The 57,593-nt window shown below is 43.5% G+C and overlaps 3 protein-coding genes and 1 long non-coding RNA gene across 4 annotated transcripts; 2 read left to right on the forward strand and 2 right to left on the reverse strand.

The window, feature by feature from the left end:
- Positions 1–19,997: 19,997 nt before the first annotated feature.
- On the reverse strand, positions 19,998–24,861 carry paqr4a (progestin and adipoQ receptor family member IVa). Its single transcript, XM_056288687.1, has 3 exons — positions 24,588–24,861; positions 22,324–22,542; positions 19,998–20,431 (listed from the first exon to the last, which is right to left on the reverse strand). The coding sequence occupies exons 1-3, from the start codon at positions 24,859–24,861 to the stop codon at positions 19,998–20,000; spliced, it is 927 nt and encodes a 308-aa protein (XP_056144662.1).
- Positions 24,862–28,713: 3,852 nt separating this feature from the next.
- On the forward strand, positions 28,714–34,373 carry LOC130119622 (perforin-1-like). The gene is made up of 5 exons (XM_056288181.1): positions 28,714–28,886; positions 29,212–29,748; positions 31,704–31,842; positions 31,988–32,202; positions 32,693–34,373. The coding sequence occupies exons 1-5, from the start codon at positions 28,813–28,815 to the stop codon at positions 33,570–33,572; spliced, it is 1,845 nt and encodes a 614-aa protein (XP_056144156.1). The 5' UTR covers positions 28,714–28,812; the 3' UTR covers positions 33,573–34,373.
- A 647-nt stretch (positions 34,374–35,020) lies between these two features.
- Positions 35,021–37,229, reverse strand: LOC130119623 (uncharacterized). Its single transcript, XR_008810859.1, has 5 exons — positions 37,169–37,229; positions 36,811–36,885; positions 35,709–35,744; positions 35,373–35,411; positions 35,021–35,045 (listed from the first exon to the last, which is right to left on the reverse strand). It is a non-coding gene; the product is annotated as an uncharacterized LOC130119623 (long non-coding RNA).
- Positions 37,230–55,542: 18,313 nt separating this feature from the next.
- LOC130119719 (gonadotropin subunit beta-1-like) lies at positions 55,543–55,863 on the forward strand. The gene has a single exon (XM_056288321.1). It carries the CDS (start codon positions 55,543–55,545, stop codon positions 55,861–55,863), a length of 321 nt encoding a protein of 106 aa, XP_056144296.1.
- Positions 55,864–57,593: the final 1,730 nt, after the last annotated feature.

A 57,593-nucleotide genomic window follows, 5' to 3' on the forward strand; every position in this document is an offset into this window, starting at 1 on the left:
CAAAGAGAGGGTTTGGCAGCATGCCACAGATGTGAATATTATGCCCACTCAATGGGCTTCATTCATCAATCGCTTGTACGTACAAATTTGTTCTTACACACCGATGGAATTTTTTAGCTCTCATGATTGTCTAACAGCAGCAGCAAAGCCTGATGGTTATTTGTAGCTCCTTCCCCCTAACATCTGTTGTCTACCTCTGCAACGAGCAATCACCCAGGCTTACAAAGACATCAGTGTAAGTCAACTGGTGTCTAAATTTAAGGGTTACCGGGTTCTACAGTGGTCTCTGACACAACTTTCAGGGCTAAAAAATATCCCATTGGTGTAAAAGAACAACTTTGTACATACAAAAGATAGATGAATGAGGCCCATTGAATTCTTTACCTTTACACGGTAACCTTCAGTACACAAACTATCCACTAGATGGGGCCAAAGACAAACTCACTCGTGCAATTTACAAAGCCTCATCAAACCAGACGAGACAGATAAACTGACAGACCCTCCAGAACGCCCCCTTCATCCTAAAGACAGGGGGTAGCTTCGTAATCTGTACACAATAGACTAATGTCATTATCAGTAACAATTTTCCACAGAATAATAGAATTCATATTAATCATTGTGTAACGATCTTGATAGGGGTCTGAAAATAACAAAGCTAACCAACTCTACAAATAAAAATGAATTCGCTTTGTGTTTATTGCATTGCTCTACATATACACATGTAAATAGCTAAGCCCATAGATGTGTTTGATATGAAACAGATGCACAGACAGCAAAGCTCTGCAAGAGAGCAGTGACGGATGTGTGGCCCATTACTAACTCCTTGACTTATTTTTCCTTCCTTTACATGTTGTGCATTGTGTGGGAACTCTATCGGGTATATCGTCTGCATGGTATGTATATGTGATCTACATACATGTATTTACATCATTTATACGGACTTGAAATGACTTTCATTATTGTTTGATCCAAAGCCCTTTTTGAAAACAATAAAACAGTGCAGTTTGTCTCAAAACAGATGTATTGCCTTTGTTCTTGTCTGTCAGATCCTTGTAATGGTGCCCGTCTTCCCACGCCTGTACCCCTGAATAGTCTCAGCATCCTCCCTCCCAACAGCATGTGGAACATCCTGGAGTGAATGACATGTCATGTCAATGGTCCCAATGCACAAGCCTTTCTCTTACACTAGCTAACACTGGGCTCAGGTCTTTTTCTCGTCCAGAGCTACTGTCATGCATTGTTCAGTTTCATTCAGTGGCCAGCAACACATTAGTTTGAGCTTCTACATTGGATCAGTTACATAATTATCACATAAAGTGAGAATGGCCAATCATGAGTCAGCGTGAACAGACTAACACCATAGACCGCCACACTTCCGGACAAGAGGTGTGAATCGATGTGTTGGGGGCTGGGGGTGACTGTGGCCTGACCATCTTGATGGGAAACATGAAAGATTGCCCGACCAGCGACCGCACCCCCCCCCCCCCATGGGTAATTTGATGAACAATCTAGTTCCAGAGATAAGAGCTTGGCCTCAACCATGGGTTTGATGGCCACAAGCAACGTGTCAGGAAGATTCAACAAGTAAACATGTCTGTTACTCAGAGCATTAACAGAAATACCAGTGCAGAACATAGTGCCAACAATGTTGTGAGCGACAGAGTTGATGGACCCATTATAAACTCAGTCACTCTCTATACATGGAGAAAAGGGCTAGGGGGTTCCTTCTGACCTTGTTAAAACAGCTTAACAAAAATACTACACCCATTTCAATCAGCCTGGGAGTTTATAAGCTCCCTCTGTTCGGGTTTAAAGAGTGCAAATCAACCCGGGGTCCATCCACAAGAATGAGCCGGTACAGCGCCATAAGCAGTGCATTTAAATTACAAAGGAAAAAAACAGGCCCAAAATTGTTCATGTGGCGAGAGACCCTGTACGTTTTTATAGATGGAGCTAGAATGATGAATCTTCATCATCATCCTATTAGATCAGCGTTAATGTCTGCATACAGTAGGACCTCGTTTATTTCAAACCTTCAACAACGGAGGTCATTTGAAATAACGACATCTTCAAGATAGTGGCTTTCAGTTTCTGGCTGAACAGTCTGATTGTGCTATGAATTGAATTACACATGGACAGGGGTATCCATTAAATGTTTTTCTGTGTTTATATATATATATATATATATATATATATATATATATATATATATATATATATATATATATATATATATATACATACAGTGTTTTTTTCCCAAAACCGTCAATGGTGTTGAGTGCTCGACTAATGAGGAGCGGAATATCAACACGGATACAGGAAATAACACAGAAAAACATATAATGTGTATATATATAAACTTAGCACAAAAAGTAAGGACATGTGTGTTTGGTAGATTATTTTTTTGCTGTAACAATGCTTCTTGGCAATAAATGTTATATCAAGCACCTGATTGTCAGCACCTGGGGTACCAGAAGCTCAAAACAAGAGTCAATAGGAGCAGCAAAATAAGCTGTTTGGCATTGGCAGAGAACATTTGGCACATTGTTCATGGGTGCAACCCACATACTCAGCTCTGCTGCTCATCCCACAAATGCATGTTCCTTACAAATGTGACACCATTTAAAAGGGAAATAAACAGGCTTTCCAACGGTATAAGATTTATTGCCAGGAAGCATTGTTACAACAAAGAAATAATCTACCAAACACAAATTTCCTTACTTTTTGTGCTAAATGTATACACACACACACACACACACACACACACATATATATATATATATATATATATATATATATATATGTATATATATATATATATATATATATATACACATACACACACACACACACATACACACACACACACACACACATTCATATATATTTAATTATCCATCCATTATTCAAGCCACTTATCCTGCCCTCAGGGTCGCGGGGATGCTGGAGCCTATCCCAGCAGTCATTGGGCAGCAGGTGGGGAGACACCCTGGACAGGCTGCCAGGCCTTCACAGGGAACGGTCCCATTCAGTGTGTGATATTTATACTTTCCTGAAAATAATATAACTAGTGGATATCATAGTATGACGAGTAAATATTGTAACAAAACAAGTTCATTTTCTTATGTGACAAGTAGATGTAATATGTCAAGTTAATATGACCAAAGAATATGACTAATAAAATCATAACAAATAAATATAATAAAAGTTATAGCTATCAGTAGATGTTACTGAGTATACTGATTAAAACACACAGACTGAAAAGTCACTTCTGAGGGATCACGTTGGGTTGACCTGTAACAGTATTGAGAACGGTTAAACTTGGAAATGAAGCAGTGGAATGTTATTTATAAAGACGAAAGTCCTTCTCAGCATGTTGCAAGTCAACGAGTCATTCAATTGTCGGTGACTGTTGAGTGGATGTGCAGCTGATTCGAGGTATTTTTCACATATGAATTATTTATCTTAACATCATATTATTATGAGAACTCTTAAAGATAAATCTGTTTAATATTACAATGACTTTATTAATCAGTCGAGTTTAACTTCACCAAACTTAATTACTCAGACTGTCTGTGTGTAAAAGATGTTTTTTCTTTTAGGGAAATATGATGACAGACAGGTTGTTTCAGAATGTAAAAAACAGACTGACAGTAAGTGATAATGTGTGTGTGTGTGTTATATATATTACATTGTAACCACGGGCGACAACGTTAACCAGTCGACTAAAGGGTCCGACCCATTAGCCAAAGGCTAAGCGAGCCTATTCATCCGTGATCGTTACAATATATAATACAGATATTATGTTATATATTATAATTATATATTATATAACTATATAACTTGTATTATATTGTGTAATTTATATATATCTATAATTATATATTTATATTATTTATATTATTATTGTATTATGTTATGTTGTATTATATTAGTTATATTATACATTATTTATATTATATTTAAATTATTATATATATTATATATATTTATATGCAATTATATTATACCCCCCTCCTTTCCTTTCTTTTTTCTCCCCCCCCAGCAGTCCCTTTTGCCCCATTGTGTCCTTTATGACCACACCAGAAAACTGTAAAGTACTGAAATTTGTTAGAAAATATGTGCAAAATAAAGGATGATCCAGATTTACAATTAGAAATGTTTTGCAATTTCTGGTGTGCAGTTGAAATGTTTTAGTTGTATCAGCACAAGAAATGTTAGATGTTCTTCATGTTGTGCTTTATGACTGCTGTGCTAATAGAAAAGACACCTCCAAGTGTGAGGTTTGTTAAACCAGAGCCGTACTGTCAACTGTTGAAAAGCCAACTGCTTTGAACGTTAATACGTTTATGTGAATGTTGGCAGCTGTCAGTAGACAACTCTTCATCTTTCCAGTCAACTAGGTCTATTCTGATGCCATGTGCACAGCAAGACGTGTCATATATACGCCAGCATTTCAGTGTAAAATATGTCACAGAGAATGTGGACAGCTTCCTCTGCTTCTGAATTTGGGGTGCTTACCCAGTTGGCATATACTGTTTCGGAGTGAAAAGATTGAATGATTCCATCTGTGGGACTTCCAGTGTTGCCCCCCCCCCCTTGAATCTTCTGTTATGCTCCTAAGTCATAGTATCCAGAAATGTGTAGTACACACTGCTCCTGAAGTATGCCCCTACAGACTCAAACTGATCACTCACTTGAGACACTGTTGGGCTGTATTAGAAAGGCATTGGCACATTCCATTTCCTCTCCTGACTGGGCACCACAGTAGGTATTGGAATGTCAAGGCTCTCTGCCTTCTCTGATGCACTTTCACATAGTTCCTCAAATTTCTCCTCAGACCTGACTGTTCCCAATATGTGAAGCACGCCATCAATTACCTTGTAGGCAGTGGAGTGGCCCGAACTTTCTTCCTGCAGGGAATCTGATGCTAGAGCAGTGACTTGGAACACTGGGGTGGTGATTTCCAGGCAGGGAATATATACGAAGTTGATCACATTTCTATACATCTTAGCATCCCCTTGGGCCAGGTCAGATGGATCACTTTCACTGATATCATCAAGCAGCTTCATAACAGCTTTCATAATTCTCTGAAGAGCCTTCAGTGCTCTCTGTCTACAAGCCCATCGAGTATCCGGCAGCTTCTTGAGCTCCACAACATGCTGTCCAGGATACAGAGACTGCTACCATTTCACCAAGGCAGCATGGCACTCTGGGAAAAGCATACAGCTTCTCCACAAGGTTGAAGAACATCACAAAATGTTTGTTAGACTTTGAGGCTTCCACCAGCACCAGATTCAGACAGTGTGCGTTGCCATTCACATAGAGAGCCTTCTCACTGTGTACACATATTGTGGCTTGAAGATCTTTATACATGCCACTCAGGTTGGCTGCTCCATCACAGCCTTGGCCACACATATTCTTCAGCTCGACGTCATTCTCTAGAATGGAGAGCACAGTATTTTCCAGCTCCTGTGCTGTAGTTATATCAACATTGCACATCTCAGTGAAGCCCTCCTATTTGCATATCATGAAGATATCGCACCCCAAACGACACCTGGTCTTGGCGAGAAACATCAGAGGTTTCATCCAGTAAAATGGAGTACATTTCAGCCTCTTTATTTCACTTTGTATCTCCAGCCTGTTCTAAGTATCCAGTGCTGCAATTATGTCATTTTGGCTTCTATAGACAACAATGACCACTGGGGTCTTGTCTTGGTGACTTTCACATTGGCAGCTTTTTATATATGCATCCTCAGCACAGTGTCATAGCGGGAAAATACATCCACCAGTTCAAGGAAGTTACCAGAGTTGTTACTAGAGTTGCTCTCATCTCTACCTTGGAATGCTTGTCCCTGCCGTGGAAGGTATACTCAGATTAATTAACCTGGTCAGGATTTCTCTATTTGTCTGCCTCTCTCGCTCTCTAACTTCCCCTCCCTTTACATCTGATATATTAAATGAAGACTGTTGTACCTTTTTTTTGGGGGGGGGGGTAATTGGTCCATCTCACTATGCTTGTCATGTGCATCTCTGTGACTGAGTGTTGCTTGAATTTTTTCAAGAGCAGTGTTCCACTTTCTTATGCCAATCCTCCACGCTTTTCTGTTTTTATACTTCTCTTCCCAAAGGAAAAGCCAACCACTAAGCCACACATTTCCAGAGAACCATTGTTTTTGGAATGACCACCCCTCAGGATTTTTGAGATATACCATTGACAGGGTGTGTGTATATATATATATACACCGTGTATATAATAAAATATAATAAAGTTATTTTATTACTTAATAAAGTAATAAAATAAATAAACAAATAAACAAATAAATAAATTATATATATATATATATATAGCGTTTTTCCCCGAAACTGCTCAGCTATGAGGAGCAGAATATCAATACAGATACAGGAAAAAAAAAGTTTTAATACATTGCAGTACAGGCCTGTTTCGTGTGTCGCGCACTCATCAGCTGTATTAAAACGTTTTTTTCCTGTATCTGTGTGTATACAGGTTGACAGGGGCCTACACTGCAGCACATGGAAATGTAGCTGTCATTGCATCTCACGTGAAATGTCTCAACATGGGAAGGATCTATGAGGTTTAGTGTAGTAGCTATGTTTGCAATTACTTCTTCTTCTCTTTCATTAACAGCTGGTGCTTGCTCAAACCCTTCCTGTGCTATAGAGCAGTGTTTCTCAACCGGGGGTCCGCGGACCCCTAGTGGCCCGTGGTGTAATTGCAAGGGGTCCGTGAAAATAAAATATCTTTAAAAAAAAGATCCTATGACATTTATAGAAATAGGATTATTTTACTCAAATGTGACTGAGACCTTTATCTACCTAAACTATAAAGGGTAACAGGACTTTTCTCTAATTACATCTGTTTCACAAGTGTAATTTATTGTATTTTAATAAGAGATCTCGCTCCCGTTTGCATTGTTAAAAGTTACTGCATGACGCTGTTAATACAAACTTAACACGATCTGCATCCGTTTCCAAATTATGAGCCCCCTAGTGTTGTGAAACATCTGCAGGAAGGTGTTGTGGGAAAACTCAGTAACTTGCAAGATTCAGGTTAGCGCTTGAAATTAAGCTAGCAACCAACTCCAGTGGTGAACACTGATTTAGCCGGTCCTGTGGCAAACGAGTCCATTAATGGTTTCAGGTACATGCAATCATTTACAGATGTGTGCACAGGGGCTGTGTGTGTTTATTTCTTAAAAACAAAATAATAGTACACAGTAACACATAGTCATACAAATACGCTGGTGTCATATCTCAACACTCCCACTTATGAATCATGAGCTTACTGTATACCTTTTCTTATTCATAGAACAAAAATAAAAATAAAACTTGGTATAACCCATACCACTCACATTTCACACACCAAACATTGCCTTAGCAAATGTCTTCAGTTTTACCTTGGATGCGGGCTTCGTCATTACATCCGCAACCATTTCGTCTGTAGGGCAATACACCAATGACATCCTTTCCTCTCTTATGGTAGACCTTATAAAGTGGTATTTGATATCCACGTTTGCAGCGTTGCCTACACACCGGGTTCTTCGCTAAAGCTATTGTCCCCTGGTTGTCCTCATAAACCACTGTTCTCTTGTATTCATATGAATCAATACCTCCCAGTAACTGTTCAACATAAATACATTCCTGGATGGCTAAAGCCAGAGCCATATACTCCGCCTCGCACGTAGAAAGTGCCACAGTAGCTTGTTTCTTGGCTTTCCAAGAGATAAGTGCACTTCCCCTGCTCATGCTCACACAGTAACCTGATGTGCTGCGTCTATCCGCAGTATCTGAAGCCCAGTCGGCATCACTATATGCCTGTAAGCCAAGCTTCTCGTCGCTCTTCCTGTAACAGAGCTGTTTGTCTGTGGTGCCCTTAAGGTAACGAAACACATGTTTTACTGTCACCCATTGCTCTTCAGTAGGCTCTGCAAAATGCTGAGATAGCTTGCTCACAACAAAACATAAATCTGGACGTGTACATGTAGCTAAGTATATTAGACTCCCGACCACCTCTCTGTACTTTTTCACATCTAACATTTTTGGTGCATCTTCTGAGTAGTCTAATTTCTGCTCACATGGGGTTTCTCTTACCCTGCACTCCTGCATATCAAAACGCTCCAATATTTTCTCAGAGTACCTTTGTTGTGAAACTGTTACACAGTTGGCGGACTGAGTGAAGTCCATCCCAAGAAAGCACTTTAACCTGCCCAGATCTTTCATCCTGAATTTTGTGGACAGCATCTTTTTCACTTTACTCAGCATCTCTGTGCTGCTTGATGCTATGATAAGATCATCTACCCAGGTTATAATGATCCCTTCCTTTGACTCCTTGGAGTACACACAATGGTCTGATTGGTTTTGTGTAAAACCATCACCTGTCAAACACTCGTGTAACAGTAAATTCCAATTGCGGCCAGACTGCTTGAGGCCGTAGATTGACTTCTCTAGTTTACACACTAGTTTTTCTCCCTTCTCAATATAACCCTCAGGTTGTTCCATGTATATGTCATAGTCTATGGGGGCATGAAGATAGGCCGTCTTTACATCCATCTGGTGTAAAATCAAGTCATACTGAGCCGCCTTCTGTAGAAGCACTCGAACACTTGTTAGGTTGGCTGTTGGCGAAAATGTCTCCCCATAATCCACCCCAGCTCTCTGGCTATATCCCTTTGCTACAAATCTAGCCTTGTACTTGTCGTGTCCGTCTATATCTGTCTTTATCGAATACACCCACCTTCCTCCCACTGTTTTCTTGCCCTCTGGCAATTTCGTAAGGGTGAATGTTTTGTTGTCTCTTAGAGACTCCATTTCCTCGTCCATTGCCCTGGACCACTTTTCTGATTCTGGCGATTCCATGGCCTCTTTAAAGGTCAGAGGGACACCGCACACTGCCCTGTATGCATAATCTATAGTAGTGAGTGAGCTGTCATCACTGTCACCCTGACTATAGTCAGTCAGATATCTCGGAGGGTTGCGTTCCCTTTGGGGGTACCTCCCACTGGCTGAGGCTTGTGATGTCACCCTTGGGTGCTCCTCGTCATCATCCTCGGGTGCTGACGGTGTACCGTCAGTCTGTACATTTTTCTGTACTCTGTTTTGGGTAAACTTCCCTTCTAAGCATACTGCACACTCTTTGTCAGGTTTACACACTTTCCCTTTATATGCATACCATCAGTGATATCCTGTAGCTTTATGATATCATCATAGTTGCAGTGGCCCATTATCTCATGCCAAGTTTCTATATCATGGCTCACATGGCACTTTTCAACAACACATTCAGTTTGCAAATAGTACATTTTCCCCTGTACAAAAATGTCAAACCTGGTACCATCCGGTGACATTAGGGCATCTCTGCCCTCTTCGAAGAACACACTGGCTCCGTGTGCTGTCGCAGACTTCACAGAGAAGAGCTCTTGGGGGTACGATGGAATATATAGTGCGTTCCGCAGTGTCACTCTACACCGTCGCCCCTCACTGTCGAGCAGACATACCGTAGCATCTCCCCTGCCCTGCACCACACCAAAGGTGCGCTTACCGTCCGCCAGCTCCATGCAGTGTTTCTCTGGCTCGAACGAGCTGTCAAAGCTCTTGAACTTCTTCTTATCATTGACTATGTGGGAAGAAGCCCTACAGTCCACAATCATTCCTGGTTTGAACTGTTGCCGTCGTCCTGGTCCTGCTGAGCTGGTCTCTCCAGCCTGCACTCTGAAGATGTAGTTCTCTTCTTCCGCAGTATTCCCTGGTCCCTGACCTCGACCTGCTCCGTGACCGCCGCCGCCACCTTGCTCGCGTGCACATCTGGCTCCATCAGCGCAGTCCTTCTTCTTGCACACTTTGTCCGTGTGACCCTTGATCCGGCAGAAGCTGCACCACACGCTGCGTGAACAGTCCGATTTCCGATGGCCTTTGTCACCGCATCGCCAGCACACCGTTTGATCATCTTCTCCCTCAGAGCGTTTCACTGGCTTTTTCTTAGGCGCTGCGTGGGCCTTCATCACCCTCTCGGACGTCTCGTCCGATGCTGTAGCATTAGCTACATCTTCTGCCGCCTCAAAGTTTCTCAATTTGGCCTTAAATTGTCCCAATGTCAACTCACTGTCGCCATGTGTCACCATTAGAGTGAATGGCTTATATCTCTCGGGTAACCCCCTCATCACCATGGCCATCATTAGTCCCTCACTCGGTGCTTCTCCCGCCCCTTTGAGAGCCGTAATGATTTGTTCAGCTCGGATAATGTATTCGGTTATCGTCTCATTATCAGCTTTCTTTAGCCCAGTCAATGTTACATACAGAGTGACAATCCGGGGTTTGCCCTTACCAATGTAATGTTCCCGCAACACCCGTAGACTCTCTCTACCGTTGTTCTTCGTTTCTCTGAAGATCAGTCCCAAGCTTGTGTTGTCCAATAAAGGCGCCAATGCGCAGTAGGCGTCCGCGTTCCGCTCCTCGTCTAGGGCCTGCTCTTCCGCTGTCAAAGGTCCCACGGGCTAGGTAAGAATGGTGGTTTTCAGCCCCACACCATGCATGCAACAGAGCATTCGCTCTTCCCACAGTTCATACTCATCGGCCTGTCCGTTGAATGTGGGCCACCTGCTCTTCTTTCGCTCCATCTCCCTAGGTAGCGTTAGCTTAGCGTTCCGTTAGCTTCCCTCGATGCTAACTAGCTTCACACTTGCTACTCCGTGATAACCTGCGCGCATCCCGCCATCCGAGGTTATCACACTTCGTGTACTTCTTTTATCAAACTACTAAATAATCCAACGTTATCTGGGCCCATAACCTGTTAGAAGACTAGACTAATACTTTATGTCTATCTCTGCGCAGATGAAGTGGATTATTAAACCGTTATAAAGAATCGTACTGACTACCGAACTTCTGCTGGAGGGAAAAATGCAGCCTCCGTTTATTCGGTAGTTTGTGGAGATGAAGAAAAATGAACGGCGTCTCAGTGACGTAATCAATCCGCGCATGCAAGCGCAACACCGCCCATTTGTGGACAAACAAAGTCGTAAACAAAATAATAGTACACAGTAACACATAGTCATGCAAATACGCTGGTGTCATATCTCAACATGCTATGAACCCAAACACAACGCTGACGCCGTTTTCGGCGGCGCAAGTTGATATAAAGCAGAGCCACCGCAACTGATCTCTGTCGCTCATCCATGATGATCACAAGTAAACACAAAACTGCTCGTGTGTGGTATTTGTTGTGTGCGGTCTAGCAAACTTGCTAGCAGCGTTGGTGTAACTAGTCTGCTTGTTGTGACGTCAACACAGCGAATTCGCGTTCTGTTCGAACACACCTGGCGGCCAAACAAAGCGGCGCGAACTCTCTCGCCGCATTTGGTCTGAACGTAGCATTAGGAGCCCCAGGAGGATAGGAGGCAGAGCGGAGACAGTTCGCGTGGCACGCAACACTCCACCCGATGATCCGAGCGGAGGACCAGGCGATGTTGGGGCCATGCCTCTGCAACCAAGGCCTCCCGAGAACCAGTGGTAAGGAGGGAGCAGTGAACATAAGGAGGCGGATTGTCTCGACATGGTTGCCCGAGATGGTTAGCTTGAGAGGCTCAGTGGTGTGGGTGATGCGACAGAGAGCGCGTCCACCCAGCGAGCGGGTCTCAATAGGGGTCTCCAGCGGGGTGAGACTGATGCCAGCCTGCCGAGCTGGGGCCCCGTCGATGAAACTCCCGTCGGCTCCAGAGTCGATAGGCAGACTGCTGATCCCAGGCGAGAGACGCAGGGAATAAAAGAGAGGGGGGCGGTTTGTTCTGGGGCAGAGTCATGCAGCTTACTAGTAGCCCCTCCCCTACTAAGCTCGGCCTTTTGGGCGTGTGGTAAAGTCCCGAATGACGTGTCCGGCCTGCCCACAGTACAAACAGAGCCGGCCTCGCATGCGCTGTTCGCGCTCAACCCCGGTGAGGCGTGACCGAGCCACCTCCATGGGCTCCACCCCAGGCTCAAGTGGTCGTGGCGAGGGAGTGGACGGGGCTGCTGGTGCTGGCTGGGGATCCTGGAGGGGGCGAGGTGACTGGGGGGTACCCCAGGGAGGAATGAGGGACTGGCGCTGAGCTCGAGCGCGTTCGTCTCGCCTGGAGGCGTTGGTCCATCTTCAGAGCCAGGCCGATTAACTCTTGCAGGTCGCCGGCCAGTCTCTAAAGAGTCCCTCCTTGACCTCCTCGCTTAAGCCCCGCCTGTATGTACTCAGCAGGGCATCGTCATTCCAACGGCACTCTGCGGCCAGGACTCGGAAATCGACGGTGTATTCGGCCACCGAACGAGAGCCCTGTTTGATGGTGTGGAGACGGGCGGTGGCGTCACAGCCACCAATGGGGTGATCGAACACACGTGAATTCCCCGGAAAAGGCTGCATAAATCAGAAGACATGGCGGGGTTCTGGTCTAGGGCAGCCGTGGCCCATCCGAGGGCCTTACCCGTAAGCAGGGACATGATAAAGGCGACCCTAGCGCCGTCTGAAGTGTAACGGCTGGGCTGGTGGCGGAATACCAGCTCGCACTGGACTAAGAAGCCACGGCAGAGCTCAAACTCACCTTCATAGGACTTCGGGGGGTTTAGCTTGGGCTCTCTATGAGCGGGCCCGAGAACCGGAGCTGGAACTGGTCCTGAGCCAGGTTGGTCCGCTTGAGGCGTGGGTTGCGGTGGGTTTACCGTCACGTCCAGGCGACCCAGCCGAGCGAGGACCTGAGCGAAGGCGGCGGTGAGACGGTTCTCCAGCGCCGTCATCCGTGTGTCCTGCTGTTGGACTGCTGCGTTGAGTCCTAAGATGAGCGGAGGATCGCCAGATCCGCTGGGAATAGCCGCCGGAGTTGCTGCTGGAGTTCCTGCTGGACCCGGTTCCATCGTGGCCAGATTGTACTGTTGTGGGTCGGAAAGGAACCAGTGCAGGGGTCCGGCAGGGTCAAGCCCGTAGGCACGTTTATTTCGGTTCAGGGAAGGGAAATGCGGGAAGTGTATGGTGCAACTAGAGTCCTTGATGTGGGGTGTGTAAAAGACTGTGTGCAGGGCGAGTGTGGTGCGTGTGTGCAGAAATGTAAATGACTGGAGGGTGTTTGTGCGTGTTGGTGAAGCGCAAGTCCAGGAGTAGGGGTTCTGCGGGAGGCAGCGTGGGAGCACAAGGGGAGGGCTCCGAGGAACACAAGGGACGCGAGAAAGACGGAGCCCGAGAAACACCGGCACCGGGGGGTTCTGGGAGGACGGGGGAAAGAGACACAGAATTAGACTCAGGGATCACAAGAATCGCAGGAGAACACACAGCCAAAGAGTCTAGCGATCTAATGGGTAACTACCGTACTAGATGGCACAATCTGGCAACGACTACACGTCAGCGTCCTCTCTTATAGCTGGCTGCAGATTGGCTTCAGGTGCGCTGATCACCGATGAGCCTCTGGTGCGTAGCTGCGCTCTCAACGAGCGCGCTGATTGAGCCCTGCTGGTAGACTCAGGCGCCTTGCGTCTGGACCACAACAGTGAATACTTTCCGGATGCACTGTATATATATACATATATTTGAATAAGTAAAGGCTTTACATTTAAGCAGTTGGTTTTAAGTAAGACCCATTACTAAAACCTCTACCAGGCCTTTACAAAAGGCTTGAAAGTACTTGATATTTAAGTCGCTGAAATTACTGTCTTCACAATCTTCCCTTCTGGTTCGTGCTTGTGTGTGTGTGTGTGTGTGTGTGTGTGTGTGTGTGTGTGTGTGTGTGTGTGTGTGTGTGTGTGTGTGTGAATGTTTGTGGCAAATGAATTAGTACATATTCAATGTAATCATCAAACAACACAACCCCCCCCCACACACACAGACACATAGTATATATATGATACCATAAACATGCCACTTTAAGGGCCACCACTACATCTCACTCAAATCACACAAAAGATCACAAAAAAGATGACTGAGGGCAAGTTTAAAAATATAGACTTCAGTTTATTGCACAATCGTTGCTGGAGGCGGAGTGTGGGGGGCCTGTCTGTAACACGTCACACTAAATGCTAGATAGACATGTAGATGAGGCAGAGGAACAGACAGCATGTCTATGTGAGGGCAGACTGGACAGTGAGGCACACTGCAGATGCAGTCAGCACCCTGTTAGCACATGAGGGGAAAACCTAGGGATTAAATTAAATAACTACAATCACATTTCATGCTTGCTGAATGACAGTTGTGCAATGGCCCATACCCTCACACAGCATACATGATCCATACGTATAAATTAACATCCGGCTTGTGCAACCATGGGCAAAGAGAGGGTTTGGCAGCATGCCACAGATGTGAATATTCTGCCAACTCAATGGGCCTCATTCATCACTCGCTTGTACGTACAAATTTGTTCTTACACACCCATGGAATTTTTTAGCTCTCAGGATTGTCTAACAGTCAGCAGCAAAGCCTGATGGTTATTTGTAGCTCCTTCTCCCTAACATCTGTTGTCTGCCTATTGCAACGAGCAATCACCCAGGTTTGCCAAGACATCAGTGTTAGCCAACTGGTGTCTAAATTCAGGGGTTACCAGGTTCTACACTGGTGTCTGACACAAACTTTAGGGCTAAAAAAAATCCCATTGGTGTAAAAGAACAAATTTGTACGTACGAACGATTGATGAATGAGGCCCATTGAGTTCTTTCCACTAACACGGTAACCTTCAATACACAAACTGTCCACTAGACGGGGACAAAGACACACTCACTCGTGCAACTTAAAAAGCCACAGCAAACCAGACGAGACAGATAAACAGACAGACCCTCCAGAATGCCCCCTTCATCCTAAAGACAAGGGGTAGCCTCGTAATCTGTACATAATAGACAAGTGTCATTATCAATAACAATTTTCCACAGAATAACAGAATTCATAATAATCATTGTGTAACAATAGTTCTGACAGTTAATCAATTATAAATAGTCATTAACAGGCTATCCGGCAGCTGTGTAATTTAAAAAAAATGTTTTGTTAGTATTGTATTCCATACATAATGTCGCTGTTATAATCATTGAACATACAGACGCGGACAAAGGTCAAAGTCACAGTCCTAGTTCCACTTCTGAAAAATGGTTTTCAGAGAATTCCCTGCTTTTCTCTCCAGTTCAAGTCCATTTTGGTATCCTTGTTCCCAGTCCCCCACCCTTTCTGTCCGTTACACAAGGTCCCCATCCAAACAAGCCTCGGCCACTACAACACAACGCTCTTCTCTCGAGTCCGGGCCCGCGGGCCCTTACGGAGTAACCGTACAGAGAGGACAGACACAGGCAATGTGGAGTCTAAGAGCCATGATTCAGACAGCGGAGGCTAGGCCCTGATGGTACAGCTACTGTTATGGCACCCTGAGAAGTGGAGAACCAGGATGTTGGAGCGTCGCACTCCGTTAAGTGTAGATCAACGAGCCAAGAGCTCCCTGGTCTTTGTCTCCTTGTTACATCAGAGATACCGGTTTAACAAACACATATTAACTTTTATGTATTCTCATCTGATAATGCATAGATAACCAGTTGTAGTCAAGAGGTATTCACATGCCTGCAATACTCCCACAACGGTCACAAATATCTTTCCAAAATGTCTAAAAAAAAAATTTTTTTTTAAATCAAACAAACACAAAAAATAAAATAAAAAATAAACAAGAGTTACATTCAAACAACTAAATGCATTCTTCATAGAGGTCTGAAAATAACAAAGCTAACCAGCTCTACAAATAAAAATGAATTCGTTTTGTGTTTCCTGCGTTGCTCTACATATACACATGTAAATAGCTAAGCCCATAGATGTGTTTGATATGAAACAGATGCACAGACAGCAAAGCTCTGCAAGAGAGCAATGACGGATGTGTGGCCCATTACTAACTCCTTGACCTATTTTTCCTTCCTTTACATGTTGTGCATTGTATGGGAACTCTATCAGGTATATCGTCTGCATGGTATGTATATGTGATCTACATACATGTATTTACATCATTTATACGGACTTGAAATAACTTTCATTATTGTTTGATCCAAAGCCCTTTTTGAAAACAATAAAACAGTGCAGTTTGTCTCAATATAGATGTATTGCCTTTGTTCTTGTCTGTCAGATCCCTGTAATGGCGCCCATCTTCCCACGCCTGCACCCCTGAATAGTCTCAGCATCCTCCCTCCCAACAGCATGTGGAACATCCTGGAGTGAATGACATGTCATGTCAATGGTCCCAATGCACAAGCCTTTAGCTAACACTAGCTAACACTGGGCTCAAGTGTTTTTCTCGTCCAGAGCTACTGTCATGCATTGTTCAGTTTCATTCAGTGGCCAGCAACACATTAGTTTGAGCTTCTACATTGGATCAGTTACATAATTATCACATAAAGTGAGAATGGCCAATCATGAGTCAGCGTGAACAGACTAACACCATAGACCACCACACTTCCGGACAAGAGGTGTGAATCGATGTGTTGGGGGCTGGGGGTGACTGTGGCCTGACCATCTTGATGCGAAACATGAAAGATTGCCCGACCAACGACCGCACCCCCCCCCCCCCATGGGTAATTTGATGAACAATCTAGTTCCAGAGATAAGAGCTTGGCTCAACCATGGGTTTGATGGCCACAAGCAACGTGTCAGGAAGATTCAACAAGTAAACATGTCTGTTAATCAGAGCATTAACAGAAATACCAGTGCAGAACATAGTGCCAACAATATTGTGAGCGACAGAGTTGATGGACCACTTATAAACTCAGTCACTCTCTATACACGGAGAAAAGGGCTAGGGGGTTCCTTCTGACCTTGTTAAAACAGCTTAACAAAAATACTACACCCATTTCAATCAGCCCGGGAGTTTATAAGCTCCCTCTGTTCGGGTTTAAAGAGTGCAAATCAATCCGGGTTCCATTCACAAGAACGAGCCGGTACAGCGCCGTAAGCAGTGCATTTAAATTACAAAGGAAAAAAAAAACAAAAACAGGCCCAAAATTGTTCATGTGGCGAGAGACCTTGTAGGTTTTTATAGATGGAGCTAGAATGATGAATCTTCATCATCATCCTATTAGATCAGCGTTAACGTCTGCATACAGTAGGACCTCGTTTATTTCAAACCTTCAACAACGGAGGTCATTTGAAATAACGACATCTTCAAGATAGTGGCTTTTAGTTTCTGGCTGAACAGTGATTGTGCTATGAATTGAATTACACATGGACAGAGGTATCCATTAAATGTTTTTCTGTGTTTATATATATATATATAACGATATTATAATATATAATATATATATTATAACATATTAAATTATTATGGCCTGGCGGCCTGTCCAGGGTGTCTCCCTGTCTGCCGCCAAATGACTGCTGGGATAGGCTCCAGCATCTCCGCGACCCTACTCAGGATAAGCGGCTTGGATAATGGATGGATGGATGGATATAATTGTAATATATAGCATTATATCATAACATATCATTGTAATACAAAATATATAATATACTATTTATATTTTATTATATTTATATATTATATATATCATTATATAATCAATATATAATAATAATAATAATAATAATAATCTGTTTAAATATGGGTTTAAAATGCTGTGCATGGGGAGAAAATGAGTTGCCAATGCTTGGGACTTGCTCAGTTTTGAGTAAAGTGAAAGATGTTCTCTAACACTGGATTTGTAAACTAGAGATTGTGCATGGCAGCAAAATATCTTGTTTAAAGAGCTGTTTTACACAGACGTCTCTTCAAGAAAACAAAGAAAAATGCAGCTGGCAACTATGAAATTGAATTAACTAATATTCTAATGTAAACACCTATTTTTCTTGTTATTGTGTCCTTTATGACCACACCAGAAAACTTTAAAGTACTGAAATTTGTTAGAAAATACGTGCAAAATAAAGGATGATCCAGATTTACAATTAGAAATGTTTTGCAATTTCTGGTGTGCAGTTGAAATGTTTTAGCTGTATCAGCAAGCAATTCCATTTTTCAAGCACAAGAAATGTTAGATGTTCTTCCTGTTGTGCTTCATGACTGCTGTGCTAATAGAAAAGACACCCCCAAGTGTGAGGTTTGTTAAACCAGAGCCGTACTGTCAACTGTTGAAAAGCCAACTGCTTTGAACACTAATACGTTTATGTGAATGTTCGCAGCTGTCAGTGGACAACTCTTCTGTTTTTTTAGGATTTTTTTCCCTTTTTCTCCCCAATTGTATCTGGCCAACTACCCCGCTCTTCCAAGCCGTCCTGGTCACCGCTCCACCCCCTCTGCTGATCCGGGAAGGGCTCCAGACTACCACGTCTACTCCGATACATGTGGAGTCGCCAGCCGCTTCTTTTCACCTGACAGTGAGGAGTTTCACCAGGGGGATGTAGCACATGGGAGGATCACGCTATTCCCTTGTTCCCCCTCCCCCCCGAACAAGCGCCTCGACTGACCAGAGAGGTGCTAGTGCAGTGACAAGGACACATACTGACATCCGACTTCCCACGCACAGACACGGCCAATTGTGTCTGTGGGGATGCCCGACCAAGCCAGAGGTAACACGGGGATTCGAACCGGCGATCCCCATGTTGGTAGGCAACGGAATAGACTGCCATGGCACCTGGACAACCCAGTGGACAACTCTTCATCTTTCCAGTCAACTAGGTCTAGTCTGATGCCATGTGCACAACAAGACCTGTCATATATACTCCAGCATTTCAGTGTAAAACATGTCATTTAACTTTAGCAGCTTGCCATATGTCATATACTTTTGACTTATATACAAGTACTTTTTACTTTTTTTAGTGAGGAGCATAAAAGTAGTACCTCAAAAAGTCATAAGATAGCATGTCCCATAAGTGGAACAGAATAGTTGGGAAAAGTTCTGTTAAAACATAAATACAATTCATCTTCCTCATGGTGTGAGTTATTGCAAAGATACAACAATAAATGACATGGAGTTGTCTCACAATTCTTGGTAAAGTACAACGCAACTGGAAAACAGAAAGTGTAAACTTGTTTTAAATAAAACATGCTTGGCTTTCATTGGCACTGGGTGTAAACTACCTAGACTGAGAGCACTGCACCATCCAGGGCTAACGTGTGGTCAAAGCCATCATAAGGAAGTAAACTCAATGCCAACATGCTAGCAGAACAAGGAGTGAACCCCCACACCCATTTTCAGGTCATACTCATCAAGTCAAAGGGCAGACAACTCAGACAGACACACATCATAATAGACAAGGGTAGCGGCAGAAAATAACTTAAAAGTGAAAGAAACAAAAAGAGCGACCGATCCACAGCCATAAATTAAATTACATCAAGTAGTTCCAATTGGACTTTGTGACAAGTAATTCGAGTGCTTTGTGCATCACTACTGCCATGTTGTATAAAAATGTCGGTACAAGTGAGTCCATGTGTGTCTGTGTCATGTGTGCATGAACGGAGAGGTGGAGATGCTGCATAGGTGGCAACAGTGACACCCATAATAGAGATTTCCTGTCACGTGACATATGATATAATTTCATTTGCTAAATCAAACATGGCCGCTACTTCTCAAGTACACGTGTATATCTGAATAAGTAAAGGCTTTAGATTTAAGTAGGTTTTAAGTAAGACCCATTACTAAAACCTCTACCAGGCCTTTACAAAAGGCTTGAAAGTACTTGATATTTAAGTCACTGAAATTACTGTCTTCAAAATCTTCCCTTCTGCTTCATGCTTGTGTGTGTGTGTGTGGGTGTCCATGCTTGTGGCAAATGAATTAGTACATATTCAATGTACTCATCAAACAGCACAACTGCCCCAACCACCAGACACACACACACACACGCAAAATATCTGGATGGACAAAGATATGAACATTCTTGGTTGGAGCACATATGTCAGCATATACAACATATATAACCTCACCTTCTACCCTTTCCCTCCCACAGAGGTCCTTTACCCTTGCATTCCTATACGCTCACACATTCTGGTCCTGGGCGGAGGCAGTAGGTGGGGATTGGGTGCGTGTGGGCAGATTCAGTCTGATGGACAGTGGTAACTGTTGATCCACAGCAGGTCATCCAACACCCCCCAGTGCAGGTAAAGTATGGAGCCTACCACCAGTACGTGCATTATTTGGTGGCTGTTGCACCAGTAGTCAAACAGGCCGGGGCGGAAGCGCTCGGGGATGCGCGTGATGTTGATGACCCCGCCCAGCACGGCCAGGGCGTCCATTGTGAGGAAGTGCCGCAGAGAGGTGGGGCTGCCGCCGCCAACACCCACCCAACGTAGCAGGAAGAAGGAGAAGCGGAACAGCGCCTGCCAGGCAAAGGAGCGCAGGCGCCGTACGCTGCTGCGGGCCGTGATGGCGCAGTAGATGGCGTAGGTAGACAGCAGGATGTAGACTAACAGGGCCACGGTGCGTGTGAATGGGTAGCACAGCAGTGTGCTGTAGACAATGGGCAGCGCTCCTGGGTCAAACAAACAAATCAAAGGTCAACTTGTATACGGAAGAACTTGGAACAAAGCAGTATGATGGATTATATTAAGAGCCGACAGTGAATATCAATAATCACAATTTCACATGAATCGAGCAGCAGGTCAAGAGAAGGCATACAGCTGAACCAGTTTTAGTCACAAAAATTTAGTCACAAGTATAATGAAAATATTCATCAAACACCTCTTTTTTAAAGCAGATGACGATGACTGACTAAAACATCCTGAAAAAAAAACGATAACTGCAACTACGTTCTTTCGTTCTTTTTCAGCAAAAGTTGACAACAATGTGATGAAACGAAAATACTATCAGTGACTAAATCATGATTGTTTTTTCTAAATCACTGCGGTCCAATTGTATTTGAATTTAAGGTTTACCAAATTGCGATCGTGTAATTGCCCAAATTTGCTTTGCCCTGTGATTGACAGTCTTGTTTCTACAGGAGTGGCAACTAAAATTTGCCAGCGCCCAACAGTCTGTGCAAGAGTTGAGGGACAATTCTGTTCATACAACAATCACATTTTTAATACTGAATAGGTTTGGAACATATCATTGTGTATAGTGTGTAATACAAGTTTGCAACAAGGTGTTAGAAATACAGCAGGGCTGCCAACTTTTGGAAATAGTCTGGAGGGTGATTGTGTGAGTGGGTGGAGGGGGAAGGTGGAAGCAGCATAGTCTCTCCTTCAAAAATCAGTCTTCTCTCTCTCTCTGGACTCTCTGATCCATTGTAGCCCATAGCAGTACATTTGAGTGAGCCCTTGCGCAACATCAAACCAAAGGACTTCATTACCCAGACTGCACCACATTATCTTCCGCTTCTTGTGTGGGAAGATGGCTGCACAAACTCGGGTTTGCAGCGGCCTCATCCTGTACCATCCATGCAGTGTCTTTGTCCATGTCTGCGTTTAAGTTTTGTCTTCATTTGATGGCTGGGAGAGCTGGTGCTGGATCGGCTGGGAGAGCTTGGTCTGCTGCATCCGGTGGGCCCAGGGACCACTGCCCTGCCCGGAGCTGTGTCCGAGGAGGAAACACCGAGGGTGGTCTGATAGGAGGCGGAAGTGGGGCAGGCTAAGCTAACTGCTAGCCCATGCAGACCGGCAGTTTCGACAGTCATCCTGGTGTTCACGCTTTTGGACAGTGAATTTTTTTTAATATGTTGGATATATGTGTTTTTGTAGTTTTTGTGGTTTGGATATATGTGTTCTTGTAGTTTTTGGATATGTGTTTTTGTCTTTTTGTTGCACTGCTGTGGGCTGGGGGAAATGGTATTTCGTTTCATTTCATGTGCACAGGTGCATGGAATGAAATGACAAATAAATGTTCCTGATTCCTGATTACACAGCTCCAGAGCCTTGCTTGCTGTTGTCTTACCATTCGTTTTTATGGAACCCCCTCAGTGAAATATTTTGTTAATTTATATGACTTTTTTGTTTTATATGGTTGTTCTTTTTATCTTATGTTTTAATAAAACTGAATTCATTTTCACTTGCATAGCAAGCACATGAAAACATACCACAGGAAAGCAAGCATTTGACTTGATGAACTTTTCATGCTATGATTTGAGATTTGGTCATTTGAATGATTTTTATGCTAAAGAGAGTTGGCAGCCCTGTGCAGTGACTAAATTATGACTTCATTAAAATGATAATGAGTAGACTAATACGACCAGAGATTTAGTCAACTTTATAGTACCTCGACTTAATCAAAATTAAACAACTAAAATGTGATAAGAGCTATTAGCCATGCTGTGGTAACAGGCTAAGACCAGACTAAATCCTAAAATGGGTGTCAAAATTAACACTGAGCTGAAATAAAATGCCAAAAAAGCGAAACACCTTAGAATCTTAGAGCTTTAAATCTTACCCAGTGTGTTTATCATGCAGATACCACACATGTCAAGTTTGAGGAGGGTGTGGTACACAGGCTCCCCTCCCTCATGGTTCATGAAGAGGTGGTAGAGCACAGAGCCCAGCTGAGGTGAAAGGCAGGCCAGGAAGTGGACCACGCCCAGCCACGTGACGCTGATCTGAGACCAGGGGATGTTGAGAGGCAGGAGCACCAGGAAGCAAACCAAAGGAATGCCTGGGGAGAGAGAGTGACAGAGAGAGAGAGAGAGCGAGAGAGAGAGAAAGGCAGAGGGATGAGAAAACAGATAACCTAAGGTTATTAGAGTGTGACCTGCTCCAATCGTGTTTGGCTAACACAAGTATGAAAAGGATGCCTTGAAGTTTAATCGACCATGAAAACAACTGTAGGCTCACAGCATGTCTGTCTGACTAGGTTGATTTCTCACTGGAAAAGCATTTTACTTGAAAAACTACAACACTAGTAAGACATGAGAGTTCAGGGTATTTTACGCATTGAGATAATGTAGTCAATACATTTAAGCTGATTCCAATACCTGCCAACACACTAATGATGATTATGTTTCGCTATTCCCAGGACATTCCAAAAATATTCCTGGGATTCCTATGCCATGCAGTATACAATAAACTCTCAAAGAAGCTTCTCTAAAGGGATAAACATAACCACTGAGCCCTTACTTTGATGCAGCTGTAGTCCACATTGCTAATGGACACAGAGGACCACTACAGGCTGCTGTATTTGGCAACAGAGGACTGATTACTGCATTGTGAGCAAAACCTGGCCCTTGAAATTTGATACATACACACACACGCGCGCACGCACACACACTTATCATTTATCGCCCCCTTTCCCATGCACGCACATAGACATCTCACACTGTCCCCTCTCTCTCTTTTGCTCACTCTGCCTTTTCCAATGTCAAATCATTTGTCCCAGCCAGGTGATATGGACAATGCCATCTAACACATCTATTTTAAGTGTGTTACCTCTTCTCCCCCTCCCCAACTTCCTCTACCCAGTACCAGTTAGGGCTGCACCACTGGACACATTAAACAGGGCCTCTGCTGTGAAGGCCCCAAACGCCAACACTACAGTGCTCTTGCTCATTTCCAAGAGCCACGAGGTGGCCGGCATGTTTTGGCATTTACATGCAAACGCCGCCCGTGACAAGTTAACATGTGGCATATCTTCCTACATATTAATAAACAGATGTTTAGTGGAAGTCAAGCTTAAGAGCAGATATGTATGTGCATCTTCCAAGTACTGTTTGTCATGCCCTACTCTGGAGAAAAAGTATATTTCTGAGAATCAGATTAAAGCACTTCTAGATTGCCATGTTTTGTTGTGTTTTTTTAAGGGGGTATTTGACATCACTTGCTCTGTAGAAACCACTTATTAAATGGTGATGAAAACTTTCAGAGCAACATCCCTGATAACCACTGTCTGTTTCCACTGATAGTTGGAATATTATGAAATTAACATTGGACTGAAGATTGCAGATTCGCAAAAGTCAATAAAGCCATATTAAATATGCTATACTTCCTACAGCCCTGGTCCATAAAGAGAGTACAAAATTTTTCATATTGTTTGAAAATGGGTGTCATGATATCTGAAGTATGATCAGGTATTCATGGTAAAAAGGGGAGGTTAAAACAAAACACATTGCAAAGGACTAGCAAGCCAGTAAAAAAAAATCCCTCTCCAAGATGCAAATGGGATACTGAGATATGTTCAGAATCAGAATCGTGTTTATTGGCCATGTAGGTTTGCACAAACATGGAATTTGACTCCGGTTTCATGGCTCTCTCAGTGTACTTAACATAGAATAACAACACTAAAACACAGCCATCTTCAGATATATTCACAAGGATTGACTTATACAGGGGAAATAAGAGGTGATAAGGTGCAATGGTGCAGAGAATATGTCAGAGATGCTGACATAGATGTTAGCAGGTTTCTTACATACATGCCTGAGGTAGATGGACATGACAGAGTGTACCAGTATATGTACAATGTACAGTACAGTATATACAACATGGTTGGATTTATTTGACAGTGTGAAGTGTTCATTTGAATGACAGCCCGCAGAAAGGAACTGTTACACAGCAATTAAGGTCAAATTTGCCGGCAAAACAATAGAATGTAGAGGGATGGCGAAGTTACACTTCGGGCGACACTCTTTGGTCACTCCGCGTAATTGCCAATTGCCACAAAGAGAAATCTCATCTGCTGACTAAAAGTGATGAAGGATTTCTACTCACCGTGAGTGTATATGTTGCCAAGTTCATTGTGCAAGTAAAACAGGCTTCTGATACAGTCTTGCACTGAGGAGATCGGTCGATATCCAGTCAGGACGTATTTATTGAATTGAAGATGGGGAGGAGAATTTGCCCAGTCTAATAGCCTAGGTCCATTTAAAAATGCCATAGCAACCACAACAGTTAAAACGATGCCACCAAAAAGGTAAAAAAGTGACTGTACACCTATGTACACGTTTAAGAGAATTATTGCCACTAAAATCTTGTTGGAAACCATTGGCGCCGGTATCTGTACAAGGTGTTTATTGTGCTCTTAGCCACACCGGCAAATAGCTAGGTTAGCTAGGCACTCTGGCTTAGCATGCGTCCGAATCGGTGGTCAGTGTCTCCTTGCCCCGCCGCGTTATAACCCAGACCCGGCGAGAGCACCTCTGTCCCGCCGCTGTTTGACGTGAAATACCGGTACCCGTGTCATCCACACGGGCTGGCAAAGACAAGGCCGACCACATACATGGTGTGAGCCCGTGATGGCCGTTATGTTGGGCATTTCACGTTAAATGTCAGTCTTAACAAGTAAAAGCAAACGGAGGTTGGCGGACAGCCTGTTCCTCATCCTGATTAGTGTAACTTCCCCATTAACATTCCACTACACAGGCAGACACGTAAACATGTTTGAGCACGGTGCGAGTGTGTGCGCGCGCGCGCCCGCGCGCGGTGTTCCGTGCATCCCACCAAATCCGGTGATGCTAACTAGCTCGATAGCTAGCGTTAGCTTCCATACTTTTCTGTTTCCATTCATCCGTCACCTTGATACTACCTAACGGTATTAAACGGGTTTCGCTAGCGGTCAGATTTGCGATAGAGGCTAGGTCATTCTAAAAACAATAAAAAAACAAAACTTTCACAACACAGCCGAGTGACACACGCTTAGGTCACTTTTCCCTGACGCCAGATTTAAGGTTGCTCCTCAAAATCACATCCATGACTTTGTCGCTGAGATTTTGTCGCTGAAGCGACCAACTCCACGGCGGCAGGTCGGGCTAGCTGGAGTTAGCTAGGCAGCGCTAGCGAGCCGAGCCGGTTAGCAGGAGACAGATGTCCTATGCGTCTCCGTAAATCGACCACACCGAGACTGAGATTGGAGCCGGCAGATTCCAAACAATTAAGGACTTCAAAACCAAACTCAAATGTTTACGGGTGTGTAAGTCATTTTCTCATTTTCAGTATTATCAGTCAAATGGAGTGTCCTCACCAGCCCCCCGGTTCCCTTGTAGGGCTGTTTAAAATCGGGTCTGCAGGTTAGACGCCGACACTGCCACACAGCCAGGGGTGTTCGGTAATCCGCTGGCAAGAGACACAGCACACAGGAGGGGAGAACCAAGGGAGCAAGCCGGCCGCATCACGCCACTTGTACGTTACCAGCCTTCTGTCTAATCTATATCTACTTGAGCCTCCGCCGAGACCACCACAGCGTAGGCGTTTGGCTGTGCGGTGCGGAATTAATATGCATCATTCAAAAAAAGAAGAAAAAAAATTCATTCGTCCCATCCTAATCAAATATCGCACGATTTTAGAACGACTTTCATTTCTTTTAAGTGGAAGCATTTCTTTTGCAGCTACACACCAAAGTGACAGGTGCACGCACACCCACAAAGAGAGTAGGGAGATGGAGATGAACAGTGGTGTAGTGGAGGGTTTAAGCAGGAATTTTACTCTCCTCTTTTTCTGTCAATTTACAATATAACCACCAGCCATTTATTGATTTTTGATTGATTTTTATTTCAAACATGTTAAAATAACAAAGTAATAGGCACGTATACAAAAACAAATGGAAATAACAGTGAACATAGTTTGCAAACTCTCTAACAACACAGGTAATAGTCCATGTTCGAAAAGGGCGTAGGATGAAGTAAAGAACTTTTCTGGCCCTACCCCTTTTTTATACATTATATACTCAAGTCAAACCAAAACAAAATTTTCAAAACAAAACAAAAGTGGAGAAAAAAGGAAAAAAGGCCAATGCATAGAAATCAAAATAAACAAAACAGCACAAATCAAACAAGGCACCTTACACATCATGTATCATGTCATGTTATTCCAGTCCACCTCTTTGTTCATCCATCCTGTATCTAAATATGTTGTTTTTAAAGAGTTTTGTAAGCTTAAATATTTACACATCTTCATTTCTTTTCTACAGTTGTTCCACAGATTGACTCCTTTGATGGATATACAATGAAGTTTTGCATTTGTCCTCACTAGTTGTTTTTTGAATACACATATTCCTCTGAGATCATGTTTACTTTCCCTCCTTTGGAGCAATTTTAGGACACTGTTTTGTAACTGCTGATTTTTTACTCTGTACATGATTTGAATTGTTTTGAAGTCAACCAAATCCTTAAATTTTAGTGCTTTCAGTTTGATAAAGAGTGGGTTTGTAGGCTTTCTTTAAGTGGTTTTGTTTACAATTCTTATGGCTCTTTTTTGAAGGATAAAAATGGGATCTGTGTTTGTTTTGTATGTGTTCCCCCACACTTCCACACAGTAGGTGATGTACGTATGGAAGTATGAAGGAGCAGTACAAGGTGTATAGTGCTGGCTGATGCAGGAGCTCTTTGGTTTTATATAATATTGCAATTGTCTTTGATATTTTTGCTTTCATGTACTTCATATGTGGCTTCCCACATAATTTATTGTCTATTATTACTCCAAGAAATTTGATTTCTGACACTTTCGATTTCTACACCATTTATCATGAGCTTCTTGTTTGAGTTTGTTGACCGATTCCCAAATATTATAAATGTTGCTTTGTTTAAATTGTTTAAGTTAGTTCATTTGAATCAAACCAACTCTTCAGTTTCTTCACTTTATTTCCTACTGTATCCAAAAGTTGTTCCAAGTTGTCCCCCACTGCAAAGTAAGTTTGTGTCATCTGCAAATAAACTTATTTTTAGTGTTTTGGAAACCTCACATATATCATTAATGTTCAAAATAAACAACAATGGTCCCGACATCAGCCAAAAAGCCATTTAAATATATAGGAGAGTATACCCACTTTCTCCTTAGTGATCTACCCATCTGGGTCGCAGTATGCCTACCTGCTCAACGACCACTACGTCACTGGAGATGAATGGCAAGGCTTTGATTTAGATGGACTATACATTTATTGCAAGTTAATGTTAAAACCGTCGGCACCAAAGCCACATCTCCACACACTGAGAGAAGGGTCCGACTGCAGACCATATTGCGCCCTGACACTAGTGCCAGTCTTGCTTTCCATACCCATAAAGGGCCACCAATCTCCTGTAATGGCCAGATACACCTCACAAAGGCAACTGCTCAGACGTGTAGTTTATATGAGTAATGCACCCCATAATATGCTTTATTTCCCTCGCTCAGTAATACTGAGAGGTGGATTTGCTTCCAAGAATTATTTTGTGCCTTAAAATAGGCTCAATCAAAGAAGGTTGAATCAGTTCATCTGGATATGCTTATTGACAGATACGTATCTGTCAATCTGTCTGTTTGTCTGACCTGGATTATTGGGCATGCATCAAGACACTTAATTAAGTCTTAACCTTGTGTTGTCCACACATTCTGTATACTGCCCTTGTCTTAAGGGTTATTTATGACCTGTCTCCATTAAACCTCTAAATTAAAGCAACTTAATTTGATTTTAAACCCCAAATCTATTTTGTACGACGAAACAACCTGTCATTCATCACAAACGTTGTGACTATCTGGGTTTTCCCTCTTCACAGTGCAGAAACACTGCATTTAATCAGTGGACACCACTCATTTTCACAGGGTCAAACATGACCCAAATATGTCTTAGGGTCAAACATGACCTTAAGACAATCTTTGTACCTTGTGGTGTACAGCTTTCATGGAAATATGAACAAAAACAATGTTTCACTTTTTCTAATGTTGGGGTCACTCTAGGAAAAGTCATCAAATTTCAGGTTGAAAAAAAGGTAATTTAGAGTCTTTTCTCTGCTGTTAAACACTGTTATGGGCCTTTTTGACCCATAAGACAACAGAAGGGTTAACTTAGCTGTTAACTGGAAGGTCTGCATTACTTTTGGTTTCTCTGTTGTTTGTCACAGCTTGTTAGGTAGGCTAGACCACCAGCTCCTCCCATTACCTCATCGTCAACTTATCATTTCTCTGAAAGGAACCACTTTTTCCACTGTTGCTGTGAAGACCACCCCCTATACCATCCTCCTGGCACATGTTTTGCCTTTTATTATATAAAGGACCGACATGCATATTCAGTCACACACAGCTTGAGCAGGCAGTAAGAAAGTAAGTGTTTTGATTTGCCTTTGCTGTAATGTCTTTCCACTACATCTAAATATTTATATCTCACTGTTAAATTACTTTGTATTTAAATACAGTGTGCCAATATATGTGTTAAATTTGAGCTGTTGAACTTGTTAGCGGAGATGCATGAGATTATTTTAGGGAGGAACAGTATATATTACTTTGTAGTCACGCCACTGTTGTGTAGTCATGTATTTGCAATATGCTGAAACATTACATTAGCCAATGACTGTATAATGACATAACAGTTTGGTAAAGAGATTAAAATTTGTTCATCTCTCAATTGACATTCCTTCTTTTTTTTCAGCAAAATGTTTATGTTGAGCATTTGTTTCATTGCTGGGCTTCTGCTGTCCCACCTTCAGTGCAGTTCTCAGTCATGCACAGTGGGGACAGCAGACCAGTGCAAAGAAGCAGACTTTGCTCCAGGTGTCGACTTGGCAGGGGAAGGCTTTGACATCACTACAATGCAACGCAAGGGTGCCTTTGTAATTGACATGAAACTTTGGAGGCAAAAGAAGGGGACATGCACCCTGTGTAAAAATCCCTATGTTGAGGGCCAGAACCAGAAGCTTCCTCTCTCAGTAGAGGACTGGAGACCGAGTCAGAGTTGCAGTATGAAAGTGTCCAGTAAACTCCATAGGTCCAGTGAGTCTCTTGTCAGTTCCAGCACCTCTTCGGTGGAAAACAACTGGGGTACCAATCTAGAAATTGATCTAATGAAGTTTAAAGGATCGTTGATGTTGGCTGGCACTCACTCCAAACTGGCTGAGTACTCCATGGAAAAAACCAAGAATGACAAATTTAACTTCGTAACCCACAGTATATCCTGTAGCTACTACAGGTGAGTAAATATTTGTTCCAAAAACCAAGAACCCTAGAATGAAACTTTCAATACACACCCCTGGTTTTGAAAGTATACACACACACACACACACACACACACACACACACACACACACACACACACACACACACACACACATATATATATATATATATATATATATATATATATATATATATATATATATATATATATATATATATATATATATAATGTAACGATCACGGATGAATAGGCTTGGTAGCCCTTGGCTAACGGGTCGGTCCCTTTAGTAGACTGGTTAACGTTGTCGCCCGCGGTGCAGAATATATGGGTCCGCGTCCCGGCTGTGACGGTCCGGCCGGACTGCCCCTGACACCAATATAGAGAATTCGGGGGGCAGTCCGGGAACCGCCGCAGCCAGGACGCGAACCCGTGTCTCCTGCACTGTGGATGACAACGTTAACCAGTAAACTACAGCGTCCGACCCGTTAGCCAAAGGCTACCGAGCCAATTCATCCGTGATCGTTACACTCACTCACACTCTCTCTCTCTCTCTCTCTCTCTCTCTCTCTCTCTCTCTCTCTCTCTCTCTCTCTCTCTCTCTCTCTCTCTCTCTCTCTCTCTCTCTCTCTCTCTCTCTCTCTCTCTCTCTCTCTCTCTCTCTCTCTCTCTCTCTCTCTCTCTCTCTCTCTCTCTCTCTATATATATATATATGTACACACACACACACACAGATACATACACCTGCAGCCGATGAGTACGCGACGCATGAAACAGGCCTGTACCGCAATGTATTAAGACTTTTTTTCTCCTGTATCTGTATTGCTATTCCGCTCCTCATTAGTTGAGCACTTATAACAACACCATTGACAGTTTCGGGGAAAGAAAAAAAAAAGACAAATGAGGGGCGGAATATTAAGATAGATGTAGGAAATTTGTTTTTTAATTCATAGCAGCACAAGCCTGTTTCGTGCGTCACGCACTCATAAGTTGCGAAGTTGGCTGCCCCCTGAATTCGCTATATTGGTGTCAGAAGTCTGACACCAACGTCCCGGCTGCCCCCTGAATTCGCTATATATATGTTGCGAATTCAGGGGGCAGCCGGGACACGAACCCGGGTCGCCCGCACCTCGGGCGACGGCATTAACCAGTCCAATAAAGGATCTGGCCCGTTAGCCAAGGGCTAGCGAGTCTATACAGCCATGGTCGTTACACACACACACACACACACACACACACACACACACACACACACACACACACACACACACACACACACACACACACACACACACACACACACACACATATATATCCACCCATTATCCAAACTGCTTATCCTACTCAGGGTCGCAGGGATGCTGGAGCCTATCCCAGCAGTCATTGGGCGGCAGGCGGGGAGACGCAACTAAATTATCTACAAGACAGTAGTGATGAACAGTAAGCATTAGGCCCATCAAACACGGCTAAATTCAAAATGTAATACAGCTGAAACTAGTATGCAAATTTTTAAATTTAAGGCATACATTCTTATTTCATTGACAGTTGGAAATATGAACTTTAAAGTGCTTTTTTTTTTTGGAGAAAATCAACTTCCTGAGGGGGACTGACAGTTTGACTGACCCTTACCTCACCGCAATGGATTTCGCTGAAAAGTTTTTTTGTCAACACTGGAATCAATCAAGCCTCGACAGCTGGACAATACCCGATCCATACCCATACCCTTTCTTTAAATCAATTGTCTGTACATGTTTTGCATGTAGCCATCCAGTTTGACAGCCGGGGCAGTAGAGCAGGGGTAGAGTCCAAGTCTATCAGCTAAACTACCGCTAGCGATGGTCAAAGTTCAGCGGGCAGGAATGAGTCCAAACTTCTTTTTTTCCCCTGTTTTGTTGAACCCTTTTTCATGCAGTTTTAACACCCAATGTAATAACACAAAACTGCTTCCTCAATGTGTCATTGTTTTTCAGCTGTCGCGTGACTGGCACTCCCAAGTTGCATAGAGACTTCAGAAAAGCAGTGAACTCTCTTCCAAAATGCTATAACCAGCAATCCAAGAAACAGTACTACTCTCTGATTGACAGCTATGGTACTCATTACATCACCAAGGTGGACCCATGTAAAAATAATACTGTCAATGTCTTGTAATTATTGCACTGTGTAGCTCCTAGAGCTTCATTTGGGGGAAAAAAACGCATGCTCAGTCAGTTGTCCCTGTCAGCTGAAAAACATACATCATTCTAACTGTTGCCAGGTGAAGCTTGGAGGAAGTGTGACGTCTGTGACCAGCATCAGACAGTGCCAGGTCAGACTGCAGGGCTATAGCACTGATGAGGTTGAGATGTGTCTTCAGACGGAGGCGTCTGCCAGCATAGGTAACAACAAAATGAAAGTAGAATCCAAGCACTGCGATCGGGACAAAAGCAAGATGGAAAGTAAAGAGAGCTTCTCCAGTCTCTTCAATGACAGGTAAGGTTGATATTTTAACCTCTATTTTATCTATCCAGGGAATGTTGACCAAGAATATACACCCTGTTCCATAAATGTCCTGCTTGGCATTAACCGAGTCAAGACACATTCAAACATGGAAGCTGCCCGGCACAACCACAGTTGTTCACTGTTGGCCACTTAGTAGCTCGACCGGGGGAGTTTGGGGGCTGACTGTCTTGTTCCATGTGCCCAAATGGCAGTTAAAAAACGGGGGAGGAGTGCACAACTAACTCATTTTCCCCAGTCACATTTCCAAGCCAGTGAAGGGATTGAACTGGCAACCTGTCGTTATAAGTCGTTATAAGTTATTTTTATTATTATGAGTCAACATCTCGTATGGTATATTTCAGGAGCAAATGCCACGATTAATTTCTCCCCTTGCACACGTTTGACTGCGTTCAAGTCTTAAACTAATATCAATGGCTTCCAGTCACTGAAACTATGTTTTCCCCTAATTCATTCCCTACAGGTTCACCGAAATAATGGGTGGCAAAACCACAGAGCCAGAGCTTCTATTCTCTAGTGACAAAGATCCATCTGCCTACAAAGAGTGGCTGAATACACTGCCTCAGCTTCCAGGCATAGTCTCATATTCTCTTGCGTCTCTCCATGAGTTGTTGCCCATCAAAAACCCATTTCAGGGGAACCTACGCACTGCCATTAGCCACTACATCTTAGAGAGGGCCTTGTGGCAGAACTGCACTAAGCCCTGTCGTGCCGGTGCCAAGCATAACCAGATGGAGCCATGCACCTGCAGCTGCCAGAACGACCCAGCTGTAGACACCGACTGCTGCCCAACTCGCAAAGGCATGGCCCGAGTGATCATTACTGTACAAAGGGCAGAAGGGTTATGGGGAGACCATACCACAGCCACAGATGGCTATGTGAAGATATTCTTTAACGGGAACATGATGAGCCGTACCCCTGTCATTTACAACAACAACAACCCCCGGTGGTCCATCGACCTTGACCTGGGCCCCAGAGATTTGTCAAAGGTGAATACAGTAATATTTGAGGTGTGGGATGAGGACAACAAATGGAACGATGACCTGCTGGGAAAATGTCAGAAAACCCTGACCTCCGGAGTGAAGGAAGATGTCTGTAACCTCCAGTACGGCCGGCTCTTCTACAAATGGGATGTGCGATGCGCTCCCAGTTTGAGAGGAGAGGACTGTACACAGTATATACCTTCTCCAGTGAGTCAACAGCTCCAGAAGTTGTACACGTCACGTCATTCCCACCCTGTTCCAAAGGCCATGCTGCTGAAGATGGGCGTGTTGGTGGATGGGACCAACCTACAGAGCAATCAGACTTTTATTACCCAGAGTCAGCATTGTGGTGGGATGTGAGAGTATCCCGGAAAAAACAGCTGCATGCTCATCCAATGGCACATACAGTATGGGCCAATATCTCAGTTAAAGCTACATTCAATAAATTGTTCAAATAGTTTGCAAAATAATAGGCTGAAGAATGAAAACCATCAAAACAAGAGAGACGTTCTGATGGTGAATGTTTTTCTAAAGAGAGTGCCAAAGGAGATGTGCATCCAAAAAAAAGCCTTGTTCAAAGAGAACGGTATTATTCAAGTCAATTAAATTGCTTCTTATGAAAAGGAGATTTTATTAATCTTATGCGATAAGCCTGTGTTATACGCTTCTTCTACTACATATGCCTGTTTGAGTGTAGTCGTAATGAGGACAATAATAATACTCCCTAAAATTAGTGATGGTTTTTTTTAAAACCTGAGTGTTGCAAGGTTTGTTTGTTTGTTTCCTCTTTTTTAAAAATCGTGTGTATCTTTAAGAACAGCTCTTTAAATTTTTAAGAACAGTTTTCTCAGTGGCATGTTATTGAACTGTAATAATTGTACAACTGCTTTCAGATATTTTATTCTTTTCCTTCTGGTTATGACTTTTTTCACGAAGTTGTGCCTCGTTGTGTAGCTGTTGGTTTTGTTCTGTTGTCACACGTTCCTTGGGCAGGATTACTCAGCAGAGAAGAGGAAGTGGTAGAATTTCCTGTGTGCCTATGAAGCCTTCACAGCACACAACACCGTGTGCAAGCAGACTGCTCGGCGCGAGAATTGTCATGTAAAATAGCTGGATTTACAAAGCTGTGTCCAGTGTTGTAGAATGAATAATATATTTGCTTCAAACAACCAATTCATCCATTTTGACATTTATTTGAGCAAAAGGTACAATTTTCTCACATTTCATGTCTATGTTCACCCTTCCTTTTTCAGCATGAACAGAATGACTGGCAGGTTATGGGAGTTTATGGATGCTGTCTGACAAAACACACATGGACAACACTTCTCCACTAACAAACACAGACAACACAACACAAGTCAGGGACACTGTAAAAACCCCAAACATGACAAAGCAAAATATAACACAACTGGACAAAATGTAAAAAAAAAAAAAAAACGGAAAAAAATGAAGACAAGTTTTGAAAACATATTACAGTGAACATATGAAAAGAAAGAAAGAAATTCACCGGAGGAAGTCCCGCTGGTCTGAACTAGCCTGTTTACAGAAAGACAGACAGGACACACTGCCATCAACAACACGTTTACCATTTACATGTCACTGCAATGGCTCGGCAGTTCCACTGCGTACATTTTTTGTTTTCATTTGTTTTCAAATCAGTAACCTTTTCTTTGTGACCGCCCAGCACAACTTTGTTATGAAGATGAACAACAGTTGATCTTATTTCATCTCATCTTATATCCAACGCATCAGTAGAAGACCCTGCTGCCCTCTCACCTTTGTATCCGTTTCCAAGGAAACCATTCAGTCTGCCATATTTGCCAGCCGGCCCTCCTGTGAAAGGATCAACTCAGTCAGATGTCATCAGCACGCACAAGAAGGTGGCACACACACGATTCAGGGAGATAACATTACGTCCTCATGCACAGACTCTGTCCCGGCTGCAGGACACAGTCAGGGACACTGACCGTGTCCTGCAGCCGCCCTCCTTTATGTACACTGCAGCATTTTACCAAACCTTTTACAACTCGGTCTCAGTCATGCACAAGTTGTGCATTGTTGCTGTTATGCAAGGCTGACATGACGGACAGCCCGCCAGGACAGCCCGCTGATAAAAGCTGCCGTGAACGGAGACGGTCTGGAATGCTGTTTATCACTCACCGTAGGCATCTTGACCTGTCCCCAGCTGTCCAGCGAAGCCTTAGCAGGTACACAAGCAGGAATGAGGTCAAAATAAACAGGGATTTATTATGCAAGCCACGTCCACACATGCATCACAAACACATCATGCGACTGATCACGTTTCTACATTTCATTTTGAGGCACAAATAGTGCAAAACAAACACAGGAGGTTTGACATAAGGAGATTCGTCAGTACAGTGTGTGTGTGTGTGTGTGTGTGTGTGTGTGTGTGTGTGTGTGTGTGTGTGTGTGTGCGCGCGTGTGCTTAATGACAGGGTAGACAGTTTACTGTGGGATATATGCAGGAATAATCACCTGTCTGCTGAGCTGGGTATCCCACTCCACCTGCACCTGAAACGACACAAACCAAGTCGTACATAAGGACACCTCAATAAGGGAGTAACAATATTAAATCACCATCAACCCACGTTACACCTTTGAGACACAAATACAAACAGCATGTGAAACTGCACACTGAGACACAAACGGAGTGACAGACAGACATGTGCACAACAACACGGACCACTTTTGCAACTACTAGGCTTGCCACCATGAGACACGTGCTCTTAGACCGGCCTGCAGGAGACGGGAGCATACATGGCGAAAATTAAACTTGGAAGTTTTTTTCCCTATCGTGGGACATGAGTGTTTTATTGAAATACAAGGGTGCTTTATCTGCTGCAGAAGCAGCGTATCTCTCTCGCTTAATAAATATTAACAAACATAACCCCAGATTTCTCTTCGACACTGTATCTAAACTTACTAAAAAGCAGCCGTCTATTAGCTGCTCGCCATTCACGGCCCACGAGTTTCTAGACTTTTTCTGCAACAAGGTTGATGAGTTCTTCAACTCCATCTACTCCTGCAGATCCCGTCTTACCAAATAATTCTGTTATCCTCTTTCAGTGTTTTATTGTGTGAATTGGGTAAACACAGCATCCATTGCACATTGTCCGTCTTGGGGGAGAGAGCCCTCCTCTGTTGCTCTCCCTGAGGTTTCTTCCTAGTTTTCCTCCCTGTTAAAGGGGTTTTGAGGGAGTTGTGCCTTATCCGATGCGAGGGTCTAAGGACAGGATGTTGTGTTGTTGTAAAGCCCACTGAGGCAAATTTGTAATTTGTGATATTGGGCTATACAAATAAAATCGACTTGACTTGACCAACATCTCCAGTCTGTCATCCGTAAGACTAGGGACCCCCAGTCAACCTATCATCACCTTAGGGAGATAGCCACATTTAAAGCACCCAAAAAGTCTGTTAAAGCAAGTCAGGTTCAGAGAGCCAGTTTAACCACCCACAACCCCCCCCCCCCCGACCCCATCTGTCTGTCCGTCTCTCTCTCTCTTCTTCCCACATGCACAGTAATTCCATGTACATGCACTCTCTCACACGTACACCGCCAAATTAACACTATTCTCACCATATTTGCTGGCAGATTTGGCAGCATCAGCCCCATGGCCAAGCTGCTGGGCACCGTAGGGGTAACCCCCGTCCCCTGGGGAATCAAAGATGGTTTCACTTTAGCTTAACAATGACTTGAAACTTAGAATGTGATCACTGATACAAATATGTTGGCCCACACACATATACATGCACACTCACATACTGTCCACATGCATGCATACATAGATGCAGTACTCATACTAGCACACACACACACACACACACACACACACACACACACACACACACACACACACACACACACACACACACACACACACACACACACACACACACACACACACACACACATTGTGCAGACACAGAGTTCTTACCATCCATTCCAGCAGGGATCAATGGAGCGCCACCATAAGGAAGCTGACCAACTCCTCCGGCTACAGAAAAAAAAATCACACTTCACAGTGAGTCACATCATTTGTGTTTACCCTTTGACCTGTATGTGTTTGCTGTCATATTAGCTCTGAGTATGACTCATGTATGGAAAACCGTTTCAGCCTCACTAAGCCGATATGCACTGACTAAAATGTGAGGTCATATCGTCACCGCTCACCATATTTTCCACCGGTTGATTCGATTCCCTCAGTGAGTGCTCCTGAAGGGGGGGGGGGGGGAGGAAAAAAAACACTGTGCACTTCAGCCTGTCTTCAATAACCAAAAACCATGTGCTCGCTATCATCCCTTCATAGACATCTGCACTCTCTGTCTGTTGAGTTTGCGCTCTCCTAACTTGAGTTGTCGAAATAGAGTGAAATTTGACTCACACACACCTGGTAAGGGGTTGATTATCACACACACAGAAGATGAGGTGATGACATGTGACAGAGGGATGCATGCAGTCTTTCTGCTAACATGTCAGACGACAGTGAAAACTAGCCCAGTGTTTTGTTATTGTAGCTTTGCAAGGCCCTACGAGGACCATTCCTTGACCCTTAAGCCCATATATGTATTTACCCAGGCCAGAGTCAGACCCTAGGCCCAAAGACTGGGTCGCTCCGGCACCTCCAGGACCAGAGCCAGCACCCCCTACAGACACACACAGAAAACTGCATGAGGGGCGAGCAAGGGATTCACACCGAGAGTGAGAAAGAGTGGATTGAAAAAAGAACATGACAGCACTGACTGGTGCTTTTGGGAGGATAGTGCAAGCCCTGACAGTGTCACAAGAGAGGAAGCAGCACAGCACCATTTATATGACAAAAGAAAGACTAACACCTTTACTCAGATAAGAACCAATGTCTTCTGCATTCTCAAAAAGAAATGAGACGCTTTTTGATCCAGCCAGATTAAGATCACACACCAAAATGTTACGATTGAATCTGAATAAGTAGCTAATCAATCTGTCTATATGTGCATCTGAAATGTGATAGTTGAGGCATGCCGTTGGACCCACGGTGTGGAAAAGTACAAGTACAATTCAAATAAGACATGCATACAGTCCAGTTACTCAGGAGTAATAGAAATAATTCTACTTATGTATGACTATGTCAGCAAATATAAGAGGGATTATGTGAACTACTCGTCATGTTCTCCTTCTGTGCATACATCCATTTATATTATTTTGCATCTCTACTGTCTTCATTTACTTGATGCAGTTTATAATAGAGGACAGCAAGTAAGTGTTAATCACTAATGGTTCCTCTCAAAGCTTTAAGCCCTTGTTTGACTTTCTTACCTAATGTTCCCTGACCCGGACCAGTGAAGCCTCCTGCACCAAGACCTGAAAAAACAGATTCCAAAGGTGTGTGTGTGTGTGTGTGTGTGTGTGTGTGTGTGTGTGTGTGTGTGTATATATATATATATATACACACACACACACACACACATACACACACACATAGACATATACATAGATATATGCATACACATATATATACATACATATACACACACACACACACACACACACACACACATATATATATATATATATATATATATATATATATATATATATATATATATATATATATATAGTGCATCCGGAAAGTATTCACACCCCTTCACTTTCCCCACATTTTGTTATGTTACAGCCTTACTCCAAAATGGATTAAATTCCTTTTTTTTCTCATCAATCTACACACAATACCCCATAATGACAAAGTGAAAAAGGTTTTGTAGAAATTTTTGCAAATTTATTAAAAATAAAAAACTGACTAGTCAGGATTGAGGGAAAGGTGAATGGAGCAAAGTACAGAGAGATCCTTGCTGAAAACCTGCTCCAGAGCGCTCAGGACCTCAGACTGGGGCGAAGGTTTACCTTTCAGCACGACAACAACCCTAAGCACACAGCCAAGACAAGGAAGGAGTGGCTTCGGGACAAGTCTGTGAATGTCCTTGAGTGGCCCAGACTTGAACCCCATTGAACATCTCTGGAAAGACCTGAAAATAGCTGTGCAGCGACGCTCCCCATCTAACCTTACAGAGCTCGAGAGGATCTGCAGAGAAGAATGGGAGAAATACCCTAAATATAGGTGTGCCAAGCTTGTAGCTTCATACCCAAGAAGACTTGAGGCTGTAATCGCTGCCAAGGGTGCCTCAACCAAGTACTGAGTAAAGGGTGTGAATACTTATGTACATGCAATATTTCAGTTTTTTATTTTTAATAAATTTGCAAAAATTTCTACAAACCCTTTTTGGCTTTGTCATTATGGGGTATTGTATGTAGACTGATGAGAAAAAAAAGGAATGTAATCCATTTTGGAATAAGGCTGTAACATAACAAAATGTTGGGAAAGTGAAGGGGTGTGAATACTTTCCAGATGCACTGTATATTCCCCCCATCCATTATCCAAACCCGCTTATCCTGCTCTCAGGGTCATGGGGATGCTGGAGCCTATCCCAGCAGTCACTGGGCAGCAGGCAGGGAGACACCCTGGACAGGCCGCCAGGCCATCACAGAATATATATATACATATGAGACAGTAGCATCACCCAGTGGAGAACCCAACATACTGGACATTTTGACATTGTAAATGTATAATGTGTTCTCCAAACAACCTGTATTTTGCTGGCATGTGTAAGTCCAGTGTGTGTGTGTGTGTGTGTGTGTGTGTTGTTATCATTTGTTATGGGATACAATATGTTATAACTCTCCAGACTCATTACCTTCACTCTTCCCTGATTTGCTTCCCTTTCCAACACCATCAGCTAACACTCCAGGGTAGCCCAATGCTGAAACATGATTAAAATGAATACGCTTTCATTGTGATCACAGCTAACAGTTGGTGAGTTTGTGAGTAAATTGATCTTCTCTGGGCTCCTCAGACATTACTCACCAGCTCCATAACCATTGCTACCAGGTCCATAACCATTGTTACCAGCTCCATAACCATTGCTACCAGCTCCATAACCATTGCTACCAGCTCCATAACCATTGCTACCAGCTCCATAACCATTCCCGTAACCTGCTGAGAGAAGAGACGCTTGTTAAACGATGTTTGCAGTAAAGACATACTGTATCTGAAACCGGATGTCCAAGCTAAGAACTATGCAGGCCATCCCGGGTCCACAGTGCATGCTGCAGATCAATTTCCTTTTAATATTTCCTGCTGTGTTCATAGAGGAAAGGAAAAGATTAAAGAAGACAGTCTTGATGCATGCTCAGTAATCCAGGTAAAGAAATCCCAGAAAGTTAAATCAGTTCATCTGGTCAGTCCAGATGAAGTGATTTAACTTTCTGGGATTAAAGAAGAGAGTAGGTAGACGTGTGTAAGCACCATGTGCACCACCAGATCTATCATTACAGAGAATGAAGAGTCACCCCTTGCTACTGAAGAAAGCAGGCACCTGTTTTAATGGTAGGCCATCCCATCATGTGTAAACCTGGATGCAAACTGCCTCTGACACCTGCCAGAATATTGAGTATGTGGACTGCTAACCCCTGTTCAATTTCAGGCATGCTTCGACCTGCTGATGTTTCAAGGTTAATGTTTTGCTTCGGCCTTTTCTTCCCTTGGGTGTGAATAGTGTCTTAGTTTTACTTTAAAGTTCCCCTAGATTTAGATACTATTATGAGCACAGTACACAGCTGGATCGACTGCCCAGCTAAATGGCATGCGGCCCCAGTACAATCTGAATTTATCGCGGCATTTCCTGACTCCACACTTACCAAAGCCATTGGTTGCACCAGCTCCAGTGTATCCTCCTGCTCCATCACTAAAGCCTGCAATGACACCATTTGAGAACACGGGGCACAGACACTCTCATGTACACTGAGTAGGTCTATTGACAGCACTCTTAGACTGTACACACACATATGACCAGACACTAAATCTAAAACATAGTAGTGCATGTCAAAGGTTGAATCAGTTCATCTAGATACAACATTTATTGACAGGTACGTTTCATCACTCGTCTAAGTAACCTCTTCAGTCTCAACTGACTACAGGTATCCCCACCCTTATAAACAATACAGTGACATAACAACTGAAACCAATGACCAGTTTCATATGCAAATATGGGCATGACCATTAACTAGAGTTACAATGGCCATGTGCAATATTCACAGAGGATTTGGGAATGTTTGCAATCACAACATTGTAAGATTGTGACAGATGTACTTTTAGGCCCCTCCTTGGTTCAGGGATGGTCGTTCCCTCTTAAAATAGACTAACTCTTTGACTCCCGTTCAAACCAGCGTTCCTCCCTATCAAGGACAAGGATTTGCACATCCTCATCCCAGTACTATAGACAGAGGTATGGGTGTGCTATGGGTTCCCCAGTCTCACCTGTAGTGGCCAACTTGTATATGGGGAAAGTGGAAAAGAGGGCTCTGATGTCTTATCCAGGGGCACCACCACTGGTTCAGATTTGTGGACGACACCTGGGTTAAAATTAAATCTCAGGATGTACCACATTTCACCCACCACATTAACCCTGTGGACACAACTACATCAAGTTCACCAGGGAGGATGTGAAAAGTGACAGGATTTCCTTCTTAGACTGTGAAATAGCAATTGGTGATGGGGGACATTTGATTGTTGATGTTTACCGTAAAGCAACACATACTGATCAGTACTTAAGGTTTGACTCTCATCATCCACTGGAGCACAAACTAGGAGTCATCAGGATGCTGTACCACTGAGCTGACAATGTCCCCACCGACACAGCGGCCGGGGACGGGGAGAAATCCCACATTAAACAGACCCTGGTTAAGTGTGGTTATCCTAATCGGGCGTTTGTCAAAGTCAGGAAGACGCCCAAACAGTGCACCAGCCAAGTGAAGAGAGGAGGACAACAGCTGTCCAAGCGTAAACCAGTGGTGATTCCATATGTGGTGGAAGTGTTGCAAAAGCTGAGATGCGTGTTTTCCAAATGTAAGGACCTCTAAAATCTATTGTACATACGTTGTGGTACTTCATTTACCAGCATGCTTTGTGTCTTGGATATTTCCTATGTTCGTGTGGTTTCCAAACATGTGGACCAATGGAATGTATTTGTTCTTTGTATTTGTGTTTTAATTTTGTTATTAGCCAATGATGTGGTGTGGAGTTGTTATGCCCGCGAAATCGCGAGTTCGCAACGGTCGATCTCCTCACGGGAAGGGAGGAGTTTGGGCATTCGAGGCAAGACTGAGGAGAGACGTCCATTTTTCTCTACAGCTCCGTCTGAGTACCCGTTTCGCGGAGACTTTATACACAGCCGTGTACTAGGCCCGCATTTGAAGACAGGAGTGTTGCGATTGGCCCGTGGTCGTATGCTTGCTGGTGGGGTTTGATTTAGTCCGATTATTTTGTTTCTGCCCCATAGCCAGTGTCGCCGCTAGCTACCTAAGTGGATTTAGCATCCAGTGCTAGTGTAAGCCGACTAGAGTTGTGGAGGCTACCCAGAAGTCATCGGGCTGCGCTGGACGTTGATCTAACTAGGGGAGCCGCTCTGCTCCATTCCTGGGACCTGTCTGCTGTCCAAAGAGGACTCGCTTCATCTGCTCTCCGGCGCTGGGCCCACCGGAGGACCATTATCTTCGCCAGGGTTGTCTGAACATTGCTACCTGTGGCCATCTTGCGGGTGGAGGCCGCTACCGGGGAGCCGACAGCTAGCACTACGCCTTCCATCCTCTGGACTGCACACAGCCTCCCGGTCGAGGGTGCGATGGGTTGTGAGTAACCCGAGAATTTCATTTATACTGACACACACACACACACACACACACACACACACACACACACACACACACACACACACACACACACACACACACTTTTATCTCGTCGCCTGGGCATCGTAGCGGTGGCTGCCTTGCCCTCCGCTCAGAGAACTGCTTTAATGTGCACCAACGGAAAGCGCTGGGTATTTTCGTGTTCTTTTGATACTTTTCTTCCTGTTTATTGTGACCGGTTGTCACACCCTGTGTAATTTAAATTAATGTTTATTTAATCAACAATACTACACGCTGTCTCTCTCTCTCTCTCTCTCTCTCTCTCTCTCTCTCTCTCTCTCTCTCTCTCTCTCTCTCTCTCTCAGTATTATCAAATAAATCCTATTATTATTAATTATATTTCGGGTGTATTGGCAGCTCATTTACTTTTAGAGTGCTGGTAATAAGCTTGTACAGTACTTCAGTACACAGCAGGGTTATAAGATCTGCATTAACCACATGTTTGTTTAATTCTGGGAAGATACACCGTTCACTAGCCTTAGGTAAGTGTAGTATTTTCACAGTGGAGGCACCGCGCTACTAAATTTATTGTTATCTTGGCTAATTATTTCTATTATCAATTATCACTAATATTGTCATTAGTGGCACTAGCCTACTAGTACACAGGAGGTTCAGCCAGCTCACCATCCCACTGCTGAGAACTCAGGATCCGGTTGCGCTATTGATTTGTATTGTAACACTTTAGTAACTGGTAGCATTAGGCTTTTGTCTTGTTTAAATGTGTTTGGCGTTGCCCGCCAGTGAAAAAGGGGTTACACAAACACTGTCTCAATTGCTTTCAAACCCCAAAACACGCTGCGCCAGAAGTTGGTCCACCCCAAGGATCGGGTCCCCCAGCACAAACAGCAATATAGTTTACATTGTTAAGTGCACTGCAATTTAAAGCGTTTATGAACTGCAGGAGATCAGAGTAAGACACACATATACACACACACAGCTCCTCTCACTCACACACAGCAAACAAAAGACCTACAAGTCTGTCTGATCTGACTCATCCTCCCCTCCTGTTGGAGATGGTGGAGCCTAGTGAGTGGATCCACGTCCTCCTCCTGGACCAGGTTAACAGCCCCATCAGAACCGCGGTGCTGGGGCAGAGGCTGCTATTTTGAGTTACTTTTAAAACATTATTTGCACATTATCTTTACGTTTTGACTTGCACTTTAATTTGCATTATTTAATTTATTTATTTTGTTTTTATTATGATTGATAATGCATTTACTTTCATTTGTATTATTTAATGTATTTATTTAGTTTTCATTATGATTGATGATGCATTTGATTAAACAAGTAGCTCCAAAACAAGTTCCAAATTCAAATGTTTCATGAGTCATTATTTTAATTCGCTATGGGATCGTGTTATGTTAAGGCAGAGACACAGGGCGACATTCACAGGTGTGCAGACTTAAGCATGTGAGGTAAAACATGCACTGGAGCCCGGAAGAGGATCTGCGCCCTCAGGAAGCAGAGATGGAGGGTGTGAAAGAAATAATCGTTAGATTAGTCGACTAATCGAAAAATAATCGACAGATTAGTCAACTACCAAAATAATCGTTAGTTGCAGCCCTACAGGCCAGTGTATGTGAAGTACGTGGACTGAAGACACATCTTCAGGAGCAGACACACTTGGTCAGTGTTAAGGGTGGTCCTACTGCTAAGGGTTGGGTCATTTTGTAATTTCATATGGACTACCTCCACTGCTTCATCAACAGGAACGCATGGGAAAAGAGAAATGTCATAGTTTCATCCCTCTCCATAACGATGTACCCTTACTTTATCCACAAAATCCATAGTGTTCTGAATGTGATGTTTATTACTGCCTACCAACGGGTTTAGAATAGATGCCAGAAACTTAGAGATGCTATAGGTCACTGAATTAATCATGCAAACAATAGGCCGTAATGGCACATCCTGTTTATGTATCTTAGGTAAACCATACAGACTAGGTGTAGCTTCCCCTGAGTATAATCTGTGGTATAAAATTATGTCAATAGCATTGTCCTGTTCTAACAGCTTTGGACAATCTATCACCTTTTTCTTGTAACCACTTCCTGGATCTTGTTTCAGGGGCTCATAAGTATTTATGTCGCTAAGTAACATCATAACTTCCTCATGATAGTCTGTCTGGGTTGTACATCTGATTTTTGTACAAGAGTGCATCTGCCTTTGTCTGCTGGAAGGATGATGATGGTATTGTCCTTACTAAGAGTTATGAGAACTTTCCTCTCATCTCTACTGATGTTGGATGGTGGCGCCTTCGCATTGCTGAGACAGGCTGAAACTTTCTTCCACAGTTGCTCTTCTTTCGGGTCTATGATGTTGTTTTTTCAGGTCGCTGATTCCGTGGCTGTGATCAGTTCCACTAGCGGGGTTTCCCTCGGTGTAACAGCAAAATTCAGCCCCTTAGCAAGGATGTCTGGGTGAGTTGTCTGTTGGACAGATTCTTCACCCACTTGTCCACATCACTGGCGTGTGTCTGGCGTCCGTCTCTCTGTCTGCCATCGAGGTCGCCGTCCGTTGTCTGCCGATATTCCTTGCGTGCAGAAAGTAGGTCGAACTTCTTTTGCTGCCTGGTTTTCGAATTTTCGTGTTGAGCTAGGCGAGCCTTATCTGTGAACTCAGTCACATGTTGGAAAGTGGTCTCATCTAGACGTGACGTGACGTGACATGACGCGAGTCTCTGTTGGATCTGCGCCTCTTTGGCTTTGAAAGCGTCGATAGTTAGTTTGTCTCACCCGTTCGTTCAACAGCTGGCTCTGTGCCTTCTAGGGGACCTGGTTAGCTCAGTGGCCCTTGGCCGAATTTTTCATTTGCAGACTGTAATCCTGCTGTGTCTGCATCTGAGGTTGAAGCTGAGATGGTTCCTGTAGTCTGCCATCTTACGTGCCACTGGCGTAAATATAGGTGGTGCAGCCAGTGCAGTGGCACCAGGGCCCGTCGCTAGGGGGGCCCTGTCAATATTTCTGCATGTATTGTCCTAGTCCAATGTTACGTGTCTGTTTTGAGCATGTGATGATAGCTTGTTTAGCGCGCGCAATATCATTTACCTATCTAGACTACCTAAGTAACGTTAGAAAAATAAAATCAAGCAAGCAAGCATGAGTTACACACATAAAAGTGGATGTAAATAGAGGAAGGAGGGCAAGGAAAAAAAGGAAAGAACAGCAAAACTCCAGAAATTGGACGGATTTTTCTTAAAGAGCAGTATAATTGATGGCGATGAGCGAGAAGAAAATTCGGCACAGACTGGAGTGTTACCGCCGGCGGCGGAGAAACCCCTGAGGTAGGGTAGCAAGCTAACTCTATTAGCCTAGGATTTCTGTGTTACCGTAATCTAATGTGGTTACTATAATGTTTGGAATCGAGGAACAAAACTACTATTAGCTGAAATACGTGCCATTTACTCGTACTCACGTACAAGTTTACTGCAATCCTCGCCGATATGAGTCAAGTGTTGATGAGTCACAATGCTGTGGTTGCAACATTCTCCAATCCTCTGTGAATAGTACACATGGTCATTTAAACTCAAGTTAATGTCACACCCATATTCACATGAAACTGGTCGTTGGTTTCGGTCATTATGCGTCTGCCGCCATCTGACAATGCTGGGACTGCAACTTTCACAAATCCTCTGAATAGTACACATAGCCATCGAAACTAGTTAATGGTCACACCCATATTTGCACATGAAAGTGGTTGTTGGTTTCGGTCGTTATGCAACTGTATTGTGCTGTATTGTTTATAAGGGTGGGGATACCTGCAGTCAGTTTAGACCGGAGATGTCACTTAGATGAGTGATGAAACGTCCATCCATCCATTATCTTGACCACTCATCCTGCTCTCAGGGTCGCGGGGATGCTGGAGCCTATTCCAGCAGTCATTGGGCAGCAGGCAGGACACACACACACACACACACACACACACACATTCATTCATTCCTAGGGACAATTTAGTACGGCCAATTCCCCTGACTTACACGTCTTTGGACTGTGGGAGGAAACCGGAGCCCCCGGAGGAAACCCACGCAGACACGGGGAGAACATGCAAACTCCACACAGAGGATGACCCGGGATGACCCACCAAGGCTAAACTACCCCGGGGCTCGAACTCAGGACCTTCTTGCTGTGAGGCGACCACACTAACCACTGCGCCACCATGCCGCCAGTGATGAAATGTTTCTCTAGATAAACGTTGTACTGATTCAACCTTCTTTGATTTTCTTACCTGGATTATTGAGCATACATCAAGAGTGTATGAATGAACAATGAGAGTTTGATTTCCATGCACGGATGCACATACAGGAAAAGAAAAAGAGGGACATTTGACAGATGGTCTAAATTGTTTGTATGGGCTATTGATTATTTTGAACACCTTTTGAAGGGTATCATTGAACATCAGGACATTTAGTGAGAAGGAGGACATTAATGCCTCCCATGAGTGACCCCAAGAAACAATTTCAATTTCATGTTCAAATAAGCCTTGCAAAGCAAATCATTAGTTTATAAGGCAAAGCAGGAGCATGAGATGATTCCCACCCACTTAAAAGGCCTGCACCTTTGTGTGTCTTCCTTGGCTCTCGTGGTTTACCATGAAGTTAGTTTTGACTGGTATTATAACTATGTGATAATTCAACATCTATATCAGAAGCAGATTTGTCAAACAAAGGCTGTAGTTGTAAATGGGGCGATGGACCACTGTGGGTGTGTTTGAAAGAGAGAGCAGAGGTTAAGGGAGAAAATGCTGAATACAGAGGAAAATGTTTAATGGCTGTCTTCAGCTAACTTTTCAGCTCTACCTTGAGGATAACCACTCTGTCTAAGATCAGGAGACGCTAAGGTTTCTTTACAAAGAAAAAAGAGTCTAACAAAATGTGCAAAGTAAAGAGGAGAATAAAACCCTTTAAAGGGTAGACAGAAAAGGAGGTGAATTACAGTTCTTACCTCCGAATTTGCCAGCTCCACGACCCAGGGGGTATCCTCCTTGTCCTAAGCCTGCAGACAGTGAAAGTAGTCTTTTACCACAGACTTCGGCTTTCAGAGAGCACATCTTAATCAGATAACACAAGATGTTGGTTTGCATGTGTGAACAACCAGTGTCCATCATTACCTGCTCCATAGCCTCCATTGCCAAGGCTTGTGCCCAGATAGTTCCCTGCACCCCCAGTATAACCTGTGAAACGAGCAAAGACTGAGTAGCAAAATCCCCTGCAACTGGCTCTCGTCTGTGTGGAAACGAGCTCTGAATGTAATTCATTAACACTGTTACCGACCTCTCTGTGGTCAGTAGAGAAAAACTTCAGCACCAATCACAAAATACTGCTTCTAGCTCAGAGAACCATGTAGATGCAGCATCCATTTAAAACGCATGTTAGGATTACCTGCCTGTATGGGAGGTGGCGATAAACGACATATACATGAATCTGCTGAGGACACAACAAAAAAACTGGGCTTCAGCAAGAAGCAAAACCCAATAACGTGTGGGATGTACAGTCACTCTTCAGACAGCATTCAAACAAATAGTCACACATAAGTTCGTAGAATGTGAAACTCAATCATCAAGGTAACAAGTCTAACGTGTCAGTAAGAGATGCGGCATAATATGATGGAAATAGAAGTGGGACAATTACACACAACAGAGATGTCTATATCTTAAGCAGCTGTGGATGTTTTTGCACCCTTTCTATTGGGAATTACCTCTCCTGAACCCAGTCTGGAAGAAAAAAAAACACACCACCAGATAGTCAACATCCAAACTGGGAGCAGTTAAATAGACATGGTGATGTAAAACATGTTCCATCCTGAGGACTCAAATCGATAAAGAGACACACAGAGACACATATAACACACACTTTGACTTCAGCATTACCATTACTCATCGCACTGGTGGGCATCCAGGTACCTGGACCATCTCCTGGATGCTACAATGCTACTATTTCTGAATACAAAGAGCCCAAACAAACTGCAACAGAAACACTGTGGACCAGTATAGCTGCTGTACCGCTAGGCCCCCAGCCAGTTTCATTACATATTATGGCATCAGCCAAGTGAAACCTATTTTAGTAACATTAATGTAAAGACATGAGCTACCACAGACATGCTAGCAGATGTTTGCCCTTTCCTTTGACACAGTGAACTGGACCGCCAGTTTCTGCCCCATATACTGGAAACCAGAGCAATGGTGATTCTCAGACTATCAACTAGATCTGTCATAAGCTTTTGCAATTATAAGCCACAGTGTTAAACAACACGTTATCAAAACACTGGGAAATTATCCACAGATAAATGCTCCAAGAGTAGCAACAGTTAGCCATTGCCTTTGGCTCCCTTGCCATCAGACCTGCAGCTCCAGCACTGCTTACATGACATTACAACACTGCTGATGTCTTAATGGAGCTTGCATTACAGTCAGCTCAAATGCAAAACGTGATCAAATAGGCAACATGCAACTATGCATACTAGTTAACAGGGTTTAACACACGCATCCCAAACCAGTATGAAGGACCGCATCAATGCCACTAACCAACAGATACTTCTGTAAACTAAATGCTCAGGTCCAAAGGCATACACTTTATAGAGTGCACTTTTACATGTTGGACCACAAAAATAACAATAATGATAATAATGATTATACGTTTAATCTATATACCGCCTTTCCAGAGCTCAATGACACTTTACAGAATCAATATACAGCCAAAAATTCATAAAACACAACAAGAAGTGACAGTACACTGAGGGGGACAACAGAAACACCAACAAACATGAATGAGTCAAAGAGGGGGGCGTGTCTTCCTGCACATGTCCCAAAGCCATTCAGCTCTCAATACTTTAATGTTATGCTTCGTTTTAGACCAGGAGGAAAGAAATGAACACAGCATCTTTCCCATTGCTTTTTGGTTTGCTTTTGTCCTCCGTTCCCTGGACCATATGTCTCATAAGCTTCCTTTTTTCCTTTCAGAGAACGTTACAACAAATTCAGCTACATCATTTTCAACTTTTTTATTATAAGCATTAAAATTCTTCTGAAGTTCTTCCTACAAACACAAGCCAAAAATCAAACAAAACAAATTGTTTTTGTTAACCCGTGTCGTACTATTTCCATATGAAAAGGGTCTGCTCTGATTACACATCGTTTGCCAGTAATGATCAGACAGGGTCATGACCCACTCCAGAGCCTGGATGTCTCTTCCGGTCAAGTTTCCCTCCTGTGTGACTACTGGTCCTGCCCTGATGTGTTCCACCTGTGTGTCATTGTCTCCCCCATGTGTGTATTTAAGGCATGTGTTTGCTCCCTCATGCTGCCAGTTCGTCTTTACCCCCGTGTGAGCCTACCAGTGGTCTTCTCTTGTCTCTCTGGTTAATGTTTTGACCACTGTCTATTTTTTTGTAACTCTTGCCTTTTGCCGGCCGTTTTTGATACCTCTGCCTGATCTGGTTGAATCCTGTGTACCGACCTTTTTTTGCCAGATTTAAACCTTTTTGGAACTTAACTACCTTTGTGGGTCCTTCATCATTGTGTCCACTAAGACGATCCAGGCAAAAATGTGTCATTTATAGCACTACCAGTCACTGCAGCTCCTGGACCTCATAACCTAGACACCATTTTTACCATTTTTTTTAAATCAATAAATTAACATATAATATGAACACTGGTTATTAAGCTGTGTCTAGATACAAACAGCCATTCCAAAGGACACTTGTAGTCTGGCAATGGTGTACAAAACTATGACTTACAAGAGGCAACACCTTTAACTCTATTGACAAGTTGAAAATTCAAAATAGACTTGCACAAACTCTAGCAAACGTCTACCCTTTTCAGCACCACTGAGTCATCCAGCTGTGTTACAATGTCTTGAAGACCGTGATAATGCATTTTGGGTATTTTAGATGAATTACGGTGAACTTTGCTTGAACACTACATGGTCAAAAGTATGTAGATACCCATTCTACTGGGTAGATTTGGTTATTCTAGCCTCATCCATTGCCAACAGGGGTATAAAATCAGGCATGCAGTCTCTATAGACAAACATTGGCAGTAGAATGGGTCATACTGAAAAGCTCTGTGACTTTCACCGTGGCTCTGTCATAGGATGCCACCTTTCTCAAGAGTTGGGCTAAGCCCCTTTGTTCCTTTGAAGAGAAATCTTAATGCTGCAGTCACATTCTAGAGAACTGTGGGCTTCCAGTTTTGGGGAAGGCCCTTTCCCATTTCAGGATGTGTGTAAATGCTGACAGGAGAGGTTTAAAGCACCATCCGTCACTTTCAGCTCCTGCACCGTAACCTTAAACACCACGACAACCACTGAAAATTCACCAGGGAAAGATATAATACGAAAACTGCTTTTTAAAAAAAGTGTTGACACATCTAAATGGAAACAACCATTTGAAATAAAACAGCCAATCTGGCCCCAGTGTAGAAATTATGTTGACTAAAACTAGTGGAAGTATCAAATCTACTCACAATCTGAACACTGAAAATGTTCATATCAAACAAGAAATTGACAGAAAAACAGACTAGCAAAGGTGTATTATCTTTAGCCCCGCTGAGACATCCAGCTCTGCTACCATTCTGCACACCACAACAGCGATTATTGGACGGCACAGACACTCAACTGGAGTCGTCCAACGACTGAACAAAGCTTAAAACTGGACACTTTGACGAATATACCCTCTATAAAGAGACACTGGTTCACTATGTACAACAACACACATTTCAGTGCATCATACAACATCAAAAAAGGTTGAATCAGTTCATCTGGAGACAGCGTTTATTGACAGATACATTTCATCACTCAACTAAATGATGAAACATATCTGTCAATAAACGTTGTATCCAGATGAACTGATTCAACCTCCTTAGATTCTCTTACCTGGATTATTGAGCATGCATCAAGACATCAAACAACAATAATTTCTTAATACTATTTATATTATTGTTTCATTATGTTGTGTTTGTTATGTTTAATTTTTCCTAGTGGACTCAAGCAGCTTCTCTATCAAAGTCCTTGTTATGTATGAACTCTCAAAGCAGTTCATCTGACTCAGTCCTCCCACTCTTTCACACACCATTTGCTGTGTAGAGGCAAACATGGCTCAGTAGCAAAATATACAACAAAAAAGACACAACAACATCAACTGTCAAATACAGAAAAGACAGAGTTGTCTACAGCATGTAAAGACGCCCCAGCGCCATAGCTTTGAGAGTCATCGTGATGATTATTATAAAGACAAACAGGATACAACTCTCTCAGAATACAGTTTGCTTACTGACTCGCACATGGTGCTCTCACCACCACCTCTCTCCCACACAATCTAAACACAGTTTCTGATGACTTCACACATTGTGATTAGGGGAAACAAAGGTTCATCATTGCTTTTAGCACGCTATCCATTTGGAGCACCACCGACTCCTGGTCCAAATCCTGTAGATCACAACTTAAATCACAATTTTTTTAGTAAAAAACAGGAAAATGGCTGTGGTATCACAACATGAGAAAAAGTTGTCGTAAAAATGAATGGGTAGATAATAAAGTCTGCTTTTTGTACATGGCATGGCAGCTGTAATCCTTAATTATTCTAGAGAACATGCATTGAAAGTACCAGGATGTGTTGCAAATACAGATCACGGTACATCCATCCATTAACTGAACTGCTTATCTTGCTCTCAGGGTCGCGGAGATGCTGGAGCCTGTTCCAGCAGTCATTGGGCGGCAGGCGGGGAGACACCCTGGACAGGCTGCCAGGCGATCACAGGGTAAGATCACTGTTCACCAAATGCTAAACGTGAAGCTACTGGTCATTTTACCATTCAGCAGACTCACCTAACTTCCTAAATGTCATTTCATCCCACCAATCAGATAATGTACATTAATCAGATAGTAAGGTAATAAGTTGCTGTGAATCAAAAAGAGATTTAACAAGTTTAGTTGACCATATGCAGAATATTAATGTGTATTAACTTTCCAAATAACCAGGTAAAAGAAGAGAGCATGTCACCTGAGAGGGATACCATGAAAACACTGATTTATATGCAGGGAATGCAAAGTGGGGTAACTACTCAATTGTTTGGGGCTTTAAGGGGATAAAATTGAATTAATGAAGGGAATCTCCAAACACCAAGAAGAAAAAAAACAGAATGTGTGTCTGCAATTATCTACAGTACATCCAAGCTTCCAAAAGAAGATACTGACACAAAACTAGTCCATCCATCCATCCATTATCTGAACCGCTTATCCTGCTCTCAGGGTCGCAGGGATACTGGAGCCTATTCCAGCAGTCACTGGGCGGCAGGCGGGGAGACACCCTGGACAGGCCGCCAGGCCATTACAGGGCCCACACACACACACACACACACACACACACACACACACACACACACACACACACACACACACACACACACACACACACACACACACACACACTAGTCTTCCAGATCAAATGTTAGAAGAAGACAAGATAATCTGACTAGACATGACAATCATGAAATTAACAAAAACATGTATACTGTAGATGGAGTAAAAAGACAAAACTTTACCCTTATTTGCTCCCCAAGTACTCTCCATTCAGCACTGAGAGGACAAGGATTTTTCAAATTGATTGGGTTCACCATTATAAAAGCTTGTTGCTACCTTTTCACCATGGGAATAGCCTTTATGTGTGTCTTTGCTGCTGTAACATGGTCCATTGTCACAGATCGTCTACAGTGACAATGGACCATGCTACAGCAGCAATGAGTTCCAGGACTTTGCCAAAGAGTATGACTTTCGACATGTGACCTCAAGCCCCCTGTATGCCCAGTCAAATGGTAAAGCAGAAAAAGGAGTTGCAGTGCAGGGAAGCGTGGTGCGTAGCCTACGTCCCATCAGAATCTCGGCAGGAGACTTGCCATGTTCAAGCGGCGAAGCTCGGTAACTCAGCAGAGCTAGATATGGATCTGAGCGGCTGTCTTGTGCTTTCTTGAGCAGCTGTTTGACTATGTGAACTCCTTTTTCTGCTTTACCATTTGACTGGGCATACAGGGGGCTTGAGGTCACATGTTGAAGGTCATACTCTTTGGCGAAGTCCTAGAACTCTTTGCTGCTGTAGCATGGTCCATTGTCACTGTAGCTGCCCTCGATATTTCTAATGAAGACGAAACATGGAGATCTCAACAGGTGCATTTATTGCTTCAAACAACACACAGGTACATTCTTGTCGAGCACCTTTTTGTTGCATACACATCTTCCTTTACAAATTTCCCAGGAGGTGGAAGGGCAACCTTGGACTTCATCAAGATGAGATGGTTTGGTGTTAAAGGCTCCAATGACATGGGATCATTTACTCCAGCTACAGTTAACAGGCGGCTGTTCACAATAGCCATAGCTTCATAGAACAGAGTTCTGAGGGAGGAGTCATCGAGTCTGCCTGGGAACTCAGAGAGTGTGGCATTCAGCATATTTCGAACAGTCCGAATCTGGCGCTCCCAGACACTACCGGCGTGGCTTGCTGAGGGTGCATTGAAAACAAACTCACATTGCTTCTCTGCTAGGAAAACCTCCAGTGTCTTGGTGTCACGTTGCTTCAGTGCTTCTCTGAGCTCATTCCTAGTGCCCAAAAAGTTGGTGCCTTGATCGCAACGGAGTTGGCAGATGGCTCCTCTGAGACTGATAAAGCATCTTAAGGCATTGATGAATGCATCTGTTGATAGGTCCTCAATCATTTCTACATGTATTACTCAAGAAGAGAGGCAGGTGAATATCAGACCATGCCTCTTTTGCTCCTTGCAGGCTTTCTTGGTGAGAAATGGGCCGAAACAGTCCATGCCACAGTACGTGAAAGGAGCTGAGACTTCGACGCGCTCTTTAGGGAGCTCAGCCATCCGTTGCTCTTCCACTGGCCGTCGGAGTTTCCTGCATCTTATGCAGTTGTGTATCGACTTGGCAACTGATTTGCTCCTGCCGATGATCCAAAACCCATTTGCTCTGAGTTCTGTTAGAGTTTGACTTCGGTCCTGATGGAAAATCTTGACATGGTAGTGAGACCACTATAAGATCAGCTTGGTGATGTGTTTTTCTTTAGGGAAAATGACAGGGTGTTTGAATTCAAGACTGAGAGAAGACTGCTTCAGTCTTCCACGACACGAAGAATACCTCCGTCCAAAATAGGATCGAGGCGAAATAGAGGACTTGAGCTTGGAAGACTGTCTCCTCTTTGAAGTGTCTTCATCTCTTGAGAGAAGGCTTCTTGTTGCACAAGCTTTATTATCACCTCAGCAGCTCTCTCGCGTTCTTCAACAGTCACAAGTTCGCTGTGATGTTCTTGCTCAGACTTCAGCCTCTTGATCCTCGCATCCACTTTAATGAGTTTTGTCCAAGAAGAAAAACGACTCAGATGGCTGAGAATGTTTGGCTGGGAAGGTTCATGTTTGGTTGCAAACACCTGAATAGCTTTGACTTACTGCTGGATTACTGCCTGGAGAAGAGACCATGATGCGGGGAAGGAGAACGGCAGTCAGACTTGGCAGACCATACGGCTTGTGTGTTGCACTCAGTTGAGGATGCAGCTGGTCGTCATGGCAGCAATGCTGGCACTGGTGGGGGCGAGGCAGGGTAGCGGCTTCGGCTGTCGTCCAACTAACATCAGCATTGTTGTGGAGCGCTGTGGCAAAAACAAGACCATCACCACCACCATATGTGCAGGCCAGTGCTTCCAAAAGGACCCTGTCTACACAGGCCAAGATGACCGGCCCAGACAAAACATCTGTAATGGGGAATGGTCGTATGAGGTGACACAAATCGAAGACTACCCAGTGGGTGTCACCTACCCTGTAGCCAGAAACCGCATGTGCACCATATGTGAAACAGAACACTTACTGTGAGCATTTTCACAGTGATGAGCCAAGTTGCCTGTCCTACTAAAAAACCCCATGAACTTCTTCATCTAACCTGCAGCCAGCAACTTCTCGTCAGTGACATTTTTGTATTGAAATAAATGGTTATTGGAAATGTAAAAAAAAAAATACTGCCTGGAAAACACCACGCAGCCAAATGCCATGATTACATCACAGGCAAGTCTGGGCTCGCATTCATGCAAAAACCTTCAAAGTCAAGACAAGATAATGTATCCATCACCACTTTGTTAACGGACATTGATCATTTGATAATTTGACGGGAAATACGACTGGTAAATCACATGAAGTTTGTGTTTTCTACTTTCCGATACAAGTCGCTATTGATAAATGATAAAGATGATGTTTGGCTTTGTGGTCGGTACTCTTTTGCAGGAGTGAACCCAGATCTTATCCCTGCTCACTTGAATGTAAGTGAATGGAGATCGGTACGGGCTTAAAAACCAAATGTGTGGTGTACGAAAACAGCATCACTGTCCCCGGTGTGTGCGAGGTTGAACTACATCACCCAGCCATCACCACTGTTCAAAACCTTCTTCCACCCCCCGCCCATGAGCCACCATGACAGGAGTGTCAGTCAGTCCTGCAGAGGCTAGCAGGACCAGGAGAGAGCAATCAAAACAGAACAAAGAAGAGATGACGGCATGACCTGGTTTTCTTCTTCCAGGCTTGGGGGAACACAGATCCACAGAGGGTGTCTGTCAGTGAGATCCGCAAACATAATAGTCCATCTTGCTTTGCTTGTGGAGCCACAGGACGGAGACCATCCTTGTCAACAGGGAGCTGAGGGTCGGGATTTTGAACCCTCTAGGCATCTGAGGTCACAAACCTGAGGCCTTTGACCCTCATTTCTTCTGACAGGTCAGTGGCATGGTCATCATTTTGGGCTCCTTGATGTTGTGGTGGAGAGTGAGACAAAGTCAGCCTTTTGCTGCTGTCTACCCTAACAGGCATCAACAGTCTTAAACTTTCAGTTCCTTGTATGCTTGGTAGTATATGTTCACAGTTTTTGGCTCCCTTGCTTGACGAGTCAGCAGACCAGTACCTTTCTCTTCCTTCTGCTTGCAAAACAGCCAGACGAAGACTTTTTTCTCCATTTCTCATTTCCCACTCACTGTCCCCTGTGATAAGTGAATGACCGGCTCAAGACTGTTGACCTCCTCAAAAGGAGAAGGTGCAGCTGCTCCTAAACCTTCTCCTGTCTGTAACTGAGGAAAAGTTGCAATGACACTTTTTTTTCTTTCACATCAGGGGCTCTGAGCAGAGTTCTGACGAGGTTAAAAAATGCTTGTTTTTTTTGTGCTTTTTTTAGATCCTGAATACTTTGGCCCCCGGCAGGCTTCCCTGGTCCAACTAAATCTGCGGCAGACGGACCTGGCAGAGAAAATGTCATCACACAGTCATGGCCTCAAGGTGGCCTACTACAGACACCGCCGTTCCTATCGAGCTCAACAACACATTGTCGAGGCCAGTGAAAAAACAAAAACAAATCTATCTAAATTCAGTCAAAACACATGTAGTTACATGGATTGCATGAGTGTATAAGAGCACTCACTGCAGTATAACACAATCCAAGAGACAACAAACAACATCAAAACATCAAGAACATGGACACACTACACTGACGAGGCAGTGTCCATTAAGGTGTGAAAATCACCTAGATAACTAGATTGAGACAAAGAACAACAAACAACAACAGC

Source organism: Lampris incognitus, chromosome 10, assembly GCF_029633865.1.
Source record: "Lampris incognitus isolate fLamInc1 chromosome 10, fLamInc1.hap2, whole genome shotgun sequence".
Lineage (NCBI taxonomy): Eukaryota > Metazoa > Chordata > Actinopteri > Lampriformes > Lampridae > Lampris > Lampris incognitus.

Excerpts from the sequence above, each read along its gene's own strand:
- paqr4a (XM_056288687.1), bottom strand. The coding sequence starts at position 24,861 with ATGGTTTCCAACAAGATTTTAGTGGCAATAATTCTCTTAAACGTGTAC. Across the intron at positions 22,543-24,587 it reads TGGCAACATATACACTCACG|GCATTCCTTTGGTTTGCTTC; the intron begins GTGAGTAGAAAT and ends CTCTCTCCCCAG. Across the intron at positions 20,432-22,323 it reads CTGCATGATAAACACACTGG|GAGCGCTGCCCATTGTCTAC; the intron begins GTAAGATTTAAA and ends TGTTTGACCCAG.
- LOC130119622 (XM_056288181.1), top strand. The coding sequence starts at position 28,813 with ATGTTTTGCCTTTTATTATATAAAGGACCGACATGCATATTCAGTCAC. Across the intron at positions 28,887-29,211 it reads CTTGAGCAGGCAGTAAGAAA|CAAAATGTTTATGTTGAGCA; the intron begins GTAAGTGTTTTG and ends CTTTTTTTTCAG. Across the intron at positions 29,749-31,703 it reads ATATCCTGTAGCTACTACAG|CTGTCGCGTGACTGGCACTC; the intron begins GTGAGTAAATAT and ends ATTGTTTTTCAG.
- LOC130119719 (XM_056288321.1), top strand. The coding sequence starts at position 55,543 with ATGCAGCTGGTCGTCATGGCAGCAATGCTGGCACTGGTGGGGGCGAGG.